This window comes from Drosophila persimilis, unplaced genomic scaffold, assembly GCF_003286085.1.
Source record: "Drosophila persimilis strain 14011-0111.01,24,50 unplaced genomic scaffold, DperRS2 tig00000002-arrow-pilon, whole genome shotgun sequence".
Classification (NCBI taxonomy): Eukaryota; Metazoa; Arthropoda; class Insecta; order Diptera; family Drosophilidae; genus Drosophila; species Drosophila persimilis.
In genome coordinates this window covers 1485006-1557094 of record NW_020825289.1, presented here as the reverse complement: position 1 = coordinate 1557094, position 72089 = coordinate 1485006, and positions in this window count along the sequence as shown.

Below are 72089 nucleotides of genomic sequence, written 5' to 3'. Positions count from 1 at the left end.
TCTCACACCTTCATCCCAGTTAAGGCCCCGCAGAGCAAAGAGTTAAAAGTTTTTCTGTACTGATTCTATACGGTCCTGGTGTACTTTATGGTGCCCTCATAGACAGGAGCCGTATTCTAAGATCAGACGAACAAGCGAGGTATAGAGAGTCTTTGTTATATAGGGGTCGTCAAATTCTTTTGAAGTTCAGAAAACTTTAACTTGGGGTCTAACCTAACACCAAGATCATCCACCAGGGTAATTCTCTCAAGAGAACCACCACATAGGTTATATGGAGCCAACAAAGTGCTAGAACGGTGAAATGTCATAACTTTTAATTTCGAGGCATTAAAGTGTAACAAGTTTGCACAACACCATGACTGAAAGTTATTAAGATCGGATTGCAAGCGAGACTGAAATGAAAAGTCTTTATACTCTACACAGAGTTTACCATCATCCGCATACAGAAGTACTCGAGAATATGTTAATACCGAAGGCAAGTATGGCAAGAGGCAAGAGTGCGAAGAGTAAGTGTCCTAGATGTCTGCCCTGTGGTACTCCCAAAGCTTTACTAAAGTCGGTGTAAATAACATCCGTCTGTAAATTACCTTGAAAGCCTTTAAAAATTAAAGAGGTAAACTCTAACAAGTTCGCGGTGGTTGATCGCCGCCTTATAAATCCATGCTGAGTTAGAGATATAAGTGACTTGCAGAGATGTTGCAAGTGCGGAGTTAAAACCTTCTCAAACATTTTAGGAATAGCGGATAACTTTGCTATACCTCTATAATTTTTTGCATCAGACTTGCTACCTTTTTAATGGAGAGGAATTATAAACGATTCCTTCCAGATCGGGGGGAAGCAAGAAGAATCGATGGACAGGGTGAATAGTCTAAGCAAGGGTCCACACAGAGCCTCGGCGCAGTACCTGAGTTCACAACCAGGAAACCCGTCTGGACCCGGTGAAAACACCGGCTTAACTAGTCGAAGATCATGAAGTAGGTAACATTCATTTAACAAGGGACTAAAAATGCCATTCGACCTCGGTAAACCGTATGGGTACGGATGACCGAGAGTAGCTTTCCTCAGAATAGGTGGTTTGGAAAAATTGGGCAAAAGATCGGCAATTGCCTGATCATTATTTGCCGACGTATTACAAAATAATACCAAGGATGGGTGTGCGGACGTTCTACGCTTACTGTTTACGAAGCAGTAAAACTGTTTAGGGTCCTGAGAAAAACGTATCCTGCATCGAGATCCTGAAAAGTTTGACCGAGCTATTTCATAGCGAGAGTGAGACGTAGGAGAACTTCTTGAAATTTTATAAAGTCTTGATTTTAAGTTTTTTAGGCTGGATAGCTGTTCTGTAAAGCAAGGGGGTTTTCCAGATCTAATCGAACATGAAAGCGGGAAACAAGAATCAAAAAATGTGCCAATAGCATTGTAAAAAATGTTTGTTCCTTTTATGACATCAGTGCTCAAGTACAAAGTGGTCCAATCAAAATCTCTAATGAGGTTATTAAGCATCGTCAACTCGGCTTTACGAAATCAGCGGACATGTTCAGGTAGCCTATTCGACTGATCCAATACAGTTGGTCCTACATCTAGCGACACTTCGAAAGTAGGATGGTAGGCATCTTCAGGTATAGTGAGTGGAAGGGCTCGGGTTATCAACACTAAGGTCGGATCCGATACAAAGCACGTCGAGACTTTAGGAAGAGGCTGATTAGGAAGTTAATTAAAGTTTATTTATGAAAACACCAGCTGTTTATGCAAAAAAAAGGGGAAATATGCGGAGCGCAAAACAAAAACTCAAAAGAGAACGAACGTGGAATTCCTCAGAATTCCTGAAAAAAAACAAACTCATCAATAACGTTTTCGCAAACCTAATTTCCAACTAAAAAAATAATGAATGGTTGAGTGAGCGAGCAATTTTAGTGACTAAGAATAAAGATGTGGATGACCTTAACTACATAATTAATTCATTAAGAGAGATCATTGGAACAATGATGAATGGATGAAATATATTGACTATTGGCACAGATGGCTCCGTAGTAAATTTTTTAATTTTCTAAGAAAATTGATGAACAATTTAATTTACGTGACGATAAAAGGAAAATTCGAAGGTGGGGAAGTTCTCAATTCCAGGATTTCGATGATCCCAACAGATATGCCGATTGAGTTTAAAAGATTTCAATTTTCGATATGTCTTTGCCATTTGTCATTTGCCATGACTATTCATAAATCACAAGGCCAATCCTTGAAAGTATTTGGTCTTAATTTGGAAAATCAATGTTTTTCCCACGGCCAATTATATGTGGTATGTGTACAGCTCGGAAGACCATCTGCATTGTTTGTTTTTATACCCGATACTCAAAATGAGAATTTGGGGTATATTAGATTTGTGTTAAAGTGGATGTGTGTAACGTCCAGAAGGAATCGTTTCCGACCCCATAAAGTATATATATTCTTGATCAGCATATATAGCCGAGTCGATTGAGCCCTGTCCGTCCGTCCGTCTGTCCGTCCCCTTCAGCGCCTAATGCTCAAACACTATAAGAGCTAGATCAACGATGTTTTGGATCCAGACTTCTGTGATATGTCGCTACAAGAATAATTCAAATCTTTGCACCGCCCACTTCCGCCCCCACAAAGGGCGAAAAGCTGTGGAATCGTAGAGGATGACCATATCTTCTAGAGTGCAAAATCTGAACCAGATCGTATAATTATTATAGCCAGAATAAAGAAAACAATTTCACTCTTTCTCGCTCTGTCTCTCTCTAACACATAGGTTTCATGGTCGGTTTTGCCAATTGCAAAATATGAATTCAAGGATCTCAGAACCTATAAGAGCCAGAGCAACCAAATTTGGTATCCACACTCCTGTGATATCGGAGCTTGACTGTTTTATATCAAAATTTTGCCACACACTCTTCCGCCCCCGCAAAGGACGAAAATCTGGGGCATCCACATATCTCAGAGATTATTAAGGCTAGAGTAGCCATATTTGGTATCCGCACTTCTGTTAGATCTCACTGTTTGAGATGCCAAGCTTTTTTGGCACCTATATGTTTCAAAAATGAAAAGAGATTTTGGGTTAAACTTTATAATTCGTGTTTAATCTTGGTGGCTTAGCGGAAGCCGATTGCTTGCTATTGCCAGATAAAATTTATGCGAGATCGATATGCAACCAATGCGCAGAGAGGTTAGCATAGAACTAAACTATAGACGACGGCGTTAGATCAAAGTTGCCGAAGTGGCGGCAGCAGTTCAAAGTAATTGCCGAAGTGGCGGTGGCAGAGAGCCACTTTAGCGGGAGAGCGCAGCAGCTCTGCAGAAAGTCAACGTTTTACAACATAGGCGGCTCTCCCTGCTCATACAATAATACTGTTAAAGTTACGGTTATTCTTCAGCGGCTGGCCCGAACATACTCCCCCCGTTGGGAGCTAGTCTCTCAACAGATTCCTTGAGGGGCAGCAAACATAGCCGAGTGACGGACCTTCTGATGTTTCCTGAGGATGTCTTCAGGTCAGCGACGCGACACACTCCGTCCTTGCCCATAACGACATCGACCACTCTAGCCAGTGGCCAACGCATTGGAGGAAGATTTTCGTCCTTTACCAGAACGAGATCGTTCTTGCAGATGTTTTGCGCGGAGGTTCGCCACATCGCGCGCTCTTGCAAAAGAGTGAGATACTCTTCGCGGCAACGGCTCCAAAATATTTGTTGTAGTTGGGTGACCCGCTGCCAGCCATCCAGACGATTGTAGTTCAGCTTCGTTAGGTCAGGCTCGAGGATTTGCTCATGGGGGCCGCCTAAAAGCAGATGAGCAGGAGTCAAAACGTCTATATCATCAGGATTTTCTGAAAGCGAGAGCAAAGGGCGAGAGTTAAAAATTGCAGTGATCTGACAGATCAGAGTGCGCAGCTCGTCGAAGATAGATGATATTTTGCGGTCTTCACGGCCGCTTCCCACAACCCGCCAAAATGCGGAGAGCGAGGTGGTATGAAACGCCAGTCTATCGAGTCAGCCAAGCAGGATTCATGGACCTCCTGCATATGCGGTTCGCTCAGACAAAGCTTCTTTAGCTCCAGAAGCTCGTTCTTGGCCCCAACGAAGTTTGTCGCATTGTCCGACCAAATTTGACTTGGCCTTCCTCCAGTGGAAGTAAAACGCTTTAGTGCGCCTAGAAACGATGCGGTGGTCAAATCCTTTACGATCTCCATGTGTATAGCCTTAGAAGTGAAGCAGATGAATACGCTAATGTAGCACTTGATCGGAGGCCTCGTGCGGATTTCTGATCGGTAGAAAAAAGGTCCACAGTAATCTACTCCAGTGACTTGAAAACTGCTTTAACACCTCCAATGGGCCAATATTCCAGCCGAATTTTGGATAGCAAGGCGCGAGGTCCGGCATGGAGGTTTCTTTCGTGATAATATCAGCGCAATGGTAATGGAATGTCCCTTTGGCAGAATGAGCGGGTGCTGAGCGTCAAATCCTAGTGATGAGTTTCCAAGACGACCTCCAACTCTAAGTAGTCCAGAATGATCGATGAACGGGTTGAGCGAACTAATAGAACTGGATTTCATGACTTGACCATTGCGCCGAATCTCCTTTATGTCCATCCACAAATTTGCCAGCTGAATGTGTCGAATTAGAAGATGCGTTCCTTGCCGAATATCAGAAACGGTGAGTCCTGGATGCCTAAGACGATGCATAAATTTATGCATGTAGGCGAATGTGCGCTGCATGCGAAAGAATGAATTCGCAAATTTGCATCCGGACGTGAGATCGGCATGTGGAGACGTGATTAGCAATACTCTCTTGCTAAGCTCCAAAGATTCTATGTTGTTAGCAGGAGATACAGGCCACCTATCCTTGGAGCCTATCAAAAAGGATTTCACGGATCAGAGCCGTGAAACCATAGCTCTGACTGGATAAGATGGTTGGGAAGCGAGCCTCTCGAGAGAATATCAGCAGGATTTAAAGATGTGGGAACATAGCGCCATTCCATGGCTGCCGTCAACTCCTGAATTGATGCCACTCGACTTTCCACGAAAACTTGAAATTTAGCTGGCTCGTCCCTAATCCAAGATAATGCTGTTGACGAATCCGACCAGCAATAGAACCGACCTGTAAAGATTCCCATGTCCTTTACATTCTGCATGATTTTCGCAAGCAAATGGGCTCCACTTAATTCCAGCTTAGGAATCGATATAGTCTTTAGCGGCGCCACTCGCGACTTTGAGCACAAAACGTGGCTCGAAGACTGGGCATCCCTGGACACGACATACACGCAAGCGCCATATGCTTCTAAGCTGGCATCACAGAATCCTTGAACTTCTGTAGCCATACTAGAACGAAGAACCAAGCGAGGAAATGAGATCCGAGAAATGTTTGCCAAACTATTTCTCAAGTCCATCCAAGTTGAATGCAACGCTGAGGGTAGGCTTTCATCCCAATCCAAATTTTCTCTCCAAAGCTGCTGAAGGAAGACTTTGCACCTGACAATGACTGGATTTATCAATCCAAGAGGGTCGTAGAGCCGCGTAATCGTAGATAAAACCGACCGCTTTGATGGCTTTGAGTTTGTGTCCAGTGCGGACAAGGCAAAAAGCAGCTGATCCGAAGCAGGGTCCCACGCTAGGCCGAGAGTTTTGGCTATGTCGCTTCTATCATTAAACTTTAAGAACTTCTCTATGTCATCTTCAGGGGTTCCCTCAAGTACTTCCTGGTGACTGGAGCACCATTTCCTAAGTCTAAAATTTCCACGGGACAGTAAAGCTGATGTTTGGAGCATCTTGTCCATGACCTGTGCGACCGAATTACCCCCCGAAATAAGGGTAGGACTCACCCTCGTCGATGGCCAGCTGGTGCATTGCGCGGACCACTAAAAATTATGCAGCCCTCGTCCCGCATGTGACGGTGTCTAATGTGTAGACTTAACCTCGGACTCGATGAAATCTCACCATAGGATGCACTGATACAAATTGTCGGGTGGAGACACTCGTACGCAGCGGTACATTTTACAAATGTCCCCAGTGAGAGCGACTGGATATGGTCGAAAGCGAATCAATATGTTAAACAATGCAGGCTGAATAACAGGGCCTGTCATCATCACATCATTTAGAGAATATCCAGTTGATGTAACTGCGGATCCATCGAAAACGACACGGAGTTTTGTCGTCGTACTGTCCTCCTTTAGGGCACAGTGATGATGCAAGAAATATTTGCAGAGGCTACGGGAATCAGGGTTGACTTGGTGCATATGATGCAAATCAATGTACTCCCTCATAAAGGCGGAATACCGCTCCTTGAGTGTAGGATTACGCTCCAGTTTTCGCTCCAGACTGATGAACCGTCGATAAGCCTGAGCATAAGATTCTCCTAAACGATCAGTATTGTTATTTAGTGGCAGAAGAACTGCATACTCCCCGGATGGCAACCGTGAAAGGTGGCTTACGAAATGTGCTTCACAATCGTCTTCTTCTTTGGTATTCAACCCAGCCTCCACACAATTCTCGACTTCCCAAAATATACGAAGAGTTCTATCCAACCTTGCTTCCATCTCAGCTATCAAATCTGGACAATTGTGCGTGGCCAAAAGCGCCGAGCTTGGTACCTTCTGTCCACCGCCAGATACGATCCACCCAAGCCGGGTCTTCTGCAGAAGAGGCAGTCCATCGGTGAGTTTGATTCGCCCTACGCAGAGGAGATTGTAGCGTCGTTTGAATATTAATAATTGTTATTAGGATAGTATTTCATGAAGTCTAGTGTAAGTTAGGCTAGGGCAAAGCGGGAGCGCAATAAAAGCTCGTTCTCTCGCTCTTGGCGAATTCGCCCCGCTTTGCCACCGTAGGTAAGGTAGGCTTAGAAGAAATTGTTTGAATATATTGAAAAGAAGTCGAGAAAAATCCCTTAAATCGAACGCACGCACCCCTTTTCTTTCGTCGTATTAAATAAAAAATTGCAGTCACCCAAAATTTCGGTATTGGTCTTTAGAAAAACTATTCTAAAATTTCATGGCGCCCCCGGGTGGACTCGCAATTTAAACGTATATATTAATTCAAGTGGAAAGGCAAAAAGTGACAGTGACACAGTGAAGATACATACATAAATAGCCAAAATCTATTGTACATACATACATACATGTACATGCATATGTGCTGCAGCTAAATTGCCAAAGTGACCGCGACGTATGTGCAAATAACTAAACAAACCAAACTAAAAATCACCGCGTCGGTCGTGCAATACCCTGTCTGCAGCTACATATACAAGAGGAGAGTACAGCACCTGGAATTTCCTACCTTCCCAAGAGGTATTTGTGCAAAAAATTGAAAAATCGAGTGAAGACGAAAGATTAAAAAACTCGCAATTATTGTCTTGTGCTGAAACAATTGCACCTCGCTTTCAATTCTTGGCACATACGTATGACATAGTAGAGCTAGATTGCATGCTGTAGTTAGAGTTGAGCATATATATATATATACATATATACATACATATGTACATCTAACCCTCTTGGACGCAATAACTACACATATACATAACTCATTTTTACTGCAATCGCTGTCGCCCCTTTCCCCTTTCTCGTTTTCGTTGTGTCAAATATATGTATAGTTGGGTCGTTGGCCAAGCACGCATACCAATACGCAGCTGCAGCGGTGAATTTTTTCGTCTCGCTTTCGCTCTTCACCGTTGCTTATCGTTGTTCTTTTGTTTGGCGCGCTTGATCCAAACCAAACACCAAGTGACGCGCTACCCTGTTTTCATCGGGTATATTCGTTTGGTGTCAGTAGGATCCAATTATCAATTAAGACAAAGTCGTGCCTCGCAAATCAATTTAGCGTCGATCGTTGTCGGTTCATACGCATACACAACATTAATTCTTCAGAACTGCAGCGGTGAAATTTTTCGTTTTCGCTTGTCACCAGTACAGTTCGTTGGTATTCTTGTGTGGTTTTCGTGTACGCGCCAGCCAAGCGACGCTCTACCCTAAATTTTTCGGGTATATTGGTTTTTCACCTCGTTTGGGTACAATTACCCATTATTTCATTGAGTGCCTCGGCATTAAATACGATTATTAGAAACGATCTTTCGCCTTCAGTTGCTTGTATTGAGAATCAATATGACCTCAAAAGCCAACAATATCGTCCTTGAAGAGCTGAAGAAAAAGCGCAGTTGCCGTGTCAAAGGCATTCGTTTATTAGCGGACCGTTTAGAAGCGGGGGATATTCCGCTGGTATTGACGGAGCTCGAGTGCAGACTCGAAACGCTGATGCGTAGCATTGACACGGCACGCGAACTTCAAGAGAAGATTGAAGATATAGACATTGACGATGAATTTGGAGTCGAGTTGGAAGAACTCTCAATTGTCTCTAATGTCTCTCATTTGCGCATTAAAGACAGCTGATGAGACAATACAGGCAGTACCAGCTTATGGTGGCCCAACTCGTGCTCGCCTTCCGAAGTTAGCTCTGCCGCAGTTCAGCGGCAACTATTCGGACTTTAAAAACTTCATAGGTTTATTTGAGACTCTAGTTCATAATGACCAAAGCATTCCAATTATCGAAAAGTTCAACCATTTGCTTTCGTGTCTCTCCGGTGAAGCGTTGGGAACAGTTAGGGCTTTCCAAGTAACCGAGACCAACTACGAGAAAGCAATGGCTAGCTTAAAACGGGTCTACGATAATGATTGTCTGATCTTTAAAAATCACATTGATGCTCTATTTAATCTTCCCAAAATGACCCAGCAATAAGCATCGTCCTTAAGGAACCTTATCGATACCGCCTCATCCATATATGGTTCGTTGTTGTCGATAGGCGATGATAAAAAGATCTCGAATGCGATGATTATTCATCTCGTCTTGAGCAGAGTCGATCCGGTGACCAAAGAGAAATGGGAAGAACAGCTCGATTATGACAAACTGCCACTTTGGACGGACTGTGAAAGGTTGCTTAATCGCAGACATCAGCATCTTTCGGCCGAAAATTCGGACAAACCAAAGCAGGAGCAGAAAGCTGTGCCAAGCAAGCAGCATAATCGGAGCTCATTCGCGTGTTCCACCGCGAATACAAAAAATCAACAATGCAGCTACTGCAATGCGAAAGGCCATTTGTTGACAGAGTGCAGTCCATTTGGTCGGCTAGCAGTAATGCAAAGGTTCGAGTTCGCAAAAACTGCATCCTTGTGCATCAATTGTCTGCAGCCAGGCCACTCTGTAGTACGATGCAAAGCTAAGAAGTGTCGAGTGTGTGGCTGCTCACACCATACCTTATTGCATAGGTACACAGTGGCGAATAAAAGTCTAGCGTTACCATCACCCCCAGAGAATTCTTCTCCTCCTCCCAATCAGAATCAACCTTCCACTTCGCATGCTCTCCATGCGACAGCTATGGATAGAGTTATTCTGGCTACGTCGATCGTAAGCGTCCGAACAAATAATGGTGAACATGTTTTGGCCCGAGCTCTGCTTGACTCGGGGTCTCAAACCAATTTTATAACTGAGGACTTAGCACAGCGCTTACAGATCCGTAGGGAGGAGTCGTGTATCAACTTGCTTGGTATTGGTGAATCCAATTCACAAGTCAAGAAAAAGATACACACGGTGGTGAAGTCGCGAATTACTGGTAGTGAGTTTTCGGTTGATTTCTGGATTCTAAGGTCCATTTCGGGGTATCACCCTGATCAGACACTTAACGTGAGTGACTGGAAAATCCCAAAGAACTTACCACTTGCAGACCCATATTTCTTCAAGCCACAGAAGATAGATATGTTGATAGGTGCAGAAACATTTTTCGAACTTCTATCTGTTGGTCAGATTCGCCAAGGTCCTGACTATCCAACTCTGCAGAAAACGCTTCTCGGCTGGATTGTGTCGGGCAGATACACTCCAAAGGTGACTGCCACCCAAGAAGCTAGGAATTGTTTGAGTTGTCGAGAAGAGTCAGTGATCCACATCGACAATACATTACAAAAGTTTTGGTCACTGGAAGAATTGCCGTCTTCTAAAAAGTCTTTATCTCCTGAACACAAGTTATGTGAAAAGCATTATAGAAGGACTACTCAGGTCGTGCCTTCAGGTCGGTTTGAAGTAAGACTGCCGTTCAAATCAGATCCCAGTATCTTAGGCAACTCCTTTGAAGTGGCTAAACGGCGGTTTTTATCGCTTGAAAAAAGATTGTCTCGTGACCCCGAGTTGCAGAAAATGTACTTGGAGTTCATGGAAGAGTACCTCTCCTTGGGTCACATGTCTACCACAGACAACACAATCCCCAAAACTCCACATTATTTCATTCCACATCAGTGTGTGTTGAGGCCTCAAAGCACGTCCACCAAGCTCCGCGTCGTTTTCGATGCGTCTTGTAAAACGTCCTCTCAGGTGGCCTTGAACGACATATTGATGGTCGGTCCTACGATACAGGATGAGCTGTATTCGACATTGCTCCGATTCAGACTACACAGGTACGCCTTGACAGCCGATGTTAAGAAGATGTATCGCCAAGTCTGGGTCGCTGATGCGGATAGACAATTCCAGCGCATATAGTGTGGAGAAGAGACCCGTCTGAGTCCTTGAGAATATACCAGCTCAACACCGTAACATATGGGACTGGACCAGCCCCATTTTTGGCAATTCGGTGTTTGAAGAGGTTGAGTGAGTCTGCAAAACTCTCATTCCCTAAAGCTGCTGAAGTTATCGACTCCGACTTCTATGTCGATGACATGTTGACTGGTGCTGGTTGCGTAGAGGAGTTAAAGACAATTAAGTCTGATGTGGCTCAGGTTCTTCAAACCGCTGGGTTTGAATTGACTAAATGGTTTTCGAACTCACCTGAGGTCACCGCATCCGAGAGCACAGTTAAACCGATAACGATCTCGGACTCAGAGTCAACTAAGGCGTTAGGAATATCGTGGCTGCCACACGAAGTGTTGTTTTTAAGTTCTTTAAGTTCCAAATTGACACGTCAGTTATGGGTCTCCGAGCGACAAAACGGAACATCTTATCGGTGACATCAAAGCTGTTTGACCCCCTTGGCTTGTTAAGTCCTTTAGTAATTAAGGGAAAGATCCTACTGCAGGAGCTTTGGCTCAACAAGCTAGATTGGGATGAGTCAATTCCAATGAACTTGGAAACAGCTTGGAACTTATTAAAAGAATCCTTGGGTCAGTTGGAGAAGATTACCATACCTCAATTTGTGCATACTGATCCCATGTCACCGATTCAAGTACATGCCTTTGCCGACGCATCCATGAGAGCTTATGGAGCCTGCGTCTATATCCGTAGAAAGACTGCAGAAGGTTTTAAGGTCTCCTTGTTCACTGCACCGCTCACCTTCTAGCAGACCTTTGTCACCGAATCAAATCCCAGCTCAAGGTTCCAATTGATAAAATGATATTCTGGTCAGATTCAGAAGTTACTCTTCATTGGATCAGATCCCACCCTTCGTCGTTGTCAACATTCGTTGCGAACCGAGTAGCGGAGATTCAAGAGTGGTCAAGTGAAGCTACGTGGCGGCATGTGCCAACAAAACAGAACCCAGCAGACATAGTTTCGAGAGGTTGTGACGTAGAGGAAATCGTGCAGTCGATCTGGTTTGGAGGACCAGAGTTCTTAAAGTTTGAAGAAGAGAGCTGGCCCAGAAATCCACACTTCGAGCTTTCCGAAGAAGAGATACAGATGGAAAGTCGGAAGAAATCGGTCGGACTGACCGTCGCGGCCAAGCCAAATTACTTAGTGGATGTAATCGAGGGATACTCGTCACACCTCAAACTGCTAAGAGTGTTCGTTTTCGTGTTCCGCTTCATCCGAAAATGCAAAGACAAAAGTCTCAACTTTGGAAAAATTCCGTCATCCGTAGAATACGACGAGGCGTTTCTAAAAATAGTCGCCTATCGCCTATCCCTTAAATCGAACGCACGCACCCCTTTTCTTTCGTCGTATTAAATAAAAAATTGCAGTCACCCAAAATTTCGGTATTGGTCTTTAGAAAAACTATTCTAAAATTTCAGAGATCATAAAAAACGCTCGCACCAATGAGAAGATCAACCCGTTGAGGATTGAAAAATGCAGAATCAGCGAGCTGAATGTTAGATGGAATACTACAATAGGATCCATTTACTGTCATACTTGGTTGAGAATCGGTAATCGTGGGGGCGATGAGAGCAGTTAGCGTAGTTGTGTAAGCAGAGGTGCGAGAATGCATACAAATGCTTATGGTGGATCCCTCAGTAGAAACGCTGGTATCGCCCAGCCCAGACACAAGTGCAGACGATTGAGTTCTCCTAAGCTGTAGCTGGTGGGCGAACCTGGATGTGACGAGATGCAGCTGCGATCCTGAATCTAAGATGGCACGAGGAACTAAAACGCCAGACCAATTCTTCACGAGAACCACGGCTGTAGCCACAAGCACGACATCAGAGTGAAGACCTTGGGCAGCAAGAGAGGTAGACGAAGGTAGAGTCGAGCTGCTAGCAGAATTTTGAGCAACGGAAAGAGTGTCCGGTTGAACGGCCAGATAGGGAGGAGTAATACCTGGGCAGCTTTGTGTTGTGGGCTGTATACTATCGAAGTGCAACAAACTATGATGCCTACCGCCGCATACTCGACATTTTCCACTATTGCATGCACGGGTCCGGTGCCCCAGTTTTAGGCAATTGAAGCATAGGGAAAGCTTCACTTCTTTGTGGCGCAGCAACGGTGAGAGATTTCCGAATATCTTGCACGAGTATATTCCATGGCCCGCTGAGTGGCAAAAGACGCATACAGACGGGTCGGCGGAAGAGTTGGAAGCTACAAACGTTTTCTTAACCTGCGCATAGGAATGGTTTTTTCCCACCTGATCGCTACTAGCGTGTGTAGCTGTAGCATATTCCAATCGCTCCATTTTCTGGCAGCGTTGCTGCAAGTCTTTTGTTATTAAAGCGTTTATTAAGTATATCCAGAGCCGCACGATAATTGGCACTGGAGAGCTCCAACGATCGAACCGAATCCAAAGCCGCATCAGCGAGGCAAGAGCGAAGGTGCTGGAATTTCTCGATGTCACTGAGATCCGCATCCGCTTCAATCACCGATTTGAACATTGCCATAAAATCCGAGAACTCGACGTATCCACCAGAAAACTTCGGCACCTTCAGCTCAGGAAGTCGCTGCTTGTGAGCCATGATGATGGTACTATGTCCGGAATGGCTTGCCAGAGTCGTAGAATGGGCAGCGGCGTGTGATTGGCTTACTTCAACAGCAGCCAGCAACTCAGCTTTCAACGATATGCAAAGAGTATCGAAGATTTCGCGCAGCTCACTCCCAATCTCGTTTTGATCGAGAGCCTCCAACTCATTATGGGCCTTATTAAATTCCTCTCGAATTTCTGCCAACATATCAAGGCGCACCTCGACTTCCGCGGCGGTCAGCTTATCGATTTTATTCCCCGCGAAGGATTCGCCAAGCCTGTGCAATCGATCATATAATGACTGACTTTTACGCTTATACAGACTCAGTCTGGAATCAGCCACCACAATATTTCCGCCCGCGCCTTTATTCGGATCGTTGTCCATGTTAACCGTTGTGCAATTCGACACAACAACGGAAAATGAAATACCGCTTAAGCGACGATGTATAGACGCGAGAGCGAGAATGCAAGACACGAAAAGTCAAGAACCGCGGCTGCAGCTGCGCAGAGAATGAGAGATTCGACGCTTAAAGTACCGGAATTTTTATATAAATATTCCAGCCGCACTCTCACTGAATTTGCACTTTAAACTGTTTTTCAACGTGCACCCAAATGTATTTGTTGGTAGTTAAACTACCCAACAACAAAATATTGTGTAATTAATAAGTGTTTTAACGGAACGCGATTAAACAATGGTTTTATATCACGTTGGGGGGTCACCAATGTTTGAGATTTTTGGGTAAACTTTATAATTCGTATTTAATCTTGGTGGCTTAGCGGAAGCCGATTGCTTGCTATTGCCAGATAAAATTTATGCGAGATCGATATGCAACCAATGCGCAGAGAGGTTAGCATAGAACTAAACTATAGACGACGGCGTTAGATCAAAGTTGCCGAAGTGGCGGCAGCAGATCAAAGTAATTGCCGAAGTGGCGGTGGCAGAGAGCCCCTTTAGCGGGAGAGCGCAGCAGCTCTGCAGAAAGTCAACGTTTTACAACATAGGCGGCTCTCTCTGCTCATACAATAATAATGTTAAAGTTACGGTTATTCTTCAGCGGCTGGCCCGAACACTCACTATAAAACGTATATCTCAAAATTTTGCCCCACGCCCTTCCGCCCCCACAAAGAACGAAAATCTGTTGCATCCACAATATTGAAGATACGAGAAAACTAAAAGCGCAGAATTATAGATAATGACCATATCTATCAGATTGCTGAATCTGATCTGATCAGATCAGATTATTTTTTTAGCCAAAAGGGACAAATCAATTTGCAGTGGCTACGCAGAGCCCGACGTAACGCTCAGACTGATTTGGTGTCTCTCTCGCATGCACTCTTTGTCGTGTCTTTTAAAATTAGCGGCGTCTGCCGGAGGAGAGCCATACTGACTAAGTATCGGGTATAAATGTAGAGTTGCGGTGCCCGCAGCAACTCACAACGTTCCCCCTCGTTTGTCTTCAATGACGGCATCTTTCAAGTGGCGTTGCAAATACAGCACGAGATGCAATTATTGCGCCTGATAAAAAAAAAAATGTTGTGTATCGCAAGATGCTTAAATAAAAAAAGTTAAAAAAAACATTTAAGAATTTTAAAGATTCTTTAATTTTTTTTACTTTTTATTTAAATTAGGTTAGGTTGACCCGGACGGCCCTCAGAGGGCGCCCCACATAGGCCAGTATGGCCCTTAGTTGTCCGGATAGGGGGGGTATGAACCGTCGCGGCAGTGTTTATTGGGTTTTGAAGTCCTCGAGGATGGAGGTATTTTTCGCATAGGCCAGTTGCTGTGGCGTCCTCTTGGAGGCATCTTCCAGTGATGCCAGCACTGACGCGCCCAAGTACTTCCTCCTTGCCCTTAAGAGAGCAGGACAGTTGCAGATGAGATGTTCTAGGGTTTAGGTTGCCCCAGGTTCGTCAAATTTCCTACAACTGTCTCTGTTTGTGATTCCTAGCTTTGTTGCAGCCAGGCAGTGCCCCGTTAATATTCCCACTAATAATCTGCAGTCCTTCCGTGGTAGGTGCAGCAGATAGTGGCTGAGTTTGTCATTGCGGTCCTTGCACATGATTTTCGAGGTTCTGCAGGTGAACTGACTGCGGACGACTGCATGGATCTTATCGCCGCTTGGCTGTCGACGAATAGGTTGACCGCATCGTGCGCTCTTTCAGTGAGAAGAACGACATCTGCTGCTTTCCTGATGGCAAAAACCTCTGCCTGGAATGTGCTACAATGGTTCGGTAGCTTATATGACAGCCCTATCAGGGTCTGTGCAGTATAGGCCCGCTCCTACTCCTCCGTCCATCTTGGAGCCGTCTGTGTATATATTGAGGTGCTCAGTTTGGACCCTTCCAATCTTCCAGTCTTCAGGTCCCAGAGATGTGGTTGTTTTGACGTCAAGGCAAGTTTGGGGGGTCATGTAGTCAGTTGATCTGGTCATTTCCCTGCCGATTGAACTATGCCCGTATCCTTGTGGCGACATATTTCCTGAAGCGATGAGGCGTTGTGCTGCCTTTCCTGCAGTCAGACGGGCGTGGATGTCTAGGGGTTCGATTCCAAGTAGGGTTCCGAGTGCTTTTGTTGGGGTTGACCTCAGCGCCACTGTAATACAGAGCAAAGCCTGTCGCTGAGTCCTTTCCATAAGCTTATGATACGTTTTCTTTCCAGTAGCTTGCCACCACACTAAGACTCCATACAGCAGAGTTGGTCGCACCACCGAGATGTAAATCCAATGCATCAGAGCCGGAGACAGGTCTCATGTGCTGCTGACCATCTTCTTGGATGCATAAAGCGCAATGGTGTCCTTCTTCACCCTTTCCAATACATTGGGTTTCCATGCCAGTTTACTGTCCAGTACCCAAGTATTTGACTTGTGTTTTTGGGGTTAGCCTAGTTTGATTGATCTTCGGGGGGTCCATATCGGTACCTTGTACCTCTTGTTAAAGAGGATGAGGTCCGTCTTGTCCGCGTCGATACTGAGTCCTACTTCTTCCGCCCACTCGCGTATCTCCCTGAGTGTTCGTTCCATTAGTGAGCTGAGGGTCGATGGGCAAACACCCGTAATAAGTATGGTTATGTCGTCCGCATAAGCTGTTATTATTGTAGCCTCCCTTTCGTATCTCTTGCTGAGGTCGTCGACCACCAGATTCCACAGGAGGGGCGACAGGACTCCACCCTGGGGTGTGCCTATGTGTGCCTCTTTCACCATGGAAGCGGTGCCCCACTCTGATTGCACCCGTCTGCAACCTAGGAGGTTCCTTATCCACAGGTTGATTGCTGGGTGTGTATTAGTCGTTACCAGGCAATTTTTTATTGCTTCCGTAGCCACATTGTTGAATGCTCCGGAGATGTCCACGAATACTCCCAGTGCATACTTTTTATTGTGAAGGGATTTCTCTACCGAATGTAGTGCGGTCTCCACCGATTTCCCTTTAGTATAGGCATGCTGGTTGGTTGACATCAGCCCCCTTACCGCATTCCTGATGTGTAAGTCCAGCAGCTTTTCTAGTGTTTTTAATATAAAGGAGGTAAGGCTTATCGATCTATAGTCCTTGGGACTCGCATGGCTGCACTTTCCTGCCTTTGGGAGGAAGACAACTCTCGAGGTTCTCCATTGGATAGGGATATAGCCAGTACTTATACAAGCTGTGAATATTGCGGAGAGCCATGGGGTATTCGCCTCTTTGGTCACCTGCATCATGGCTGGGAATATCCCGTCAAGTCCTGGTGCATTTGTGCCCGCAAAGGAGTCTATTGCCCAGTGGATTCGTTTGGTGGTTAACAGATCTGTTGGGGGGTGTTGTTCCTCAGTTGCTAGGTCCTGGTGCTCTTTGGCATCAGCGACCTCGGTGCAACCAGGGAAATGTTCTTCCATTAGTGTTGTTAGGGCGTCGTCACTGCCCTCTGTCATCTGTCCGTCATCTACCTTTAATTGGCTTTGTATGGTAGGCTGCTTAGAGAGCAGCTTCCGTAGCCGTGCGGTTTCTGGTACTTTCTCGATGTTGGAGCAGAAGGTCCTCCACGAGTTCCGTTGTGCTTTACGTATTTCCTTCTTGTAGCTCCTGAGTAGGAGTCTGTATTCCTCATAGACGATCCCTTCGTTCGCTTGTTTGGCGATCTTGAAGAATTCCTTGAGGTTGTCCCTTTGAAGAGAGAGATCCCGGCTCCACCAGAGTGGCTTGGACCTCTTCTTCGTCCTCGAGGGTTTGCACGATGTGTGGTAGGCGTCCAGCAACGCGTTGGATAGGGTGTCTAGAGACTTCTCTATGTCCTCCGCGGATTTCACTGTGCCCGGACTCGCGAGCTTCGAAGTAACTGTCTTTTTAAACTTTTCCCAGTTTGTATTCCGGGGGTTTCTATAGACTATGACCTTCGAAGAATGTTTGAAGTGGCACTTAAACTGAATGTACTTGTGATCTGAGAAGGAGGGTCTTTCAAGGACCCTCCACCTAGATACCGTAGTACTGTTTCCCGTTGCAAGTGTTAGGTCTAGCACGTTGGATGAGGTCGGACCTACGAAGGTGTGCTCCTCCCCGACGTTTGCTTTATATACATTAGTTGCTAGTATAAAGTCTAAGAGTGACTCACCTCTATCATTGATGTCGGTGCTTCCCCACACATTGTGGTGGGCATTGGCATCCGTCCCGATGACGAGTTGATAGTTTTTGGTGCCGGCTTCTGTCACCAGGCTCCTGAGTTCGTCGTGTGGTGCGGGTCTGTCGTGAGCCATGTAACAGGAAGCCACCAGAAGGCGCTTTTCCTCACTTTCCAGCATCACAACCGTCAGGTCATCCGTGCTGTAATGAGACATAAGGTAAGCATGGATTCCCTTTCGTACGAGTACGACGGTTCTGTTCCTGCTTACCGATGTTGTGTAGAACAGGTTGTGATTTGAGGACTTTAGTCCGGCCACTGAATTGCCTGTCGCAATCCAGGGCTCCTGGACTAGAGCTGTGTCGGCGAGCCCTTGCTCCATGGCGATGAGGAGCTCCGCCGACGCTACCTTGCTTTTATGCAAGTTGAGCGACAGCACACTCAGCATGGGTGACTGGCTCACTTGCATCCGACGGGTTGACTACTAACGTCAGGTCACCGTCTTCCTCGTCTTCGTTCTCCAGCGCAAGACCCTGGGCGGCCTCCACGATGTACTCGAGACCTAAGTCCTTTTCCACCTCGCCTACCTGCAGGGTATGCACGTCCTTGTCCTCAGGGTGGCGCTTTTTGAGGCGCAGGTAGACGCTACCCATGCTCACGCCATCTTCCCGAACTTGGGATACAGCAGGTCCTCTGCCTCCTTGTTTATTTGGAGGATCACACATTGGCCCCCCTCGTTGGGTAGTGGGCTACCAATGTGTAGGATCCTCCAATCGGTCGTTGGCACGTCCGCGTTTTGCCGCTGAAGGAGCTTTAGCGCTCGGTCTCCCTGGATTCTGATGGAAAGAGTACCTTCGCCTTAGGCTTGGACGGGATAAGCTCCCGGTCCACAACCTCCAGCTTGGCCCCCTCCCACATCGCCTCCAGTTGGCAGACCGTACGCGTCAGCCACCTTAGTGTTGGATCGTCGTTGCACTTTAGGATCTTAACCCCATTTAGCCACCCAGCACCATCGAACGCGGGGTCTTCTTCCATGTGTGCAAACAGTGCGTCGACGAGACGCGCGTGCACAAGCTTCCACTGTGCCGCTGACATCTTGCCGTTTTCCTCGCTCCGGTCGATGAGTGCCACGATCAAATGTCGTTTGGTCACATCGCAACCGCATACAACTGTAATGCAACCCATTACGTTTGGCTATAGCATCACTCACGAGGCCAGAAAATCCAGCGCATTTTGCGTGCACTACGCTGTTGCAGAGCCAGCAGGGGACATTCGGCTGATCGTGGGTGATCTGCTTCTTACAATTTTTTTTTTTTGGCGCAGACCACAGCGTATTCCATTTTTATTATTTATTTATTTAAAAATTTGCAACAAAAAATTTCAAACAGATTGGTATCACCCCAATGTGCCAGACCAATGTGCCAGACAACGCTCAAAGCGGAATTAGTAAAAAAAGAGAGCAAGTTGGAGAGCGATTATAGCGAGAGCTACTAAACAGAGAATGTTTAAGGAGCGAGAGAGAAAGAACAGTTGTTTGAGTTTGGGAGAGATAATAGGGAGAGAGTGATAGCTACAGCAAACGCTACGTAATAAGAGCGGTCTAAACTCTGCGTAAGCATACTTACAGAAAGCAACACACAAACAAACGATTAACAAACGCACAGAATTTATATCAAAAATTAATTTTTTATGAAAACAATAGGCATGCATGAAAAGAAGCGGACCGCAAAACAATAAACACTACGAAAGAGAACGAACGAACGGCTGACATTTTTCAGCCTAGGACAGCTCCCGGTTGTTTAATGGTGCTGAAGATCAACATTTTAGTAGCAAATTCAAAATATTAGAAAAAGCTACAAGCAACCTTAATAGTTGGTTAGGTCAGGTTAACCCGGACGGCCCTCAGCGGGGCCGCGCATAGGCCATTATGGCCCTTAGTTATCCGGATGGGTGGGGGGGGGTGTATGAACCGTCACGGGAGTGTTAATGCGATTTTAAAAAGTCCCAGAGAATCGAGGTGTTTTTAGCATAGGCCAGCAGTTCCTGAGGCGTCCTTTTGGAGGCATCTTCCAGTGATGCCAACACTGGGGCGCCCAGGTCTCTCCTCCTTGCCCTTGAGAGAGACGGACAGTTGCAGATGAGATGTTCCAGGGTTTCGATAGCCCCAGGTTCCTCACATTTCCTGCAACTGTCTCTGTTGGTGATGCCTAGCTTTCCTGCATGTGCAGCAGCCAGACAGTGACCTGTTAGTATTCCCACCATCAGTCTCCAGTCCTTTCGTGGTAGGTGCAGTAGGTAGTGGCTAAGTTTCTCGTTGCGCTCCTTGCACATTATCTTCGAGGTTCTGCAGGTGGTGGTACTCCTCCACCTGCTATCAGTCTGTGCTCTAGCCTGCTTCTCTAGATCGCCTTGCAGCGTTCTGAGGGAGACAGGCACGTTCTCGGTTCTCCTATTCTCCAGCCCGACGCCTTCCTTAGCTAGTACGTCCGCCGCTTCGTTTCCTTCGATGCCCTGGTGGCTGGGAACCCAATAGATCCGCACTGTCTTTGTCGTGCTTAGGATGTCTAATGCCTCCCTGCTCGCCAAGACACTTCTGGAACTGACCACGGACGACTGCATGGATCTTATCGCCGCTTGGCTGTCGACGAATAGGTTGACCGCATCGTGTGCTCGTTCTGTGAGGAGAGCGACCTCCGCTGCTTTCCCGATGGCAAAAACTTCTGCCTGGAATATGCTGCATGGGTCGGGTAGCTTATACGACAGCCTTATCTCAGGGTCTGTGCAGTATAGGCCCGCTCCTACTCCTCCGTCCATCTTGGAGCCGTCTGTGTATATATTGAGGTGCTCAGTTTGGTCCCTTCCAATCTCCCAGTCTTCAGGTCCCAGAGATGTGGTTGTTTTGACGTCAAGGCAAGTTTGGGGGGTCATGTAGTCAGTTGATCTGGTCATTTCCCTGCCGATTGAACTATGCCCGTATCCTTGTGGCGATAGATTTCCTGATGCTATGAGGCGTTGTGCTGCCTTTCCCGCAATCAGGCGAGCGTGAATGTCCAGGGGTCGATTCCGAGTATGGTTTCGAGTGCTTTTGTTGGGGTTGACCTCAGCGCCCCTGTAATACAGAGCAGAGCCTGTCGCTGAGTCTTTTCCATAAGCTTATGGTATGTCTTCTTTTCAGTAGCCTGCCACCACACTAAGGCTCCATACAGCAGAGTTGGTCGCACCACCGAGATGTAGATCCAGTGCATTACAGCAGGTGACAGTCCCCATGTGCTGCTGAGCATCTTCTTGGATGCATAAAGCGCAATGGTAGCCTTCTTCACCCTTTCCACTACATTGGGCCTCCATGCCAGCTTGCTGTCCAGTACTGTGCCTAGGTATTTCACCTGTGATTTTGGGGTCAGCCTAGTTTGGTCAATTTTCGGGGGGGTCCATATCGGTACCTTGTACCTCTTGGTAAAGAGGATGAGGTCCGTCTTGTCCGCGTTGATACTGAGTCCTACCTCTTCCGCCCACTCACGTATCTCCCTGAGTGTACGTTCCATTAAGGAGCTGAGGGTCGATGGACATACACCCGTAATAAGTATGCTTATGTCATCTGCATAAGCTGTTATCTTTGGGGCCTTCCTTTCAAATCTCTTGATGAGGTCGTCGACCACCAGATTCCACAGTAGTGGCGACAGGACTCCACCCTGAGGTGTGCCTCTGTGTGCCCCCTTTACCATGGAAGCAGTGCCCCACTCCGATTGCACCCGTCTGCAACTTAGGAGGTTTTTGATCCAGACGTTGATTGCAGGGTGTATGTTATTCGCTTCTAGGCGACTTGTTATTGCGGTTGTGGCCACGTTTTTGAATGCTCCTGAGATGTCCACAAATGCTCCCAGAGCATACTTTTTGTTGTGAAGGGCGCTCTCGATGGTGGCTACTAGCGAGTGTAGTGCCGTCTCCACTGATTTCCCTTTAGTGTAGGCGTGTTGGTTTGTTGACATCAGTCCCTCTACCTCATTCCTGATGTGCAAATCCAACAGCTTTTCTAGTGTTTTTAGTATAAAGGAGGTAAGGCTTATCGGTCTGTAATCCTTGGGACTCACGTGGCTGCACTTTCCTGCCTTAGGGAGGAAGACAACTCTCGAGGTTCTCCATTGGATGGGGATATAGCCCGTACTTAGGCATGCTGAGTATATTGCGAGGAGCCATGGGGTATTCGCCTCTTTGGTCACCTGCATCATGGCTGGGAATATCCCGTCAAGTCCTGGTGCATTTGTGCCCGCAAAGGAGTCTATTGCCCAGTGGATTCGTTTGGTGGTTAACAGACCTATTGGAGGGTGCTGTTCCTCGGTTGCTAGGTCCTGATGCTCCTTGGCGTCAGTGACCTCGGTGCATCCAGGGAAGTGCGCCTCCATTAGTGCTGTTAGGGCTTCTTTGCTGCCCTCTGTCCACTGTCCGTTGTCTAATTTTAGTTGGCTCTGTACTGTGGGCTGCTTTGAAAGCAGCTTCCGAAGCCTGGCGGTTTCGGGCACTTTCTCGATGTTGGAGCAGAAGTTTCTCCACGAGTTCCTTTGTGCCTTACGTATTTCCTTCTTGTAGCTCCTAAGTAGGATTTTATATTCCTCATTGACAATCTCCTCGTTCGCTTGTTTGGCGATCTTGAAGAATTCCTTGAGGTTGTTCCTTTGGAGAGAGAGATCTCGGTTCCACCAGAGTGGCTTGGACCTCCTCTTCGTTCTCGAGGGTTTGCACGATGCATGGTAGGCGTTCAGTAGCTCGTTGGATAGGGTCTTTAGGGACTTCTCTATATCCTCCGCGGATTTCACTGAGCCCGGATTCGCGGGTGTATGTCCATCGACCCTCAGCTCCTTAATGGAACGTACACTCAGGGAGATACGTGAGTGGGCGGAAGAGGTAGGACTCAGTATCAAGACAAGACGGACCTCATCCTCTTTACCAAGAGGTACAAGGTACCGATATGGACCCCCCCCGAAAATTGACCAAACTAGGCTGACCCCAAAATCACAGGTGAAATACCTAGGCACAGTACTGGACAGCAAGCTGGCATGGAGGCCCAATGTAGTGGAAAGGGTGAAGAAGGCTACCATTGCGCTTTATGCATCCAAGAAGATGCTCAGCAGCACATGGGGACTGTCACCTGCTCTAATGCACTGGATCTACATCTCGGTGGTGCGACCAACTCTGCTGTATGGAGCCTTAGTGTGGTGGCAGGCTACTGAAAAGAAGACATACCATAATCTTATGGAAAAGACTCAGCGACAGGCTCTGCTCTGTATTACAGGGGCGCTGAGGTCAACCCCAACAAAAGCACTCGAAACCATACTCGGAATCGACCCCTGGACATTCACGCTCGCCTGATTGCGGGAAAGGCAGCACAACGCCTCATAGCATCAGGAAATCTATCGCCACAAGGATACGGGCATAGTTCAATCGGCAGGGAAATGACCAGATCAACTGACTACATGACCCCCCAAACTTGCCTTGACGTCAAAACAACCACATCTCTGGGACCTGAAGACTGGGAGATTGGAAGGGACCAAACTGAGCACCTCAATATATACACAGACGGCTCCAAGATGGACGGAGGAGTAGGAGCGGGCCTATACTGCACAGACCCTGAGATAAGGCTGTCGTATAAGCTACCCGACCCATGCAGCATATTCCAGGCAGAAGTTTTTGCCATCGGGAAAGCAGCGGAGGTCGCTCTCCTCACAGAACGAGCACACGATGCGGTCAACCTATTCGTCGACAGCCAAGCGGCGATAAGATCCATGCAGTCGTCCGTGGTCAGTTCCAGAAGTGTCTTGGCGAGCAGGGAGGCATTAGACATCCTAAGCACGACAAAGACAGTGCGGATCTATTGGGTTCCCAGCCACCAGGGCATCGAAGGAAACGAAGCGGCGGACGTACTAGCTAAGGAAGGCGTCGGGCTGGAGAATAGGAGAACCGAGAACGTGCCTGTCTCCCTCAGAACGCTGCAAGGCGATCTAGAGAAGCAGGCTAGAGCACAGACTGATAGCAGGTGGAGGAGTACCACCACCTGCAGAACCTCGAAGATAATGTGCAAGGAGCGCAACGAGAAACTTAGCCACTACCTACTGCACCTACCACGAAAGGACTGCAGACTGATGGTGGGAATACTAACAGGTCACTGTCTGGCTGCTGCACATGCAGGAAAGCTAGGCATCACCAACAGAGACAGTTGCAGGAAATGTGAGGAACCTGGGGCTATCGAAACCCTGGAACATCTCATATGCAACTGTCCGTCTCTCTCAAGGGCAAGGAGGAGATACCTGGGCGCCCCAGTGTTGGCATCACTGGAAGATGCCTCCAAAAGGACGCCTCAGGAACTGCTGGCCTATGCTAAAAACACCTCGATTCTCGATTTTAAAATCGCATTAACACTCCCGCGACGGTTCGTTTGTTTGTGTGTTGCTTTCTGTAAGTATGCTTACGCAGAGTTTAGACCGCTCTTATTACGTAGCGTTTGCTGTAGCTATCACTCTCTCCCTATTATCTCTCCCAAACTCAAACAACTGTTCTTTCTCTCTCGCTCCTTAAACATTCTCTTGTAATATGTCACTATTGTAATTATAACACTGGCACGTCTGTGCCGTTTGACTTCGGTTTTTTGAATGTCTTTATTGAATTTATTCTTATAAATCAGACCGCATAGCTGCGCTGCCGGTTACGCCAACAGCGGAGCGGCTTCATACATATTTGTCTTATCAGCATAATCGAGAGGGCAAGAGCCGTATGTACATATGTGTATATATATATATGCTTCAAGTGGTCAGCGTGGGAATGCTGACTTAGCTTAGCGCATAAGCGGCGATCATATTGCACGCTCACTTGAAGTGGTTTTGTTTGTGTACTGCAACAATGTGTTGCTGATACATTTATTGTTAACCATTGGGTACAGTGTACACTCAATATATGCACATACTACATCTCCCTCCTTTTGAAAAATAACGTAATTAAATGTAGTTATTTTACTTAAATTTATTTTATATATATAAAAAAAATTTTGATTTGAAAATTTTTTGTATTTGTAATGTATTTAATGTTTTTTTTTTTTTTTTTTTTTTTTTTTTTTTTTTTTTTTGTGTATACATATCTTTTTGCACATCTTGTATAATTAAATTTTTTTTTTCTTTTTTTTTTTTGTATTTTATTTGTTTTATTTTGTGTCTGTTAAGAATTAAAAGATTTTAACCTATCTTTATGAACTGTTTGTTTTTTATTCTTATTTCCGGAAATAACTATATTATCATTATCTTCGATTTTTTCAACTATATAGGGCCCTGTGTATTTAAGATCTAGCTTATGGCCTACTTCGTTTTTTAGTAGAACTTTATCTCCTATTGATAGCGTTATGTTCCTAGTTTTTAAATCATAAATTTCCTTATTTTTCCGTTTATTTAACTCGAGCATATTTCTTGCTCTTTTGTATGCTACTTCTAATCTATATCTACTTTCTTTAGCGTAGTCTTCTATGTTATATATAGGTTCTATATTACTTATGCTATCAAAATATTTTGGTAGATTATTAGTCTTACCAAATACTAACTCATATGGACAATAATTATGTGCCATAGAGGGGGTTGTATTGAAACAATAAACAAAATATGGAAGCCATACGTCCCAATCAGTTTTATTTACTGATATATAGGATCGTATGTATTCGTTAAATGTTCTGTGGCTCCTTTCTATTGTTCCAACAGTTTGATGATGGTGTGCAGTTGATGTTATATTTTTTATTTTTAAATATTTGCACAAATCGTTTATAATTGAATTTTTATATTCCGTTCCCATGTCCGAAATGAACGTCTTCATTGGACCGTACTTGAGAATAAATGATTCAAATATTGCCGTTGCAACGGTTGCTGCGCTTTTATTTTCGACAGGTATAGCAACTAGATATTTAGTCAAGTCACATATGAGCGTGACTGCATATTCATTGCCTTTTTCTGACTTGGGTAGTGGACCAATTGTATCCACTATCACTCTGTCAAAAGCCTTCATCGGGGTTTCTGTAATTGTTAAAGGGGTCTTTATATTTGTTGTTGTTTTTGCTTTTTGACATTTCTGACATTTCCGGATGTGCTCTGTTATATCGCGAGTCATACCTTTCCAGTAATAATGTCTTTTGACCTTGGCCAAGGTTTTTGCAATGCCTGTGTGACCTCCTTGTACTGGATCATCATGTAGTGGAGACAATATAGCTTCTTTCTCTTTAACATTTGTTAATGTGGTCACCGGGTTGAGTAGCGCTACTCTCAATGTTTTCAATATTTTATTGCCCATAATTTTGAAATTATCTATTGAAACCTTTTCAAAGATATTTTCCCACGGTGCCATTTTCAATTGGCTGATTTTTAATATACCGGCTTCTTTTTCTAGCCTTGGAAATAGTTGTCCTAAGTCAATATTTCCATTATTAGTATATAAATCTCCAATATCAATTCTTGCTATAATTTTCTTACCATGTTTAAAGAAACATAGCATATCTTTTATATGCAAGGTCACTACTTTACGTACTTCATCATTATTAATGACTTCGTATACGTTGGGCTGAGAAGCTGTTTCGGTAGATTGCTTTGGCATCTCTACTTTGTTGTTTTCTGCGCAGAATTTTTGTCTACTTTGATACCTGGTAGTGACTTTCAGGACTTTATTTTGTATGTCTTTTAGTTCAGATATTGTTATCCGTGACAATGCATCGGCTACAAAATTATCTTTGCCTCTTAGGTACTCTACAGTAAAATTATACTCCTCTAATTCAAGTCTCATACGCGTTAATTTAGAACTGGGGTTTGTCATTGAAAACAAGAATGTTAGTGGTCTATGGTCTGTTTTTACTATGAAATGAGTTCCGTAGACATAGGGTCTAAATTTGGTGATTGCCCAATAAATAGCTGTTAACTCTTGTTCCGTCGTACTTTTGTTACTTTCTCCTTTGGTAAATGCTCTCGATGCGTAAGCTATTGGGAGTTGAGTTCCGTTGTGGGCTTGTGTTAGCACTGCACCACAGGCTTGCTTACTAGCATCTGTGATTATACAAAATTCTTTCGTAAAATCTGGATATTGTAACAGAGTAGGCTTTATTAATTGAGCTTTAAGATATTCAAATGCATTTTGACAGTCATTAGTCCATTCAAATGGAACATTCTTTTTATTTAATCTTGTTATATGCCTAGAATAATCGGCGAAATTTTTGATGAATCGTCTGTAGTAATTACAAAATGCTATAAAACGTCTAGCGCTATCAGAGTCATGTGGGACTGGATAATTTAATATGACGTCAAACTTTTTGTCATCTGGTAAGATTCCCTTATCTGTGCATTTGTGGCCCAAAAATGTGACTTCATGCATGAAAAATGAACATTTTTCAGGATGTAGTTTCAAGTTGTGTTTCCTACACATGTCAAAAACACTAATTAAATTGTTAAGCATGTGTTTTTCGGAACAACCGATTACTATTAAGTCATCCATATAGAGGAATGCTTGTGATGGTTCAAGTCCAGAGAATGCGATAGTCATCATTCTTTGGAATGAATTGGGAGCTATTTTCAAACCAAATGGTAATCGCGTGAAGCGATAAGAGCCGTTGCTCGTTGAAAAGGATGTTATATCTCTAGAGTTTTCGTCTAGCTCAATCTGATGGAATCCTGACATTAAGTCAAGGCAAGAGAAATATTTTGCTCTTCCTAGTTGATCCAAGATATCATCGATCCTAGGAAGTGGAAATTTATCGGATAGTAATTTTTTATTAATTTGGCGATAGTCAACTACTAATCGCCATTTTTTCTTTTTGTTATCTATGGATTTCTTTGGTACTAGTAAAAGTGGACTGTTGTATTCTGAGGCTGACGGTTCAACTATTCTATCTTTGATTAGTTTATCGACTTGAGCTTGGATTTCGTCTTTTTGACTATGAGGATTTCTATAATTTTTTATATATACAGGTTCATTATCTTTTAATCTTAGTTTCTGCTTGTAAAAATTATTGGTTGTTATTGATTCGGTATCAAGTCCGAATATGTCTGCGTAGTTACAACAAAGTTCTCTTAATTGTTTATTAAATAGTTTTGGAAAATTTTTAGATAACTTTGATATAACATCGTTTGTTCTAGTTTCATTATTTATTTCGGATATATCATAATTTGCTAATGGTTCATAATTCAACTTATTTATATTAATCATTTGGTCGGTACTAGTTGTATTAAGTAAACGGACGAATGCATTTGCAGTTGTTACGACTGTGTTTGCTGCATATATACCAGGTTGAATTTCCTGGTTCGGAATAAAAATGCTATCTTCATTTGAAGTTAACTCAATTTTACGGACAACTTCGGATCGTGCTGGTAACACTATTGTATTGTTACCAGAGCTGTAATTTATGGGAACATAAATAGGGTAGTTTAGATTGTCTGGTCTTATTATGAGCAGATCTTTTGAAGGTGTGAAATCTAGTTGACAATTAAATTTTTTAATAAAATCTATTCCTAAAATTCCATCACACGGTATAGAAAAAGTTGATTCGACAATATGGAAGTTGTGTGGAATTATATATTTAGTTGTTTGTATTTCTAAGGATGTCATTCCTTTAGATTGAATTAATCCTTGATTAATTCCCTGAATATTTATTTTGTTGTTTTTGTTTATGTCATTAAAAGTGTCTGAATTGTCTTTTAACAGAGATATGTCTGCACCAGTATCTATCAAAAATATTAATTTCTTGCCTGTAGCTACGTTTGTGAATGTTACGAATATATTTATACTAAGATTAATCGAATGAACCTTTTTACTGTCTATTGCTGTGTACCTAAGGGCTGTTGTGAGTTTCCCGATTCATTCTGGGCAATTCTCACATTGTTGTTATTGCCATTATTATTGTTATGGCCTCTGTATGAGTTACCGCGGCCTCTATAGTTTCCTCTATATTGGCCTCTACCTCTGTTGTTGCCATAATTATTATTTTGGTAGTTTCCACGGTAGTTTCCGCGGTTATACGCTCGGTTAGTATTATATCTCGGTTGTGCAGCATATAGGACTGTATTTGGGTGTCCTACTGCGTCTGTGCAACTATCGACGAACACAGTTGTAATCTCACTCATTGTATTGAAATTTCGTGATTTCATTACAGACCTAACTTCGTCAATTGTGCTGTTTCCTATGATTGATTTTACAGCAACTTGTAGGCTCAATTCTTCGGCATATTCTTGCGATACACCGTTAATCATATGTGCCGATTGCAAAGCCCTTGTCAACTGTTCAACTTCTTGAATATATTGACTTGCCGTCTTTTGCTTTTGCTGCAGATTGAACAATTTAGCTGATATTGCTTTGGCTGATTCGCCTTTTATACCGCTTTTTAGTTTGTCTATTATGGACACTATTGTTTGTTCAGTGGTGATTAAGTTTCGAATATGGCCTTTGAGTTTAGTTTTTATTAGGTTGACTGCTGTAGTTTCATGTGTTCCCTTAAGTGAATCCACTAAGCTAAGAGCATCAATGAAACTTTGTAGATTCTCAGGCTTTCCACTAAACTCAGGTATGAGTGAAGCGGCTAGCTTAAGAAATTCTAGTTGTGACATGGCCATTTTTAGAGTTTTTACTTCAGTAATAGACTCTGATTCAGAATCAACTAGATTGGTTAGTGTGATTACCGCTGGTATCGTAAGGTCGCCTAGGTCTTCTTCTTTTATATGTGTATCTGAACCGCTTGCGATTTCAGATTCGCCCTCTAAGTCTGTGTTTGTGTCTTCCTCGACTAATACTGGAGTATTCAAAATCGAAGGTATAGTTATGTCTAGTGAATATTTTGATTTGATGCTATTTAAATTTGTTTTTAATCTATTCAAAAATCTTGATACATACGACCAATGCTGAGTATTTAACTTTTCTTTATTGTCGTGTATCAGGGAACGAGCTTGGTTAAAACATGCAACTAATAGTGTCGCGTGTCTACTTATAGTTTCGTTTGAAATATTCCTATTTTGTGCTAGACACTTGTATGATTTATCAAAATTTTCTTTTATTTTAACTAATGCGGCATTAATATTTTGCCATTCCATTTCATTTTAAAATAATTACTAAAATGTGCAAAAACATTTATAGGTTTTCATTCAAATAATGATATATTTTTATTCATGATTCTTTTAGGACTTTTTCTTTTATTTTTGGCCGATTTTGGTTACCATTATAAATTTGTTTTAAATTTTGTCCAGGTCATCTGCCCGGCTTTGATAGCGTTTCTTTATGCATCTATTATGTAGTTTATACAATTTATATAATAGATGTCCTATGATTATAATGAAAATAATAGCAATAAGTATTGTTATTAACTTTAGGTCGGTGTTATTGACTTCGACTTTGTTTATTACATTCGCTGTCGAATCTACCGATTTTACATCTACTAAACCCATTGTGTAAAAATTTTCGAAATTTTCTTCAAATTTACTTATTTTGTTTGTTCGTGACATATGTATATACAAATTTCCTTTTTTTTTTCTTTTATACTACTGTATAAATTCTTTGTTAATTGTTGAAATTAATTTATAATTTATATATTTTTTTTTTTTCAGTTTTTACATTTCTTCCTGCCTAGTGTTTGTGTGGCTTTACAGGCCTCACTCTAATTGGGCAGATGTTATTCCGCTCAATTTTACAATTTTAGATCTTACAGTTAAGTTGTATGCATCGCAGGCATTAAAAAAAATTTTGTTTGGCGGTGGGCGCTCTAGGAAGCGCTGTCGGTTCACTGCTCCGGGTCTAGCTTGTTGCGCTAGACGAGGCCGGTGCTGGCTGCACAGGCTGCTACTGCTTCTCTGTTGGGGCACCGGTGCAGGCTGCACAGGTGTACTCGCAATGCGGCGAGTGTAGAGGTCCCTCGCAGTCGTTCGGGCAGGTCTTCCTTGGCTTTGCTGTTTCTGTCGTTTGGGGTGGTGGAGTTACGGTTAATATTTTACTGATATTTCGTATTGCAGTGTAGGTGGTTGTGTGCATGGGCTCTTTCATTTTCTTTTCTGCTAGCAACAATTTGATGTGATCGAGCTCTGTGTGTAATTTCACAGATGTGCTCCACGGCAAATTATCGTTGCTATTTAGCAGTTTTAGTAGTGTTGCCCTTCTGGCTCTCAGGCGTTTTACTACGCCGCCTCTTTTGCCACACATACCACTCTACTTACTGCGTTCAGTTCCGCTCCATTTCCTGCTGCTTCCAGTGGTGCCTGCTGTTGTTGTCCGCTCTCGCCGCTCTCTCTCTCGCTCTCCGCTTTTTTTTTTTTATATGATTTATTTTAACATATTTTTGTTTCCGAACATCTACATGTTCGTGACGTCCTGTCACGGTCGCCATGTAATATGTCACTATTGTAATTATAACACTGGCACGTCTGTGCCGTTTGACTTCGGTTTTTTGAATGTCTTTATTGAATTTATTCTTATAAATCAGACCGCATAGCTGCGCTGCCGGTTACGCCAACAGCGGAGCGGCTTCATACATATTTGTCTTATCAGCATAATCGAGAGGGCAAGAGCCGTATGTACATATGTGTATATATATATATGCTTCAAGTGGTCAGCGTGGGAATGCTGACTTAGCTTAGCGCATAAGCGGCGATCATATTGCACGCTCACTTGAAGTGGTTTTGTTTGTGTACTGCAACAATGTGTTGCTGATACATTTATTGTTAACCATTGGGTACAGTGTACACTCAATATATGCACATACTACACTCTGTTTAGTAGCTCTCGCTATAATCGCTCTCCAACTTGCTCTCTTTTTTTACTAATTCCGCTTTGAGCGTTGTCTGGCACATTGGTCTGGCACATTGGGGTGATACCAATCTGTTTGAAATTTTTTGTTGCAAATTTTTAAATAAATAAATAATAAAAATGGAATACGCTGTGGTCTGCGCCAAAAAAAAAAAATTGTAAGAAGCAGATCACCCACGATCAGCCGAATGTCCCCTGCTGGCTCTGCAACAGCGTAGTGCACGCAAAATGCGCTGGATTTTCTGGCCTCGTGAGTGATGCTATAGCCAAACGTAATGGGTTGCATTACAGTTGTATGCGGTTGCGATGTGACCAAACGACATTTGATCGTGGCACTCATCGACCGGAGCGAGGAAAACGGCAAGATGTCAGCGGCACAGTGGAAGCTTGTGCACGCGCGTCTCGTCGACGCACTGTTTGCACACATGGAAGAAGACCCCGCGTTCGATGGTGCTGGGTGGCTAAATGGGGTTAAGATCCTAAAGTGCAACGACGATCCAACACTAAGGTGGCTGACGCGTACGGTCTGCCAACTGGAGGCGATGTGGGAGGGGGCCAAGCTGGAGGTTGTGGACCGGGAGCTTATCCCGTCCAAGCCTAAGGCGAAGGTACTCTTTCCATCAGAATCCAGGGAGACCGAGCGCTAAAGCTCCTTCAGCGGCAAAACGCGGACGTGCCAACGACCGATTGGAGGATCCTACACATTGGTAGCCCACTACCCAACGAGGGGGGCCAATGTGTGATCCTCCAAATAAACAAGGAGGCAGAGGACCTGCTGTATCCCAAGTTCGGGAAGATGGCGTGAGCATGGGTAGCGTCTACCTGCGCCTCAAAAAGCGCCACCCTGAGGACAAGGACGTGCATACCCTGCAGGTAGGCGAGGTGGAAAAGGACTTAGGTCTCGAGTACATCGTGGAGGCCGCCCAGGGTCTTGCGCTGGAGAACGAAGACGAGGAAGACGGTGACCTGACGTTAGTAGTCAACCCGTCGGATGCAAGTGAGCCAGTCACCCATGCTGAGTGTGCTGTCGCTCAACTTGCATAAAAGCAAGGTAGCGTCGGCGGAGCTCCTCATCGCCATGGAGCAAGGGCTCGCCGACACAGCTCTAGTCCAGGAGCCCTGGATTGCGACAGGCAATTCAGTGGCCGGACTAAAGTCCTCAAATCACAACCTGTTCTACACAACATCGGTAAGCAGGAACAGAACCGTCGTACTCGTACGAAAGGGAATCCATGCTTACCTTATGTCTCATTACAGCACGGATGACCTGACGGTTGTGATGCTGGAAAGTGAGGAAAAGCGCCTTCTGGTGGCTTCCTGTTACATGGCTCACGACAGACCCGCACCACACGACGAACTCAGGAGCCTGGTGACAGAAGCCGGCACCAAAAACTATCAACTCGTCATCGGGACGGATGCCAATGCCCACCACAATGTGTGGGGAAGCACCGACATCAATGATAGAGGTGAGTCACTCTTAGACTTTATACTAGCAACTAATGTATATAAAGCAAACGTCGGGGAGGAGCACACCTTCGTAGGTCCGACCTCATCCAACGTGCTAGACCTAACACTTGCAACGGGAAACAGTACTACGGTATCTAGGTGGAGGGTCCTTGAAAGACCCTCCTTCTCAGATCACAAGTACATTCAGTTTAAGTGCCACTTCAAACATTCTTCGAAGGTCATAGTCTATAGAAACCCCCGGAATACAAACTGGGAAAAGTTTAAAAAGACAGTTACTTCGAAGCTCGCGAGTCCGGGCACAGTGAAATCCGCGGAGGACATAGAGAAGTCTCTAGACACCCTATCCAACGCGTTGCTGGACGCCTACCACACATCGTGCAAACCCTCGAGGACGAAGAAGAGGTCCAAGCCACTCTGGTGGAGCCGGGATCTCTCTCTTCAAAGGGACAACCTCAAGGAATTCTTCAAGATCGCCAAACAAGCGAACGAAGGGATCGTCTATGAGGAATACAGACTCCTACTCAGGAGCTACAAGAAGGAAATACGTAAAGCACAACGGAACTCGTGGAGGACCTTCTGCTCCAACATCGAGAAAGTACCAGAAACCGCACGGCTACGGAAGCTGCTCTCTAAGCAGCCTACCATACAAAGCCAATTAAAGGTAGATGACGGACAGATGACAGAGGGCAGTGACGACGCCCTAACAACACTAATGGAAGAACATTTCCCTGGTTGCACCGAGGTCGCTGATGCCAAAGAGCACCAGGACCTAGCAACTGAGGAACAACACCCCCCAACAGATCTGGTAACCACCAAACGAATCCACTGGGCAATAGACTCCTTTGCGGGCACAAATGCACCAGGACTTGACGTGATATTCCCAGCCATGATGCAGGTGACCAAAGAGGCGAATACCCCATGGCTCTCCGCAATATTCACAGCTTGTATAAGTACTGGCTATATCCCTATCCAATGGAGAACCTCGAGACTTGTCTTCCTCCCAAAGGCAGGAAACCAGGAGTGCAGCCCCTCCACCGAAAGTGGCCAAGAAGCCATCGAAATCGTAAGCGAAGGCCAGCGATGTGACCAAACGACATTTGATCGTGGCACTCATCGACCGGAGCGAGGAAAACGGCAAGATGTCAGCGGCACAGTGGAAGCTTGTGCACGCGCGTCTCGTCGACGCACTGTTTGCACACATGGAAGAAGACCCCGCGGCCCTAAGCCCGGCCCGGCCCCTATGCCCACGTTCGATGGTGCTGGGTGGCTAAGTGGGGTTAAGATCCTAAAGTGCAACGACGATCCAACACTAAGGTGGCTGACGCGTACGGTCTGCCAACTGGAGGCGATGTGGGAGGGGGCCAAGCTGGAGGTTGTGGACCGGGAGCTTATCCCGTCCAAGCCTAAGGCGAAGGTACTCTTTCCATCACAATCCAGGGAGACCGAGCGCTAAAGCTCCTTCAGCGGCAAAACGCGGACGTGCCAACGACCGATTGGAGGATCCTACACATTGGTAGCCCACTACCCAACGAGGGGGGCCAATGTGTGATCCTCCAAATAAACAAGGAGGCAGAGGACCTGCTGTATCCCAAGTTCGGGAAGATGGCGTGAGCATGGGTAGCGTCTACCTGCGCCTCAAAAAGCGCCACCCTGAGGACAAGGACGCGCATACCCTGCAGGTAGGCGAGGTGGAAAAGGACTTAGGTCTCGAGTACATCGTGGAGGCCGCCCAGGGTCTTGCGCTGGAGAACGAAGACGATGAAGACGGTGACCTGACGTTAGTAGTCAACCCGTCGGATGCAAGTGAGCCAGTCACCCATGCTGAGTGTGCTGTCGCTCAACTTGCATAAAAGCAAGGTAGCGTCGGCGGAGCTCCTCATCGCCATGGAGCAAGGGCTCGCCGACACAGCTCTAGTCCAGGAGCCCTGGATTGCGACAGGCAATTCAGTGGCCGGACTAAAGTCCTCAAATCACAACCTGTTCTACACAACATCGGTAAGCAGGAACAGAACCGTCGTACTCGTACGAAAGGGAATCCATGCTTACCTTATGTCTCATTACAGCACGGATGACCTGACGGTTGTGATGCTGGAAAGTGAGGAAAAGCGCCTTCTGGTGGCTTCCTGCTACATGGCTCACGACAGACCCGCACCACACGACGAACTCAGGAGCCTGGTGACAGAAGCCGGCACCAAAAACTATCAACTCGTCATCGGGACGGATGCCAATGCCCACCACAATGTGTGGGGAAGCACCGACATCAATGATAGAGGTGAGTCACTCTTAGACTTTATACTAGCAACTAATGTATATAAAGCAAACGTCGGGGAGGAGCACACCTTCGTAGGTCCGACCTCATCCAACGTGCTAGACCTAACACTTGTAACGGGAAACAGTACTACGGTATCTAGGTGGAGGGTCCTTGAAAGACCTCTCAGATCACAAGTACATTCAGTTTAAGTGCCACTTCAAACATTCTTCGAAGGTCATAGTCTATAGAAACCCCCGGAATACAAACTGGGAAAAGTTTAAAAAGACAGTTACTTCGAAGCTCGCGAGTCCGGGCACAGTGAAATCCGCGGAGGACATAGAGAAGTCTCTAGAGACCCTATCCAACGCGTTGCTGGACGCCTACCACACATCGTGCAAACCCTCGAGGACGAAGAAGAGGTCCAAGCCACTCTGGTGGAGCCGGGATCTCTCTCTTCAAAGGGACAACCTCAAGGAATTCTTCAAGATCGCCAAACAAGCGAACGAAGGGATCGTCTATGAGGAATACAGACTCCTACTCAGGAGCTACAAGAAGGAAATACGTAAAGCACAACGGAACTCGTGGAGGACCTTCTGCTCCAACATCGAGAAAGTACCAGAAACCGCACGGCTACGGAAGCTGCTCTCTAAGCAGCCTACCATACAAAGCCAATTAAAGGTAGATGACGGACAGATGACAAAGGGCAGTGACGACGCCCTAACAGCACTAATGGAAGAACATTTCCCTGGTTGCACCGAGGTCGCTGATGCCAAAGAGCACCAGGACCTAGCAACTGAGGAACAACACCCCCCAACAGATCTGGTAACCACCAAACGAATCCACTGGGCAATAGACTCCTTTGCGGGCACAAATGCACCAGGACTTGACGTGATATTCCCAGCCATGATGCAGGTGACCAAAGAGGCGAATACCCCATGGCTCTTCGCAATATTCACAGCTTGTATAAGTACTGGCTATATCCCTATCCAATGGAGAACCTCGAGACTTGTCTTCCTCCCAAAGGCAGGAAACCAGGAGTGCAGCCCCTCCACCGAAAGTGGCCAAGAAGCCATCGAAATCGTAAGCGAAGGCCAGCGATGTGACCAAACGACATTTGATCGTGGCACTCATCGACCGGAGCGAGGAAAACGGCAAGATGTCAGCGGCACAGTGGAAGCTTGTGCACGCGCGTCTCGTCGACGCACTGTTTGCACACATGGAAGAAGACCCCGCGGCCCTATGCCCGGCCCGGCCCCTATGCCCACGTTCGATGGTGCTGGGTGGCTAAATGGGGTTAAGATCCTAAAGTGCAACGACGATCCAACACTAAGGTGGCTGACGCGTACGGTCTGCCAACTGGAGGCGATGTGGGAGGGGGCCAAGCTGGAGGTTGTGGACCGGGAGCTTATCCCGTCCAAGCCTAAGGCGAAGGTACTCTTTCCATCACAATCCAGGGAGACCGAGCGCTAAAGCTCCTTCAGCGGCAAAACGCGGACGTGCCAACGACCGATTGGAGGATCCTACACATTGGTAGCCCACTACCCAACGAGGGGGGCCAATGTGTGATCCTCCAAATAAACAAGGAGGCCGAGGACCTGCTGTATCCCAAGTTCGGGAAGATGGCGTGAGCATGGGTAGCGTCTACCTGCGCCTCAAAAAGCGCCACCCTGAGGACAAGGACGCGCATACCCTGCAGGTAGGCGAGGTGGAAAAGGACCTAGGTCTCGATTCCATCGTGGAGGCCGCCCAGGGTCTTGCGCTTGAAGACGAAGAAGAGGAAGACGGTGACCTGACGCTGGTAGTCAACCCGTCAGGTGCAAGTGAGCCAGCCACCCATGCTGAGTGTGCTGCAGCTCAACTTGCATAAAAGCAAGGTAGCGTCGGCGGAGCTCCTCATCGCCATGGAGCAAGGGCTCGCCGACATAGCTCTAGTCCAGGAGCCCTGGATTGCGACAGGCAATTCAGTGGCCGGACTAAAGTCCTCAAATCATAACCTGTTCTACTCAACATCGGTAAGCAGGAGCAGAACCGTCGTACTCGTACGAAAGGGAATCCATGCTTACCTTATGTCTCATTACAGCACGGATGACCTGACGGTTGTGATGCTGGAAAGTGAGGAAAAGCGCCTTCTGGTGGCTTCATGCTACATGGCTCACGACTGACCCGCACCACCCGACGAACTCAGGAGCCTGGTGACAGAAGCCGGCACCAAAAACTATCAACTCGTCATCGGAACGGACGCCAACGCCCACCACAATGTGTGGGGAAGCACCGACATCAATGACAGAGGTGAGTCACTCTTAGACTTTATACTAGCAACTAATCTATATATAGCAAACGTTGGGGAGGAGCACACCTTCGTAGGTCCGACCTCATCTAACGTGCTAGACCTAACACTTGCAATGGGAAACAGTACTACGGTATCTAGCTGGAGGGTCCTCGATAGACCATCCTTCTCAGACCATAAGTACATTCAGTTCAAGTGCGAATTCAAACACCCTTCGAAGACAACAGTCTATAGAAACCCCCGGAACACAAACTGGGCAAAGTTTAAAAAGACAGTTACTTCGAAGCGCAAGACCCTGGGCGGCCTCCACGATGTACTCGAGACCTAAGTCCTTTTCCACCTCGCCTGCCTGCAGGGTATGCGCGTCCTTGTCCTCAGGGTGGCGCTTTTTGAGGCGCAGGTCGACGCTACCCATGCCCCACGCCATCTTCCCGAACTTGGGGTATAGCAGATCCTCTGCCTCCTTGTTTATTTGGAGGATCACACACTGGCCCCCCTCGTTGGGTAGTGGGCTACCAATGTGTAGGATCCTCCAATCGGTCGTTGGCACGTCCGCGTTTTGCCGCTGAAGGAGCTTTAGCGCTCAGTCTCCCTGGATTGTGATGGAAAGAGTACCTTCGCCTTAGGCTTGGACGGGATAAGCTCCCGGTCCACAACCTCCAGCTTGGCCCCCTCCCACATCGCCTCCAGTTGGCAGACCGTACGCGTCAGCCACCTTAGTGTTGGATCGTCGTTGCACTTCAGGATCTTAACCCCATTTAGCCACCCAGCACCATCGAACGTGGGCATTGGGGCCGCGGGGTCTTCCTCCATCTGTGCAAAGAGTGCGTCGACAAGACGCGCGTGCAATGAGTGCCACGATCAGGTGTCGTTTGGTCACCTCGCTGACCTTCGCTTTCGGCTTCGTTGGCTTCTTGGCCGCTTTCGGTGGAGGGGCTGCACTCTTGGGCCCGCGTTGCCGCTTGCTCGCTGGAGTGTCCTTAATGGCACTCTCAGTCGAGCGTTGCCTCTTGGTGGCCATCATCTCCTCCACCTTATTGGCATATTCGCCATTCGACGCCCTCATCTGTGGCATCTGGGCATAGTGTAGCCGACCCTCCTCTACTCTCTGCTCGGCCCAGGCTAGCTTGACCTTCTCCTCCTGGGAGATGTCTGCTTTGCCTTGCAGCCGGCTTTTTATGTTGAGGGCCGCTTTGTATTGCGCTTTGGCCTTCATCCCCTCCGTGGAACGCTTCGGCCCTTTCCTACGCAGGAAGCTGGTGCCTGGTTCCGGCGAGCGGAGAAGGCTCTCTTCATCCGTCCTGCTTAGAGAGAGCACGCTCTCCAGATCCGTGTCTGTATCGACTACGGCATCTGTGCGGCTCAACTTGCAGGCCACGGAGTGAGTTGTTTTTGTTGTTGTTATTGTGGCAGTAGCTTTACAACTGACCTGGCCTGCTCCCGCCAAGTCTGAGGTGTGACCGCTGGCGACACGCAGAGAGGACTGCTCCTCCCCGTGCCCGCCGGTGGTAGCAGTCACGCTTTCCACCGACGTTTGGGTTGACATCCCAACCCGTGCTTGCTCCTTCTTCGACTCCATAGTTGGCCCGAGGGTCCATACTGGTTAATATTTTTCGGGGGGACCACCCCCTAGCGTTTTAGGCCTGACCGCCAGGCACCTCTAGCCATGGCCCTGGTTCGGTTCCCCCGACTTTGAATCGGGAAGACGCCGGACCATAGCCTTAGCTAGACACTGCATTACCCCGGACAGAGCAAGCGACAGTGCATTACCCTTGTCCGGGGTAATGCAGTGTCCATTGCCCAGCCGGCACCCTCGTGGAGGGTTCAGCTAGAGGATTTTCGCCAGCCAACCTTAATAGTAGAATTGATCAAATGTTTAAACTAATACAGGATACGATGGAGGCAAACAAAGCCTTCCGCGACCTGGTACAGAAGCTTATTTCAAAATGAACAAGCTTCAATTAAAAATCGGATTATGGAATGCAAAAGGGCTAGTCAAGAACGTTGAAGAATTTAGACTTTTCCTTAATGTAATAAAATCTATGTAATTTTGATAACAGAGACACATATGCGCCCTGGTCTGAGAGCATTCGTACCAGGATAGACCAATATTACGCTGATCATCCCAGTGGAACATCGAATAGTGGCTCTGCTCTGTTCATACGATCGTCCATTGCCCATGCTCAGAACGAACCTACGTCCAGGATAAACATACAAGTAGCCAGCGTGAGTGTGCCGACTAATGGTGGATGCATCAAGATCTCGTCAATATACCTGCCACCCAACCAACCTTGGAGTACAACTGATTTTGAACAACTATTTCTTAGCCTGGAGAACAGATTCATCGCAGGCAGTGACTTTAACGCAAAGCACCCATGGTGGGGTAACGTCAGATCATGCTGTCGAGGGAAGCGATTGCAAGAGGCCATCGTCAGTGGCACATGCGAAATCCTTGCCACTGGCGAGGCAACTTTCTTCTCATACAACACTCGCCTTACACCTTCAGCTCTCGACTTTTTCATTGTCAACGGGATTGCGCTAAATAGGCTGTTAGTCGAAATTAAATATGAACTCTCCTCGGATCACCTGCCAATTGTAGCATCAGTGCATCATTCTCCTCAAATCAAAACTATGAAGCAACAAATTCTCCCTCGAGGCACTTGCGTTGAAGTATTTCAACCTCAACACGGAAATAAAAGGTCCCGATGATATAGAAGATGCAATCTCGATCTTTATGAGAAACGTAATATTGGCTGCATCTTCTGCTGCGCCTGTAAACCAATGTTCACCAAGCCAACGACGACAAGATACTCTTCCCCCAAGTGCAGTTGCACTCCTGCGCCTGAAAAGAAGAGTAAGAAGAGAGTATACGAGAACGGGTGATACTCGAGTTCATCAAATCTACTTGAGACTATCAAACCGTTTGCAAAAGGTTCTTGCAAAAGTCAAGCAGAGGAGCATTGATAACATTTTAGAAAATAGTCCCGATGCATCTATACTCTCTGGAAGCTTACAAGCCGATTTAAAAGAGTGGTCATGCCTAAATCGCCAATTAAAAATCCAGCAGGCGGTTGGTGCTACTCCAGTCAGCAGAAGGCTGATATCTTCGCAGACAGTTTAGAGCAAAGATTTAAGCCATTTAATCTTACGTCTGCTGTTACACGAAAGGCTGTCGAGCTAGAATTGGAAATGCCATTTCAAATGTCCTTGCCAGCAAGCCCAGTCACATTTCAAGAGGTGGTGCAGCAAATTAAGAAGCTTAAGGCCAAAAAATCCCCTGGTGAGGACCTGCTGGACAACAGGACTTTAAAACTTCTGCCTAAAAAAGCCCTGCTATTTATAGTGCTGCTCCTTAACAGCATTCGTAGGGCAGGACATTTTCCTACCTGCTGGAAGACGGCGCTAATCTCCATGGTACCTAAGCCAGAAAAACAACACACAGAAGTCGATGGTTACAGACCAATTAGCCTGCTCTCAGCGCTAGGGAAGAGGGCGGAAAGAATGATACTGAACCGCATCTTGCAGCTTGAACCTATAAAGCAAAGAATTCCAAAGTGGCAGTTTGGATTTAGACAAGGTCACGGCACGCCAGAATAACTTCATCGTGTGGTCAACTTTGCGCTTGATGCAATGGAGCAAAAAATGTGTTCGGTAGCTGTGTTTATGGACATTCAAAAAGCGTTTGACAGGGTGTGGTATGATGGCCTCCTCTTTATGCTGAGAAACATATTGCCGCCGCAGCTATTCCAGTTGGTGGAAGGATTCTAAAGGAATTTTTAGCGTTCTAAAAGAATTCTAAAGGAATTTTTAGCGTTGTTGTAAATGGAGCAAAATCATCGAAGCGCCCAATCTGTGCAGGCGTCCCACAAGGCAGCGTTCTTGGACCAACGTTATATACAGCCCTATATACAGCCGATATGCCTTCCTCAAGGGTAATAACTGGGTTGGACGAGGACGATGTGTTGATAGCAACCTACGCGGATGACACTGCAGCGCTGATCAGAAGTCCAAGCATAAATCTAGCTACGGAAGCTCTGCAACAATATGTTGTACAGCAAAGTCACGATATACAAGTCCATCCTCAGCCCCATATGGAAATACGCATTTCATGTTTACGGCATCGCGGCAAAAACCAACTTAAATAAAATAAGAGTTGCTCAGTCGAAAATTCTACAACGAATATGAAATGCTCCATGGTACATACGAAACAGCGACAACGAGAGGGACCTAAAGGTTCCCAAAGTGGGCGATGTTATACAACTACATGCAGCAAGGTACTTGCAACGACTTGGTGGTCACCCTAATGCGCTAGCCAGACGTCTAATTAACCCGCCAAGGAAAAGAAGACTCAAAAGGTGTTATCCACTGGATCTCCCTACTAGATCCCTCCTATAACATCTCATTAACTTTTTGTAAATATTGTAAATAATGTATGTACCTTCTCCATTAAGTTTATGTATGTACATATCTCCTGTGATCAATTGTTTTCCCCTTAAATGTAAAACTAGATTAAGTTGCCACGAAAGGTAGCAGTAAACTTGTTTACAATAAAATACAAATTTTCCACATGAAAAAAAAAAACTTTTCAGACCAATTAACGTCACTATATAAGGGAAATAACTATGATTAAATAGGCAATTAATATTAAATATTATTATTATATATATATCTCATTATTATTAATATATTGCATACTTATGCTCGATGAAATTGTTGGCGTTGTTGGCCAATTTCTCTACGTTTGTTGCCTTGTTGGTCAATTCCTCTATATCTGTCGACTATGTATCTGCGCGTTACTCTCCGTTCTAGTTGCCTTTGTTTTTTCGTTCATCTCGGGCGTCTTGCGATTGTGATTCATGTAACTGCACCATGCTCAAACGCTCATCTGCATTGTTTTCTTGGATTTGTTCACCTGAAATTCGTACTCTTATATCTCGCATGGTTCTTGACTTGATTTTTTGACGGTCAAATTGACCCCTCTGCGTTTTATTGGCATTGCTCTAATATTCAATTCTCGGGTTACAATGTTTGTTATTGAAATTCTTTGAAATGGCTCGACCGATTTTCTTGAAATTTTATGTGCTTTCGATTATAAGTTTTTTTATATGTTTTCGCTTCCGAGATGAAACGAATAATGATTTCATACACAATATTCAAAAGTCAGGTACGAATCTGTCTTTCGGCCTACTAAGATTTCATATGTGCATTGCAAATTTTTATTAAATTTAATATTTTTCATTAAATTTTTTTTGTAATTCCATTAAGATGCATTTGCATTTAATGCTATTGGCTCAGTTTAACGAGATTACCTTGGTAATAATAGTAACAATTTTTGGGGTTTACAGATGCTGCAGCTCCAGATGACGATGGGCGATGGGGTTTGTTACTAGTCTGAAAAATTCTGGCAGATCTTCCGTTGGTTAGAGTTAGCGAATCTCGTGTATTTTTAGCTACCGGCGTGGATCAGAAGTTTGCAATCCGCCACCAATAAAGTGCTACATGATAATTTGTATATGATATATGCTAGGTTAGGTTAGGTAAGGTTAAGGCGGTAGCCGGGAGGGGGGGATAAGAGCCTCCCGCCCCCAAGCTCACTTGGACCTATAAACAGGTCCGTTGTGTTGCCGCATGGGCATGTGCCCCTTCGCGTTGCCCGAACCGTGAGAGCATACTACTGCAGGTTAAGGGCAGTCCCATCCGGTGGCTTGGATGTATTTGGACAAGGTCCCTGGTTTGATTACGGACAGGTCCGAAATGTCCGTGAGGAAAGCGGCCCCGAGAATACGCAGACGACGATTTCCAAGGGCTGGGCAGTGGCAGAAGAAGTGGGGGACCGATTCCTCCTCCTCCTCGTCGCGACAACTCCTGCAGAAGTCGTTATGAGGGATTGACAGTCTAGAGGCGTGAGTGCCGATCTGCCAGTGTCCCGTAATGGCTCTAGTAACTGCAGAGCACTGTGCTCTGCTGAGTTTATACAGCTCTGCTGAGCGCTTCTTCGATCGATATGGCCATATCAATCTTGAGACTTTACAGGAAACGGTTTGCTGCCATCTCCTATTGGCATTTTGCTCGAACAATTCGTGCGTTAGGAGCCTGCACGTAGCCAAGGGCATCGCTACTTGCTCCCTCTCCGATAGGAGAGGAATCGTAGTACCCTGCCTGGCTAGCTCGTCGGCGGCGTCATTCCCCTCGATGTCCCTGTGGCCGGGGACCCATATAAGGAAGAGATCTAACTGTTCTGCGATCTCGTGCAGAGACCTGCGGCAGTCATTTACAGTCGCTGAGTTCGACGATATTGAGCCTAGAGCTTTGATAGCTGCTTGGCTGTCCGAGAAGACGCACACTAAGTGCGTATCTAGGAGTAGTTTGGAGACGATCGAAATGGCCTCCTTGATGGCTTCAACCTCCGCTTGGAACACACTACAGTGATCCGGGAGCCTGAAGCAATGACTGATGTTCAGCTCGCTGCAGTAGACTCCGCCTCCCACGCGGCCGTCTAGCTTTGAGCCATCAGTGTAGAAGTGGACCGCATTTGCAGGTCCTGGTTCGCCCATCTCCCAGTCCTCCCTAGATGGGATTGATACCTGGAAGGGCGTCGAGAGGTGATCACTGGGGATACAGTAATCTGTCCTCTCTGGTAATTGCGGGAGTCTCATCAGGATTCCCGAGTGCCCAACCGCGGATGCTTTCCACAGTCTGGCTTCTCTCATTCGGAGGGCGGAAAGTGTTGCCACCTTCTTTCCCATGAGATCAACAGGGAGGAGGTCCAGCACAGTATCCAGGGCTTCCCCTGGATTAGTGCGTAGCCCGCCAGTTATGCATAGCTTATTGAGGCCTGTCCTTTTGTCCAAGGCTGGCCACCATACCACCACTCCATAGAGCATGATTGGTCGTATGATGGCGGTGTAGAGCCACCGAACTATATAGGGGGCCATTTTAGTCCGATGGCTTTCCTGCAAGTATAGAGGGCCACTGTGGCCTTCTTTACTCTATCCTCTATGCTCAATTTCCAATCGAGCTTTCTATCGAGGATTAGACCAAGATACTTGGCGTTGTTGCTGAAGATTAGCGCTTCCCCACATAGTCTTGGGGGAATCAGTGCCAGAACTTTGTACTTCCTAGTGAAGAGCACCAGTTCCGTTTTAGACGGGTTGACGCCTAGACCGCATTTGTCTGCCCATTTTGACATCTTCATGAGAGTGCTTGTCAGGCACTCACACAGCGTCTGCGGGAATTTACCCGAGAATGCTATAGCAACATCGTCCGCATACGCCACCACGCGGCAGCCACCCCCCTCTATCTCCCGCAGCAGTTCGTTCACTGCCACGTTCCATAGGAGGGGCGAGAGGACTCCGCCCTGCGGTGTGCCTCTACTGACAAATCTGGTGGACGTTGACGTCCCCAGTGATGCCTCAACCGTCCTGCATTGTAGCATCTGATCGATCAGGCTCACCGTCCGGGAGTCAACCCCCAGGTCCGTCAGTGCACCCGTGATGGCGGTCGGGAGGATGTTATTAAAGGCGCCTTCTATGCCGAGGAAGGCTACCAGGGTGTACTCCTTACAGTTGAGGGACGCTTCTATGATCGATGAGATCGTTTCGTTGGATCTTCCTTTCCGATAGGCATGCTGGGAGTCTAAGAATAGACTAGGCGGAATATTTACCGTGAGATGCATCCCCAAAAGCCGTTCCATCGTCTTCAGAAGGAAGGACGATAGACTTATGGGTCTGAAATCTTTGGGGGCAGTGTGCGAGGGCTTGCCTGCCTTGGGGATGAAGACGACTTTGGTATGAAGCCAGGTTTCCGGGATATATCCATGGGAGAATATTCCCACGTATATCCTTTTGAGCCAATTAGTGGCTTTTTGTCCAGCGTGAATCAGTTGGGCAGGGATGATGCCATCTGGTCCCGCGGATTTGTATGGTTTGAAGCTTTTTATTGCCCAGGAAATGTTCTCCTGGCTTAGCAGGTTCATGATTACACTTGAGGCAACGGAGGGAGCCGCGATGTAGTGTGGTCTGTTTTCATCGCAGCCGGGAAAGTGGGTGTTAAGGAGAAGATTTAGCGACTCATTGCTGGACGTTGTCCATGATTGGTCGGCGTTCTTCAGGTAGCCCAGAGTGGGTGTAGTCTTCGAGAGAACTTTGCGCAAGCGCGAGGCTTCCGAGTTATTCTCAATGTCGCTACAGAACTTACGCCATGAGGCGCGTTTGGCTTTCCTCAGTTCTTTATTGTAAACTGACAGACTGGCCTTGTAATCGGCCCAGTTCTGCTCAGCGTTTTCGGCCTTAGCTTTATTGAAGAGTCTTCGGGAGGCTTTCCGGAGTTCCCTCAGTTTCGGATTCCACCATTCAGGTTTCTTCCGGCCTCTGATCTTGCCAGAGGGGCAGGATTTATCGAGCGCCTCATTGCAGGCGTCGGTAAATAGTTTAACAAGATGAGTCGTGGCTTCCCTGGAGATCTCCTCCTCAGGTGGAGTCTCAGGGAGAACACGACAGAGGTGGTCTGAGTACCGAGCCCAGTTTGTCCGCCTACGGTTCCGAAATTGAGCTGGTCTTGGTAGTGAAAAAGAGAATACGGTTTCCACGTACCTGTGGTCCGAGAAGGAGTGCTCTTCCAGGACCCTCCAGGATACGATGTTACGCTGTATCTCATGAGAGGCAAGCGTGAGGTCCAGGACCTCCTTGCGGTTTTTAATGATAAAGGTGGGATCACTACCCCGGTTTAATAAGACCATCTGAGTGGTCAGTAAGTAACTGAAAAGGTACTCACCCCTTTCGTTTGTGTCAGTGCTTCCCCACTGACAGTGATGTGCATTGGCATCACACCCCACAATTAGGCCGATGTCCTTGGCCGAGCAGTCTGCGATTAGAGCCCGGAGAGGCGCGTGTGTAGGGGGGTCTGGTTGTTCATGCCCCATGTATGCGGAGCAGATCCTCAGTGAGCGCTCCTGGCCTTCGAGGCTCACTGCGGTGTGGTCTTCATTGCTGAAATTTGGGAGCAAAAATAAGTGCAACTCTCTTTTTGCAAGAATGCAGGTACGAATTTTACCTGCGGTTTCAACTACATATAGCTTGTAGTCAGCAGTCCTCAGACCGGAGACCCTGTTTCCGAGGATCCAGGGCTCCTGAATGAGTACTATGTCGGCTCCACCCTTGGCCAGGTGGAGCAGTAGAGCAGCGCATGCTGCCTTACAATGGTGGAGGTTTATCTGCAGGAGGGTCAACGACATTCCTGAGGCTCGCCTCCACCATTGTTACTTCTAGATCGCTGTCAGGGGACTCCGGCTCCTCCCCGACAACGATATGGCTGAGACCTCTGGCTAGGTCGCTCTCGTCGAACGCGTAGTCGTCCAAGATGTCGTCCGACATCATGGACGCCGCATCCGACGCCGGGTTATCTTCCTCGCACGAGGCCCCCTCTTTCGGGATCTCCGGCAGCTCTGGGTCTGGCTCGACCTCCGCTTGCCTGCCCTTGCGATCGGACTTGTAAGTGGATATGGTGACCTTCTTATAGCCATAATCCACTACACCGTCGACCATGGATTCCTCATTTAGGACGAGGATAATCTGGCGCCTCTGCCCTTGGATATCCTCCACCTTTGCCACCTTCCAATCGGCTGTAGGAAGGTGGGGGTTGCAAGCCTGCAGTAACCTGAGGATCTTCTCAGGCTCTGCAGGCTTAGCCGAGACCCACGCTCTGGCTCTCGGGCGACTAGGGACATCTTCCCACTTCACGGCCTCCAGTTTCGCCCCTGGATAGACCTCTTTTAGGGCCGCCACCGCCTTCATGTAGAGGGCCGCAGAGCGAGCGTCTTGGCAGGCGATGGCTTTCACCTTGCCTTGATGCCACCCTGCGTCCTCACACTTTGGCGGTGGTCCGCCGTTCTCCTCCAGTTCCAGTAGGAACCGGTCCTGGAGCTCGTTCTCCACCAGGTGCCACTTATCGCGGGGGACATGGCCGTCCTCGGCGCCCCTGTCCAGGACACCGATCAGGGTCTTGCCCCTCGCCACCTCAGCGAACGACCGGTTCGTGAGGTGGGTCTTCACCCGCTTGGCTTGCTGGACTTGACCTGGCTGATTTGCGGGGTCCTCCGCTGAGCGTTGCCGCTTGTTGGGGGCCTTGGCTGCGCCCTTTCCGGCTTTGGCTGGCTGGAACAGAGGAAGGATTGAGCAGGCCCACAGCCTCTGCTCCTTTCCTTCGGCTGACGCCTTGAAATTCGGGTCTTCGTTGGACAGGATGAAGGCCGCTCGTCTCCTGTCCTGGTACGACGGCTTTCCTCCCCGTGGTGCAGAGACGCTGCCCGCCGGGGGTCCCAAGGGTTCTTCGGTCCCGGTGCGCTTACCAGCCGCGATTACGCTCTGCTTGGCAGCCACCCCGGTATCCGCTTCGCCCTTGGAGCCACCCGACTTGGAAGGACCCGATTGGCTTTTCGGGCCCCCCCTCGCTGCGGCTGTTGCCTGAAGACGGTGGACCGACTCAGTCTCCTTCCCCGTCTTCTTTGGACCCGGTTTCCCAGGCGCTGGTGCAGAGGGATTGGCTTGTCCCTCCGGTACTTTAAGAGGAGTACCGAGCTCCTTTGCGGTGTTTTTATTTGTTAAATATGATTTGTTTGGCATTTTTGTTCCCACGAGTAGGCGGGAAGGGGATGGTCACCCGAGGCATAGCCCGCTTGCCCCGGGAAGCCAAATTTAAACTGGAGGTCGGCAGGTATCCAGAGTCCGCATATTAACGACCGGGCACCCCCCCGGCCATGCATCCCTCGGCTTATAACAGTGTCACCTTGGATTGGGGTAATTTCACTGAGAGTTTTCTTCTCTCCGCCCGACTACCATTCGCCAGCATCCTAGCAGAGACATGACCGTGCTAGGACCTGTTTCCAGCCGCCCTCACGGGGAGAGTATAGTCGCACTTCCACCGGTGTGCACAGTTACGGCGGGTGACGGCTCGCTCGCAACCCTCTGTGTCCTAGGGGGGGTGTGAGACGCAGACCGCACCGGGTATTACTAACCGGAGCGGCTGCGCCTCAGTTCCGAGCTCACAGTTGTGCGAGCCGACCCGTCATCCGTTTGTCCCCCTGTAGCACCCGATGGCTGACGGCCATGATATATGCTAAATAATCTACAACGTCTGCGTTCCTGTTTCCTATTAACGGTTTATTCGCATCTCGAGTCGCCTCGGTACAGGTGATACACGAAGGTTAATTGCAAATAATGCTTCCTGTCGTTATAGCGCGTTACCAGTTGAGGTGGAACGCATGGATCCTTCCACGGGGGGAGTATTTTCGGTACATTTAGTTGGAATACAGTACAAACTATTATTTTGGCTCGAAATTGGCTTGCTTGACGCAACCAATATTATAGCCCGCTTATCTAATATTCTTAAAGACTCTGGCATCTTCGGCCACCCTTCACATACACATACACAATATAGATTATAACGTTTTAATAAACATCGCCATCCAATACCGTATCGTGGAGAGTACTTGTAGAACATTCCTTCGGGTATATGACATTTGTACTCTCTTTCTCTCTACCAAGCAATTCCTTAGAAACCTTAGGACAAACTTTAGGAAGTTTTTAGAATACATGGGTCGTATTTTTCATTAATTTTTCTTAAATGTTGCCAGTTTGACCAACAACGTATTGTTTAGAGTCTATAGTTCAACTATTAAACTGTGTAGAAAGAAGAATGTACATATCTTAAATTATCTACTACTAAGCATAAAAATATGCTTCTTTTGAGTTAATAAAACCATGTCAACAGTTTAAACGAGGGGGAACGCTGTGAGTTGCTACGGAGACCACAACATTTATACCCGATACTTAGTCAGTATGGCTCTCATCCGGCAGACGCCGCAAATTTTAAAAGACACGACAAAGAGTGCGTGCGAGAGAGACACCAAATCTGTCTGAGCGTTACGTCGGGCTCTGCGTAGCCCCTGCAAATGGATTTGTTCCTTTTGGCTAAAAAAATGATCTGATCTGATCAGATCAGATTCAGCAATCTGATAGATATGATCCTTATCTATGATTCTGCGTTTTTAGTTTTCTCGTATCTTCAATATTGTGGATGCAACAGATTTCCGTCTTTTGTGGTGGCTGAAGGGGGTAAGGCGAAATTCTGAGATACACGTTTTATAGTGAGATTGCCATTCATTACCGAACATAGATGCAACTGTTAGCTCGTTTTATAGCTCTATTTACTCCGCCCTTAATACTTTTGTTCCAGATATCACTGTACCCGTATCGTCCAATCCTCCCTGGTTCTCCAAGTATTTGTAATATTTAAAAATAATAAATCCCGGCTCTATAAAAAGTACCAGAAGTCGGGCTCCACGTCGGCCTTAGCTCTATACTCCTCCGCTCGCTCTCTGTTCCTTGCCGTTAATAGTCAGTGCTATAATCATTACCTTTCACAATGTAGTAGTAACTTTCGTAGTGATCCTAAAAAATTCTATTCGGAGGTTAACTCTAAGCGCAAGTCAAACGCTTTTCCTCCGTCCCTTCATTACCAGAATAAAACAGAAGCTTCTGCTGGTATTGATGGTATTGCAAATTTATTCGCTACCTTTTTCTAAACAACGTACTCGTCTCAAATTTACAACGCATCCACTCCGTATCCGTACCAGCTACCTCAAGCTTACAACATTTTTCTGCCCTTTTTCGAGGAAAGCGTTGTTCTGGAAGGTTTGTCATCTATGGACATATCGTTTTCTGCGGGTCCAGATAAAGTACCAAGTTGCATTTTAAAACACTGTGCCCAGTCCCTTTGCAAACCCTTGACCTTTCTCTTCAACCTCTCCTTGGAACAGTCTTGTCTCCCAGTAATTTGGAATGAGTCCTACATCATTCCGCTTCACAAAAAAGGTTCAAGATCAAACATTGAAAACTATCGTGGTATCGCAAAGCTTTCCGCCATCCCGAAGCTTCTTGAGTTCCTGGTCACCCGGCAACTGCAACATCTTTGTTGCAGCTTGATATCTCCGTCGCAACACGGTTTTTTCAGACATCGTTCAACATCGACTAACCTTCTTAAGTTTTCCAACGTAATCCACCGTGGTTTTCAAATTGGTTTGCAGACGGATGTAGTTTTTACGGACTTTAGCAAGGCATTCGATTCTGTGAACCATGCTCTGCTTATTCACAAGCTCTCTTTATTAGGGTTCCCAACGAATCTTCTAGATTGGATTTCGTCAACGTGTTTTGTTTTCTAATGTGTTGTCAAATATTGTTAATGTTACTCCAGGAGTGCTACAAGCCTATCCGTCTATCCATATGTTAGACCTACATTATGCTGATCATGAACCTTTTAGGGTTTTATGCCATAATTATAACTCCCTCTGCCAAACCCTATCCCCTGAACTGTCTCTTAAACTAATTGCATGCAATATTTATAATCACTTAAATTTAGCTAACTTTTAACTTCTCTTTTTCCGCCTTTAGTAACTAAGTACCATTATTAACAGATAAATTGTTAATTTAATAAATAAATAAATATTCTTTATGGGGTCGGAAACGATTCCTTCTGGACGTTACACACATCCACTTTTATCACAAATCTAATATACCCCAATACTCAGTTTGAGTATCGGGTGTACAAATTTGTAATTCACTTGATATTAGCTTTGTACATAGTGCTTTTTACCGAAATATTTTTTGCTTTCATACAATTATACCGGCCTTCTTCGGAACGGATATGCGGGTTTTATAATCAGCCCCATAAGGGCAATAAATCTGATGAATGTGTTTATGAATTCCGTCAAAATCAGGCCTTATCTAAAACCCATGAGTACCAGGTATATTCATTATTACTACAATTTAACTTTTTATTTTCGTTAATAGAAAAAACTACGCAGGAAGGAACCAAAAAGTCCTTCCCCACCTTATATGCCTCTTGACCAAAGAAGTCCAATCACCAAATTTTTCCCATCTGAAGATAGACTAAAAATGATTATTTTTCGGAGTACTGAGAAAATTTTTGCTTTATATGGTAATACAGGTATGTAGGAATGTAGATGAAAAGTCTATGATATGTTTCATTTTTAAGATTGAAGCAGTTGCCGTTGGAGTAGTTGTTTAATTTAACTAGCAGTATTTATTAATTTTATTTTTAAGGTATGTTGCAGTTATGGCCAATCAGAAGTATTTTGTCTATGTCAACTCTCTCGTTCGCTCTGCTCTGCTCCCGCTTCGCTCTGCTTCGTCACATATGCTTAAGCTTGCTTGGAAGAAACATTTCCACTTATTTAAGTCAGTTGTTAGCCGACCGTAGCCTCTTTCAATTAAATGATTTTACTCAAAATCTGAAATCAACTACATAAATTGTCTATAAAACTTTCTAGAATATTTATATATAATTTGCAGGTAATGGCAACTATGGAGAACGAAAACAATCTTTAATGAAACAAAAAATAACCAACATTTATGACCGAGTAATTATTGAAATATGTCGTGAAATTATGGAAAAGATAAAAAAATCACTGATCCCAAATGAACATAGTAATTTCCATAGTCTACAAAATATTAAAAAATATGCACACAAAGAAGTTCGAGACGCTTTCTTCATGTTTAAGATATGCTCAAGTCCTTCCCAAGAATTAGATTTGTATTGTGATAAAGCAAAGCGAGATAATATTGAAAAGGTTATTATGAAAGACATATACGATGAGGAAGTGGAGTGCAGCTGTAAAGAAAATTCTGTTGTAGAATCGATCTTTGATGAAATGGTAGGAAGCTATGCAAAACAAATCATTAAATATATGTTTAAAAGGATCTGCCTACAAGTCAAACTATGCTGAAATGGTTAAATAAATATTTTTTTTCATAATTTTTATGTGCGTATGCCAAGTGCTAAAAAAACATTTTATTTGCGTTGATGAGTCTGAGGTATCTACCACGGTCTGGAAAACAGAAACAGAAGCTGGCAGCGTGTAGAGCGACAGCGACAGAGCCTCACGTACACATTTATAATATTGGTTGGCACCAATATGATGTTCCGCTTCGCCTGCTGCTCACAAACGCAGTGGAAATCATGTAAAAATGTACGTGCCGATAACTGGTCGGAAGTAATCATTGACGTATAAATTAATGTAAATGGGGACTGTTACAGTGGCGAAGAAGTCATAGCTTAGGTTAGGTTAAGGCGGCAGCCAGGGAGGGGGAATAAAACCCCCGCCTACAAAGCTTTCTTGGACCTATAAGAGGTCCATTGTGTTGCCGCATGGGCGTGTGCCCCTTCTCGTTGCTGAACCGTGACAGCAGACTACTGCAGGTTGAGGGCAGTCCCATCCGGAGGCTTGGATGAATTTGGACAAGGTCCCTGGTTTGATTTGATCCCTTGATTTCCAAGGGCCGGACAATGGCAGAAGAAGTGATTCCAGAAGTCATTATGAGGGATTGACAGTCTAGAGGCATGAGCACCGATCTGTCAGTGTCCCGTGATGGTTCGAGTAACTGCAGAGTACTGTGCTCAGCAGAGTCTATACGGCTGAGTGCTTCTTCGATATGGCCATAGACAATAGAAATGGCCTCCTTGATGGCCACAACCTCCGCTTGCAAAACTTTACAGTGATCCGGGAGCCTGAAGCAATGACTGATGTTTTGCTCGCTGCAGTAGACTCCACCTCCCACGCGGCCGTCTATCTTTGAGCCATTAGTGTACAAGTGGACCGCATTTGCAAGTCCTGGTTCGCCCATCTGCCAGTCCTCCCTAGGTGGGATAGATACCTGGGAAGGCGTCGAGGGGTGATCACTAAGGATACAGTAATCTGTCCTCTCTGGTAATTGATGGAGTCTCATCAGGATTCCCGAGTGCCCAACTACGGACGCTTTCCACAGTTTGGCTTCTCTCATTCTGAGTTCGGGAAGTGTTGCAACCTTCTTTCCCATGAGGTCTGCGGAAAGGAGATTCAGCAGTGCGCCCGTGATGGTGGTCGGAAGGATGTTATTAAAGGCGCCTTCTATGTCGTAAATTATGTAAAGTTAAGAGACGCTACGATGATCGATGTGATCGAGTGTAGGGCCGTTTCGGTGGATCTTCCCTTCCGATCGGCATGCTGGGAGTCTGAGGTCAGACTGGACGGAATACTCGCCGTGAGATGCAGCCCCAGGAGCCGTTCCATCGTCCTCAGAAGGTAAGACGATAGATTAATGGGTCTGAAATCTTTTGGAGCAGTGTGCGAGGGCTTACCTGCCTTGGTAATAAAAACGACTTTGGTCTGAAGCCAGGTCTCAGGGATGTCTTTAATGTTTAAGGAATAATGTTGTCTGGCCCCCGCAGATTTGTATGGTTTAAGGCTTTTGATCGCCCAGGAAATGTTCTCCTGGCTTAGCAGGTTCAGGATAGCGTTTGAGACGACAGAAGGAGGCGCGAAGTAGTTGGGTGTGCTTTCATCACAGCCAGGAAAGTCAGTATTAAGGAGAAGATTTAGCGATTCATCACTAGACGTAGTCCAAGACTGTTCGGCGTTCTTCAAGTAGCCCAAGGTGGGTGTTGTATTCGAGAGAACTCTGCGCAGGCGCGAAACTTCTGAGCTATTCTCGATTTCACTACAGAACTTACGCCAAGAGGCGCGCTTGTCTTTCCTAAGCTCTTTGTTGTAGGTTGACAGACTGGCGTTGTAATCGGCGCAGTTCTGCAGGCGTCGGTAAATATTTGAACGAGGTGGGGTCTCATGGATTACACAGAGGTGTTCTGAGAACCAAGTCCAGTTTGTCCGCCTGCGGTTCCGGAATTGAACTGGTCTCGGTAGTGAAAAAGAGAATACAATTTCCATGAACCAGTGGAAACCGGGAAGGAGTGTTTTTCCAGGACCCTCCAGGATACAATGGTTCCTTGTATCTCATAAGAGGCAAGTGTGAGGTCCAGGACCTCCTTGCGGTTTTTAATAATGAAGGCGGGATCACTCCCCCGGTTTAATAAGACCATCTGAGTGGTCAGTAAGTAACTGAAAAGGTACTAACCCCTTTTTGTTTTTGTCAGTGCTTCCCCACTGGCAGTGATGTGCGTCGCACCCCACAGGCCGATGTTCTTGGCAAAGAATTCTGCGATTATAGCCCGGAGAGGCGCGTGTGGAGGGGGGTCAGGTTGATCATGACCCATGTATGCGGATACTATGTATGCACATCCACAGTGAGCGCTCCTGGCCTTCGAGGCTCATTGCGGTGTGGTCTTCTTTGTTTAGCGATCTAACTTCAAATGCATTTCTAGCTGCACTTAGAAGATTTTTCTCAGGAAGAGAAATGTGCAAAAGTCATATCCAAGGTGGAAAAAATTGGAGATTTTTTTTAGATCTTTGAATGCAATGAATACATGCATCTAATAGAGAATTGTCCAGAGCTTTTAAAAATCCAACTTTCAAACTTCCTCGCGCGAAAAACGGTCATGAACGGCTATCACAGCTCTTAAATCCCATACAACATCATATTTTGACCGTTTTTCGTGCGAAGTTGTGACAAGTAAATCGGTATAGAAGCCAAACGGCTCCGAAACGCAGAAAGGGCTTTTTGACTTAGGTAATAAATAATTCAATGAACATATACAAAACGAGGGGGAACGTTGTGAGTTGCTGCGGACACCGCAACTCTACAGTTATACCCGATACTAAGTCAGTATGGCTCTCCTCCGGCAGACGCCGCTAATATTAAACGACACGACAAAGAGTGCTTGCGATAGAGACAGAAAATCAGTCTGAGCGTGACGTCGGGCGCTGCGTAGCCACTGCAAATTGATTTCTTGCTTTTCGCTATAAAAATTATCCGATCTGATCCAGATTCAGCAAGCTGATAGATATGGTCGCTATCTAGGATTCTGCGTTTTTAGTTTTCTCGAATCTGCAATATTGTGGATACCAAATTTGGTTGCTCTGGCTCTTATAGGTTCTGAGATCCTTCAACTCATATTTTGCAATTGGCAAAACCGACCATGAATCCTCTGTGTTAGAGAGAGACAGAGCGAGAAAGAATGAAATTGTTTTCTTGATTCTGGCTATAATAATTATACGATCTGGTTGAGATTTTACATTCTAGAACATATAAACATCCTCTACGATTCTGAGTTTTTGGTTTTATCGTATCTTTAAAAATGTGGATGCCACAGATTTTCGTCCTTTGTGGGGGCGGAAGTGGGCGGGGCGAAGTTCTGAACTATTTTTGTAGCAGTGACATATCACAGAAGTCTGGATCCAAAACATCGTTGCTCTAGCTCTTATAGTCTTTGAGCACTAGGCGCTGAAGAGGACGGACAGACGGACAGACGGACGGACGGACGGACGGACGGAGAGACAGACAGGGCTCAATCGACTCGGCTATTGATGCTGATCAAGAATATATATACTTTATGGGGTCGGAAATGATTCCTTCTGGACGTTACACACATCCACTTTTACCACAAATCTAATATATCCCAATACTCATTTTGAGTATCGGGTATAAAAATCTCGGGAAAATGTAGAGATATATTTTTGTAAAGTGCAGTCAAAGTGGAAAAACTGCTCAAAAGTTAGCTACCAATGAATCCATATGCTTAGGTACACTCAATATTAGAATAATTTTCAATCTCGCGCTACCTCAATTATGTTGTTGGTTGCAGGCTAGTATTTCTACCTTTACCTATCGTTTTGACCAGGTTCTGCATGCAAGAATTAAAATAGATGCATGGAGTTCATTTTAAAACTTGCATATACCATTCTGCGAGAGGGAGAATATTTCGAAAACAGCACGCTAGCCAAGGAAATACAAAAGACTAGGAAAAAAATTATTCAAGAAAAATTCTTAGATAAACTATCACTGAAAATGGAGTGCCCCAAACAAGGATTTGGAAATTGGAAAATTTGATATTGACATTATCAAAAGATTGGGTGCTATTTTAAACTGCAAAGAACAAAAAATACCCGCAAGTTTGGAAAATATGCCTCGAAGACTGCTGAGCTCTTACTGGAAAAATATCCTGAAAAGAAGCTAACTCCCACGCTTCATAAAATTTTGGCACATGGTCAAATTTTAATTGAACATCAGAGTCTACCAATTGGAGAGATGTCAGAGGAAGCCCAGGAAACGAGAAAAAAAGATTACAAAAAATATAGGAATATGAATACGTGCAAGACATCACGAATTAAGCAAACCCAAGACCTTTTCAACATGTTGGCAGCCTCTTCAGATCCATATATTTCGTCCATTCGATATGTGAGATCACAAATTAAATCGGAAAGCAGTTATTCTTCAGAAACGATAAGTTTATTAGATATTCCTCCCACTAAACAGGAAGTGGAAGATTATTTTACAGAAACCAAAAATTTTAATTTTTTAATTTTAGGTTAAGTTAAAAATTAAATAAAAAATAATATTTTATAGTAAAATATACGATTACAAGTACTTTATCGATAAAAAAAAAAATTGAGCATTTAACATAGGAAAATATGCACCGGCAACAAAGTTCATATAATTCAGCATAATTTAAGCAGATTAAATTTTGAAAAATTTTTCTTTCAAATGCAGTTTGTTTCATGAAGATATCATTATTTGTTCAGAAGCTATCAATTTAGCAAGCTGAAACGGCGGAATTCGCCAATGTGCGCCGGCAGGAAATCACTTCGGAGGTATTTGGGAAGCTGGGGACAATAATTTAACCTATGCGGCAATAGCAACTCTATTATGTAAAATTGCAAGGGTACTAAATTCACGCCTTTTGTATACAGCTAAAAAAGATATTGACGATCTGGATGTATTAACACCAGGTTATTTTATTATTGGAATGCCAATAATTGGCCCGATTGAGACAATTTCAGAGGAACAAATCGGGAGTCAAATCGGAAGAGAATTTTTGAGGAAAGAAGATTATTGACACATTCTGCAACAAAGAAATAAATGAAAAATAGGAATGCAGCATATGAAAAAAGGACAGACAGATTGTATTAATAAAAGAGGAAACCTGTGATCCAGCTAGATGACCCATGGGAAAAATAGAAAAAATACGATAGAGTCAGAGTAGTAAGACGGGTTGATAAAACGAACTATAACTACAATTTGTCCATTAGATGGAATAGAGGTAGAAGATTCGAAAATGACTCCAAAAGAAACCAAAAGGTAATTGAAATTGCGTTTATAGGAAGATAGCAGAGACAGTCATTAGATCGAATTAGAATTGGTCGAATTAGAAAGGCAGGGTAGTTAGCTCTTCAAAGTTCCAGTAAACATTAATGCTAGAATTCAATGTAGTAACTCACATCAAGAACTAATTGATCTTCCGCTACAAAGAAATTTTGACTAGTACCTAATCACAGTAGTCAAACAGAAAGCTACGAGAGAATTTCATCCATTTATATAAGTAATATTAATAAAATACCAAAATTTATTTGGAATCCTTCAACAGTACAAAACATTAACCATACAGAAGAAATGGATAACTTAAAAACCCAATTAATATTATTTTATTTATTTTAAAAAAGTTATTCATGATATAAAAGTACCTAAGTTCCACCATATATCTGGACATGCAGCCTTGATTATCGGAATCATAATAATAACGAGAAGGAACGTTGTGAATTGCTGCGGCGACCGCAACTCTAAATTGATACCCGATACATAGTCAGTATGGCTACATTGAGCGACAAAGTGCGCGTGCGGGAGAGACAGAAAACGTGTCTGAACATGTCGTAGAACAAGTGTAGCCACTGCAAATTATATAAAAATGGCTATAATGGCTATAAAAATGATTCGATCTGCTTCGGTCTAATTAATAGACTATTGACTTAATAGTCAGATTTTCATCCTTTGCGGGGGCGGAAGGGAGTTTGGTGAAATTTCGAAACAAACTCGTCAAGGTCCGATATCTCAGGAGTGTGGATACAAAATTTGGTTGCTCTAGCTTTTATAGTCTCTGAGATCAAAGCCGGCTACGATACGCGTGTGTTAGAGAGAGAGAAGGGCGAGAAAAAATTAAATTGTTTTCTTGATTCTGGCTATAATAATGATACGATCCAATTCAGATTCTGCATGCTGATCAAGAATATATATACTCTATGGGGTCGGAAACGATTTCGTTACACACATCCATTTTCACCACAAATCTAATATACCCCAATACTCATTTTGAGTATCGGGTATAATAATATTAATAATCTATGCCATAAGAAGAATTAAGGTAGCAAGAAGACCGTAAACGATAGCACATCCGTACCCTCTGTAATTGTCTGTAAATGAGAGTTATAGCTATAAAGAAAATGTACACAAAAAGGTTTACAAGAATCAAAATACAAAACTTGGCCACTATTCGGCCGCTGTCAGAATGTCCAATGATGAACATATCGTCAAAGCCATACTACTTTCGGACGGATGATTTGGCGCTTTTTTTAAACCATAAGGTAATCGCGTGAAGCGATAACGCACGGCAGCTAACAAGGAACGATTTACTCGTTCTGCCGCATTACTTCGAGGAGAGTATAATGCCGTGTACATATGTTTAATTTCCAGCTGTGTCAAGAATGCGTTGAATTCTGTTGCTTTGAATTGTTTTCCATTGTCGCTAACAATAGTTTCAGGCACACCATATGCATGAAAGATCTGCTTGAGCAGAAATTCTTGGATTACTACGGAAGTAAATTTCTTCAGGGGGTGTAGCCACTGATATTTACTGAAGTGATCTAAAACAATTATCAAACGAACATGGCCCTTTTTGCTGCGTGGATAGGGTCCAAGCAGATCTATGTACAATCGTTGAAATGGTCATTCTGTTCTTTTAGCTGTTGGTAGCTCTCATCCTGAAATGCATCGAATTCGAGATCTATCACAGGACTCATCTCTACTGCGGATACCTCAGGTTCATGTAACCGGAAAAGAGCATCGGGGACAATGTGCTCTTTTCCTTTTCGGTGCGATATCAAGAATTTAAATTGCTGCAGTCGAAAAATCCAGCGGGCTAACCTCCCCGACACGTTTTGCTGGCGCATTAGCCACAACAAACTGGAATGATCAGTAACCACTTCGAATTCCTGCAGTTCCAGATAGCAACGGAACTTTTCGATGGCCAGAATTACGGCCAAGCACTCGCGCTCCGTAACGCTATAGTTACGTTGCGCACGTCTTAGTTTTTTCGACATAAGCGCTATTGGCTTTTCCTGCAGATCCACCAATTGCACGAGCACGGCTCCTATACCAAAATCACTAGCGTCACAGTGGAGGAAAAATTTCTGTTCGAAGTCTGGGTTTTCGAGCACTGGAGCAGAAGTCAACACGGTTTTTAAAGAGTCCATGGCGACTTGTGCTTCCGGGGTCCAAATAAATTTCTTTTTGTTGGAAAGAAGCTCGGTGATAGGACAGGATAGCTCAGAGAAGTTCTGGATCAATCTACAATACCAGCCACAGACCCCAAGAAAGCCGCGAACCTGATTTAGATTCCTCGGCGGCGGCCAGTTCACTATACAAGCTACTTTGGAGGGATCAGTGCAAATACCTCCATTGCTGATGACGTATCCAAGATAATTTACGCTGGTGACACAGAACTGACTCTTCTTAATATTCAGAGTCAGGTTAACTTTTCTGAACTGTTCAGCGAGTCGTACCAGCACTGCTAGATAGAAAGAGAAATCTGCTGATACGATGCAAAGATCGTCCAAGTATCTAAAGACGCAGTAACGCAAATCCGGGGGAATGATTCCATTCATCAAACGACACATAGTGGATAGAGCGTTACACAGGCCAAAAGGCATAACCTTAAACTGATATAACGGCCTTCCCGGGACCGTAAACGCAGTTAGTGACTTGGAACCCTCAGCGAGTTCGATCTGCCAATAAGCATATTAGATATTCCTCCCACTAAACAGGAAGTGGAAGATTATTTTACAGAAACAAAAAATTTTAATTTTTTAATTTTAGGTTAAGTTAAAAATTAAATAAAAAATAATATTTTATAGTAAAATATACGATTACAAGTACTTTATCGATAAAAAAAAAAATTGAGCATTTAACATAGGAAAATATGCACCGGCAACAAAGTTCAACTTTAACCCATTATTGTGAAGCTTTTAGACACTGGAGCATAATTTAAGCAGATTAAATTTTGAAAAATTTTTCTTTCAAATGCAGTTTGTTTCATGAAGATATCATTATTTGTTCAGAAGCTATCAATTTAGCAAGCTGAAACGGCGGAATTCGCCAATGTGCGCCGGCAGGAAATCACTTCGGAGGTATTTGGGAAGCTGGGGACAATAATTTAACCTATGCGGCAATAGCAACTCTATTATGTAAAATTGCAAGGGTACTAAATTCACGCCTTTTGTATACAGCTAAAAAAGATATTGACGATCTGGATGTATTAACACCAGGTTATTTTATTATTGGAATGCCAATAATTGGCCCGATTGAGACAATTTCAGAGGAACAAATCGGGAGTCAAATCGGAAGAGAATTTTTGAGGAAAGAAGATTATTGACACATTCTGCAACAAAGAAATAAATGAAAAATAGGAATGCAGCATATGAAAAAAGGACAGACAGATTGTATTAATAAAAGAGGAAACCTGTGATCCAGCTAGATGACCCATGGGAAAAATAGAAAAAATACGATAGAGTCAGAGTAGTAAGACGGGTTGATAAAACGAACTATAACTACAATTTGTCCATTAGATGGAATAGAGGTAGAAGATTCGAAAATGACTCCAAAAGAAACCAAAAGGTAATTGAAATTGCGTTTATAGGAAGATAGCAGAGACAGTCATTAGATCGAATTAGAATTGGTCGAATTAGAAAGGCAGGGTAGTTAGCTCTTCAAAGTTCCAGTAAACATTAATGCTAGAATTCAATGTAGTAACTCACATCAAGAACTAATTGATCTTCCGCTACAAAGAAATTTTGACTAGTACCTAATCACAGTAGTCAAACAGAAAGCTACGAGAGAATTTCATCCATTTATATAAGTAATATTAATAAAATACCAAAATTTATTTGGAATCCTTCAACAGTACAAAACATTAACCATACAGAAGAAATGGATAACTTAAAAACCCAATTAATATTATTTTATTTATTTTAAAAAAGTTATTCATGATATAAAAGTACCTAAGTTCCACCATATATCTGGACATGCAGCCTTGATTATCGGAATCATAATAATAACGAGAAGGAACGTTGTGAATTGCTGCGGCGACCGCAACTCTAAATTGATACCCGATACATAGTCAGTATGGCTACATTGAGCGACAAAGTGCGCGTGCGGGAGAGACAGAAAACGTGTCTGAACATGTCGTAGAACAAGTGTAGCCACTGCAAATTATATAAAAATGGCTATAATGGCTATAAAAATGATTCGATCTGCTTCGGTCTAATTAATAGACTATTGACTTAATAGTCAGATTTTCATCCTTTGCGGGGGCGGAAGGGAGTTTGGTGAAATTTCGAAACAAACTCGTCAAGGTCCGATATCTCAGGAGTGTGGATACAAAATTTGGTTGCTCTAGCTTTTATAGTCTCTGAGATCAAAGCCGGCTACGATACGCGTGTGTTAGAGAGAGAGAAGGGCGAGAAAAAATTAAATTGTTTTCTTGATTCTGGCTATAATAATGATACGATCCAATTCAGATTCTGCATGCTGATCAAGAATATATATACTCTATGGGGTCGGAAACGATTTCGTTACACACATCCATTTTCACCACAAATCTAATATACCCCAATACTCATTTTGAGTATCGGGTATAATAATATTAATAATCTATGCCATAAGAAGAATTAAGGTAGCAAGAAGACCGTAAACGATAGCACATCCGTACCCTCTGTAATTGTCTGTAAATGAGAGTTATAGCTATAAAGAAAATGTACACAAAAAGGTTTACAAGAATCAAAATACAAAACTTTGCCACTATTCGGCCGCTGTCAGAATGTCCAATGATGAACATATCGTCAAAGCCATACTACTTTCGGACGGATGATTTGGCGCTTTTTTTAAACCATAAGGTAATCGCGTGAAGCGATAACGCACGGCAGCTAACAAGGAACGATTTACTCGTTCCGCCGCATTACTTCGAGGAGAGTATAATGCCGTGTACATATGTTTAATTTCCAGCTGTGTCAAGAATGCGTTGAATTCTGTTGCTTTGAATTGTTTTCCATTGTCGCTAACAATAGTTTCAGGCACACCATATGCATGAAAGATCTGCTTGAGCAGAAATTCTTGGATTACTACGGAAGTAAATTTCTTCAGGGGGTGTAGCCAATGATATTTACTGAAGTGATCTAAAACAATTAGCAAACGAACATGGCCCTTTTTGCTGCGTGGATAGGGTCCAAGCAGATCTATGTACAATCGTTGAAATGGTCATTCTGTTCTTTTAACTGTTGGTAGTTCTCATCCTGAAATGCATCGGATTCGAGATCTATCACAGGACTCATCTCTACTGCGGATACCTCAGGTTCATGTAACCGGAAAAGAGCATCGGGGACAATGTGCTCTTTTCCTTTTCGGTGCGATATCGAGAATTTAAATTGCTGCAGTCGAAAAATCCAGCGGGCTAACCTCCCCGACACGTTTTGCTGGCGCATTAGCCACAACAAACTGGAATGATCAGTAACCACTTCGAATTCCTGCAGTTCCAGATAGCAACGGAACTTTTCGATGGCCAGAATTACGGCCAAGCACTCGCGCTCCGTAACGCTATAGTTACGTTGCGCACGTCTTAGTTTTTTCGACATAAGCGCTATTGGCTTTTCCTGCAGATCCACCAATTGCACGAGCACGGCTCCTATACCAAAATCACTAGCGTCACAGTGGAGGAAAAATTTCTGTTCGAAGTCTGGGTTTTCGAGCACTGGAGCAGAAGTCAACACGGTTTTAAAAGAGTCCATGGCGACTTGTGCTTCCGGGGTCCAAATAAATTTCTTTTTGTTGGAAAGAAGCTCGGTGATAGGACAGGATAGCTCAGAGAAGTTCTGGATCAATCTACAATACCAGCCACAGACCCCAAGAAAGCCGCGAACCTGATTTAGATTCCTCGGCGGCGGCCAGTTCACTATACAAGCTACTTTGGAGGGATCAGTGCAAATACCTCCATTGCTGATGACGTATCCAAGATAATTTACGCTGGTGACACAGAACTGACTCTTCTTAATATTCAGAGTCAGGTTAACTTTTCTGAACTGTTCAGCGAGTCGTACCAGCACTGCTAGATAGAAAGAGAAATCTGCTGATACGATGCAAAGATCGTCCAAGTATCTAAAGACGCAGTAACGCAAATCCGGGGGAATTATTCCATTCATCAAACGACACATAGTGGATAGAGCGTTACACAGGCCAAAAGGCATAACCTTAAACTGATATAACGGCCTTCCCGGGACCGTAAACGCAGTTAGTGACTTGGAACCCTCAGCGAGTTCGATCTGCCAATAAGCATATTAGATATTCCTCCCACTAAACAGGAAGTGGAAGATTATTTTACAGAAACCAAAAATTTTAATTTTTTCATTTTAGGTTAAGTTAAAAATTAAATAAAAAATAATATTTTATAGTAAAAGATACAATTACAAGTACTTTATCGATAAAAAAAAAAAAATTGAGCATTTAACATAGGAAAATATGCACCGGCAACAAAGTTCAACTTTAACCCATTATTGTGAAGCTTTTAGACACTGGAGCATAATTTAAGCAGATTAAATTTTGAAAAATTTTTCTTTCAAATGCAGTTTGTTTCATGAAGATATCATTATTTGTTCAGAAGCTATCAATTTAGCAAGCTGAAACGGCGGAATTCGCCAATGTGCGCCGGCAGGAAATCACTTCGGAGGTATTTGGGAAGCTGGGGACAATAATTTAACCTATGCGGCAATAGCAACTCTATTATGTAAAATTGCAAGGGTACTAAATTCACGCCTTTTGTATACAGCTAAAAAAGATATTGACGATCTGGATGTATTAACACCAGGTTATTTTATTATTGGAATGCCAATAATTGGCCCGATTGAGACAATTTCAGAGGAACAAATCGGGAGTCAAATCGGAAGAGAATTTTTGAGGAAAGAAGATTATTGACACATTCTGCAACAAAGAAATAAATGAAAAATAGGAATGCAGCATATGAAAAAAGGACAGACAGATTGTATTAATAAAAGAGGAAACCTGTGATCCAGCTAGATGACCCATGGGAAAATAGAAAAAATACGATAGAGTCAGAGTAGTAAGACGGGTTGATAAAACGAACTATAACTACAATTTGTCCATTAGATGGAATAGAGGTAGAAGAGCAAGATTCAAAAATGACTCCAAAAGAAACCAAAAGGTAATTCAAATTGCGTTTATAGGAAGATAGCAGAGACAGTCATTAGATCGAATTAGAATTGGTCGAATTAGAAAGGCAGGGTAGTTAGCTCTTCAAAGTTCAAGTAAACATTAATGCTAGAATTCAATGTAGTAACTCACATCAAGAACTAATTGATCTTCCGTTACAAAGAAATTTTGACTAGTACCTAATCACAGTAGTCAAACAGAAAGCTACGAGAGAATTTCATCCATTTATATAAGTAATATAAATAAAATACCAAAATTTATTTGGAATCCTTCAACAGTACAAAACATTAACCATACAGAAGAAATGGATAACTTAAAAACCCAATTAATATTATTTTATTTATTTTAAAAAAGTTATTCATGATATAAAAGTACCTAAGTTCCACCATATATCTGGACATGCAGCCTTGATTATCGGAATCATAATAATAACGAGAAGGAACGTTGTGAATTGCTGCGGCGACCGCAACTCTAAATTGATACCCGATACATAGTCAGTATGGCTACATTGAGCGAAAAAGTGCGCGTGCGGGAGAGACAGAAAACGTGTCTGAACATGTCGTAGAACAAGTGTAGCCACTGCAAATTATATAAAAATGGCTATAATGGCTATAAAAATGATTCGATCTGCTTCGGTCTAATTAATAGACTATTGACTTAATAGTCAGATTTTCATCCTTTGCGGGGGCGGAAGGGAGTTTGGTGAAATTTCGAAACAAACTCGTCAAGGTCCGATATCTCAGGAGTGTGGATGCAAAATTTGGTTGCTCTAGCTTTTATAGTCTCTGAGATCAAAGCCGGCTACGATACGCGTGTGTTAGAGAGAGAGAAGGGCGAGAAAAAATTAAATTGTTTTCTTGATTCTGGCTATAATAATGATACGATCCAATTCAGATTCTGCATGCTGATCAAGAATATATATACTCTATGGGGTCGGAAACGATTTCGTTACACACATCCATTTTCACCACAAATCTAATATACCCCAATACTCATTTTGAGTATCGGGTATAATAATATTAATAATCTATGCCATAAGAAGAATTAAGGTAGCAAGAAGACCGTAAACGATAGCACATCCGTACCCTCTGTAATTGTCTGTAAATGAGAGTTATAGCTATAAAGAAAATGTACACAAAAAGGTTTACAAGAATCAAAATACAAAACTTTGCCACTATTCGGCCGCTGTCAGAATGTCCAATGATGAACATATCGTCAAAGCCATACTACTTTCGGACGGATGATTTGTGCGCTTTTTTTAAACCATAAGGTAATCGCGTGAAGCGATAACGCACGGCAGCTAACAAGGAACGATTTACTCGTTCCGCCGCATTACTTCGAGGAGAGTATAATGCCGTGTACATATGTTTAATTTCCAGCTGTGTCAAGAATGCGTTGAATTCTGTTGCTTTGAATTGTTTTCCATTGTCGCTAACAATAGTTTCAGGCACACCATATGCATGAAAGATCTGCTTGAGCAGAAATTCTTGGATTACTACGGAAGTAAATTTCTTCAGGGGGTGTAGCCAATGATATTTACTGAAGTGATCTAAAACAATTAGCAAACGAACATGGCCCTTTTTGCTGCGTGGATAGGGTCCAAGCAGATCTATGTACAATCGTTGAAATGGTCATTCTGTTCTTTTAACTGTTGGTAGTTCTCATCCTGAAATGCATCGGATTCGAGATCTATCACAGGACTCATCTCTACTGCGGATACCTCAGGTTCATGTAACCGGAAAAGAGCATCGGGGACAATGTGCTCTTTTCCTTTTCGGTGCGATATCGAGAATTTAAATTGCTGCAGTCGAAAAATCCAGCGGGCTAACCTCCCCGACACGTTTTGCTGGCGCATTAGCCACAACAAACTGGAATGATCAGTAACCACTTCGAATTCCTGCAGTTCCAGATAGCAACGGAACTTTTCGATGGCCAGAATTACGGCCAAGCACTCGCGCTCCGTAACGCTATAGTTACGTTGCGCACGTCTTAGTTTTTTCGACATAAGCGCTATTGGCTTTTCCTGCAGATCCACCAATTGCACGAGCACGGCTCCTATACCAAAATCACTAGCGTCACAGTGGAGGAAAAATTTCTGTTCGAAGTCTGGGTTTTCGAGCACTGGAGCAGAAGTCAACACGGTTTTAAAAGAGTCCATGGCGACTTGTGCTTCCGGGGTCCAAATAAATTTCTTTTTGTTGGAAAGAAGCTCGGTGATAGGACAGGATAGCTCAGAGAAGTTCTGGATCAATCTACAATACCAGCCACAGACCCCAAGAAAGCCGCGAACCTGATTTAGATTCCTCGGCGGCGGCCAGTTCACTATACAAGCTACTTTGGAGGGATCAGTGCAAATACCTCCATTGCTGATGACGTATCCAAGATAATTTACGCTGGTGACACAGAACTGACTCTTCTTAATATTCAGAGTCAGGTTAACTTTTCTGAACTGTTCAGCGAGTCGTACCAGCACTGCTAGATAGAAAGAGAAATCTGCTGATACGATGCAAAGATCGTCCAAGTATCTAAAGACGCAGTAACGCAAATCCGGGGGAATGATTCCATTCATCAAACGACACATAGTGGATAGAGCGTTACACAGGCCAAAAGGCATAACCTTAAACTGATATAACGGCCTTCCCGGGACCGTAAACGCAGTTAGTGACTTGGAACCCTCAGCGAGTTCGATCTGCCAATAAGCATATTAGATATTCCTCCCACTAAACAGGAAGTGGAAGATTATTTTACAGAAACAAAAAATTTTAATTTTTTAATTTTAGGTTAAGTTAAAAATTAAATAAAAAATAATATTTTATAGTAAAATATACGATTACAAGTACTTTATCGATAAAAAAAAAAATTGAGCATTTAACATAGGAAAATATGCACCGGCAACAAAGTTCAACTTTAACCCATTATTGTGAAGCTTTTAGACACTGGAGCATAATTTAAGCAGATTAAATTTTGAAAAATTTTTCTTTCAAATGCAGTTTGTTTCATGAAGATATCATTATTTGTTCAGAAGCTATCAATTTAGCAAGCTGAAACGGCGGAATTCGCCAATGTGCGCCGGCAGGAAATCACTTCGGAGGTATTTGGGAAGCTGGGGACAATAATTTAACCTATGCGGCAATAGCAACTCTATTATGTAAAATTGCAAGGGTACTAAATTCACGCCTTTTGTATACAGCTAAAAAAGATATTGACGATCTGGATGTATTAACACCAGGTTATTTTATTATTGGAATGCCAATAATTGGCCCGATTGAGACAATTTCAGAGGAACAAATCGGGAGTCAAATCGGAAGAGAATTTTTGAGGAAAGAAGATTATTGACACATTCTGCAACAAAGAAATAAATGAAAAATAGGAATGCAGCATATGAAAAAAGGACAGACAGATTGTATTAATAAAAGAGGAAACCTGTGATCCAGCTAGATGACCCATGGGAAAAATAGAAAAAATACGATAGAGTCAGAGTAGTAAGACGGGTTGATAAAACGAACTATAACTACAATTTGTCCATTAGATGGAATAGAGGTAGAAGATTCGAAAATGACTCCAAAAGAAACCAAAAGGTAATTGAAATTGCGTTTATAGGAAGATAGCAGAGACAGTCATTAGATCGAATTAGAATTGGTCGAATTAGAAAGGCAGGGTAGTTAGCTCTTCAAAGTTCCAGTAAACATTAATGCTAGAATTCAATGTAGTAACTCACATCAAGAACTAATTGATCTTCCGCTACAAAGAAATTTTGACTAGTACCTAATCACAGTAGTCAAACAGAAAGCTACGAGAGAATTTCATCCATTTATATAAGTAATATTAATAAAATACCAAAATTTATTTGGAATCCTTCAACAGTACAAAACATTAACCATACAGAAGAAATGGATAACTTAAAAACCCAATTAATATTATTTTATTTATTTTAAAAAAGTTATTCATGATATAAAAGTACCTAAGTTCCACCATATATCTGGACATGCAGCCTTGATTATCGGAATCATAATAATAACGAGAAGGAACGTTGTGAATTGCTGCGGCGACCGCAACTCTAAATTGATACCCGATACATAGTCAGTATGGCTACATTGAGCGACAAAGTGCGCGTGCGGGAGAGACAGAAAACGTGTCTGAACATGTCGTAGAACAAGTGTAGCCACTGCAAATTATATAAAAATGGCTATAATGGCTATAAAAATGATTCGATCTGCTTCGGTCTAATTAATAGACTATTGACTTAATAGTCAGATTTTCATCCTTTGCGGGGGCGGAAGGGAGTTTGGTGAAATTTCGAAACAAACTCGTCAAGGTCCGATATCTCAGGAGTGTGGATACAAAATTTGGTTGCTCTAGCTTTTATAGTCTCTGAGATCAAAGCCGGCTACGATACGCGTGTGTTAGAGAGAGAGAAGGGCGAGAAAAAATTAAATTGTTTTCTTGATTCTGGCTATAATAATGATACGATCCAATTCAGATTCTGCATGCTGATCAAGAATATATATACTCTATGGGGTCGGAAACGATTTCGTTACACACATCCATTTTCACCACAAATCTAATATACCCCAATACTCATTTTGAGTATCGGGTATAATAATATTAATAATCTATGCCATAAGAAGAATTAAGGTAGCAAGAAGACCGTAAACGATAGCACATCCGTACCCTCTGTAATTGTCTGTAAATGAGAGTTATAGCTATAAAGAAAATGTACACAAAAAGGTTTACAAGAATCAAAATACAAAACTTTGCCACTATTCGGCCGCTGTCAGAATGTCCAATGATGAACATATCGTCAAAGCCATACTACTTTCGGACGGATGATTTGGCGCTTTTTTTAAACCATAAGGTAATCGCGTGAAGCGATAACGCACGGCAGCTAACAAGGAACGATTTACTCGTTCTGCCGCATTACTTCGAGGAGAGTATAATGCCGTGTACATATGTTTAATTTCCAGCTGTGTCAAGAATGCGTTGAATTCTGTTGCTTTGAATTGTTTTCCATTGTCGCTAACAATAGTTTCAGGCACACCATATGCATGAAAGATCTGCTTGAGCAGAAATTCTTGGATTACTACGGAAGTAAATTTCTTCAGGGGGTGTAGCCAATGATATTTACTGAAGTGATCTAAAACAATTATCAAACGAACATGGCCCTTTTTGCTGCGTGGATAGGGTCCAAGCAGATCTATGTACAATCGTTGAAATGGTCATTCTGTTCTTTTAGCTGTTGGTAGCTCTCATCCTGAAATGCATCGAATTCGAGATCTATCACAGGACTCATCTCTACTGCGGATACCTCAGGTTCATGTAACCGGAAAAGAGCATCGGGGACAATGTGCTCTTTTCCTTTTCGGTGCGATATCAAGAATTTAAATTGCTGCAGTCGAAAAATCCAGCGGGCTAACCTCCCCGACACGTTTTGCTGGCGCATTAGCCACAACAAACTGGAATGATCAGTAACCACTTCGAATTCCTGCAGTTCCAGATAGCAACGGAACTTTTCGATGGCCAGAATTACGGCCAAGCACTCGCGCTCCGTAACGCTATAGTTACGTTGCGCACGTCTTAGTTTTTTCGACATAAGCGCTATTGGCTTTTCCTGCAGATCCACCAATTGCACGAGCACGGCTCCTATACCAAAATCACTAGCGTCACAGTGGAGGAAAAATTTCTGTTCGAAGTCTGGGTTTTCGAGCACTGGAGCAGAAGTCAACACGGTTTTTAAAGAGTCCATGGCGACTTGTGCTTCCGGGGTCCAAATAAATTTCTTTTTGTTGGAAAGAAGCTCGGTGATAGGACAGGATAGCTCAGAGAAGTTCTGGATCAATCTACAATACCAGCCACAGACCCCAAGAAAGCCGCGAACCTGATTTAGATTCCTCGGCGGCGGCCAGTTCACTATACAAGCTACTTTGGAGGGATCAGTGCAAATACCTCCATTGCTGATGACGTATCCAAGATAATTTACGCTGGTGACACAGAACTGACTCTTCTTAATATTCAGAGTCAGGTTAACTTTTCTGAACTGTTCAGTGAGTCGTACCAGCACTGCTAGATAGAAAGAGAAATCTGCTGATACGATGCAAAGATCGTCCAAGTATCTAAAGACGCAGTAACGCAAATCCGGGGGAATGATCCCATTCATCAAACGACACATAGTGGATAGAGCGTTACACAGGCCAAAAGGCATAACCTTAAACTGATATAACGGCCTTCCCGGGACCGTAAACGCAGTTAGTGACTTGGAACCCTCAGCGAGTTCGATCTGCCAATAAGCATCTTTTAGGTCCAGCTTGGTTATGATATTTGCCTTGGGCAACCGGGCAAAAATACCATCGATACTTGGCAAGGGGTAGGCATCCTTACGGGTGACTTCAGTCGCATTGGCGAACTCCAAGCACTGGATGACGGTTCAATAACGCCTAGTTGGAGCATGCGATCTACCTCGGCATAAAGCAACTTTTCCACCGCTGGGCTAACCGGGTAAAAGCGTTGTTTTACGGGGGCGGCCTGACCTACATCGATATGTTGCTTAAGCAAGGCCGTACGCCCTAGTCCCTCCGTCGCGTTGGGAAATAACTGTTTAACAAACTCGAGTTGTTGGTTTTGCTGCCTAGTTAACGGATACCGTAAGGGATCTGGTTCGCCTGCCTCATCGTCCTTCGAGCTTATCTCGACAGCTGCAATGATGTCTGGGGCCAGCGAAAAGGATCTCCAAAAATCGTGGCCTAGGATTAGATTTTGTGTCGGGGATGGAATTATATAAACTTCATCGGTTTCTCGATATTTCGATAACGCATGATGACATTTAACACCCCCAGTCTCTGTTGACTTTGGCCATCTGCAGTTTTTGCAGTGGCTCTTATGAGTTTATATTCAGAAAAGGATGAAAAATCAGTCTGAGGTACTTCAGCCCCTATACAGCTGATACTTGCGCCGGTGTCTAACAGACCTTGTTCTGTTCGACCCAGAAAGGATACTTCGGCATAACTGCGCATATCCTTGGGACTACTATTAATAGCGGAAACTAACAGTCAACGGTTATTTTTGACATTATCATAATATTTTCTCAAACGCTGGATTCATTTTGGGTCTTCATGTGGTTCTTCATTAAAAATTCTTTTTCGCACCTCTAAATATTTATTAACGTTCGGGATACGGTAAAAACCGACAACTTCTCTTGACGATCGTATTTGTTTCCTTGATTTTCGCATAACAAGAAGCCCAACTCTTCTTGTCTGGCTCTAAATCAACGCGCAAGTTTAATGGTGGTTTTTCGGGGGCATCCGG